At 37.7% G+C, this 65913-nt stretch overlaps 3 protein-coding genes across 7 annotated transcripts in view; 2 read left to right on the top strand and 1 right to left on the bottom strand.

Annotated features, from left to right (window-relative positions):
• The first annotated feature begins 5206 nt into the window (after nucleotides 1–5206).
• Nucleotides 5207–35820, top strand: clul1 (clusterin-like 1 (retinal)). Its single transcript, XM_039754174.1, has 9 exons — nucleotides 5207–6004; nucleotides 10815–10950; nucleotides 20302–20450; nucleotides 21995–22165; nucleotides 23430–23865; nucleotides 26080–26217; nucleotides 27068–27282; nucleotides 31636–31814; nucleotides 35558–35820. Exons 2-9 carry the CDS (start codon nucleotides 10848–10850, stop codon nucleotides 35571–35573), a joined length of 1407 nt encoding a protein of 468 aa, XP_039610108.1. The 5' UTR covers nucleotides 5207–6004; nucleotides 10815–10847; the 3' UTR covers nucleotides 35574–35820.
• Nucleotides 35821–41812: 5992 nt separating this feature from the next.
• On the top strand, nucleotides 41813–53163 carry tyms (thymidylate synthetase). Its single transcript, XM_039754862.1, has 7 exons — nucleotides 41813–42190; nucleotides 48455–48528; nucleotides 48860–49034; nucleotides 50129–50230; nucleotides 51561–51736; nucleotides 51986–52057; nucleotides 52315–53163. The coding sequence occupies exons 1-7, from the start codon at nucleotides 41962–41964 to the stop codon at nucleotides 52450–52452; spliced, it is 966 nt and encodes a 321-aa protein (XP_039610796.1). The 5' UTR covers nucleotides 41813–41961; the 3' UTR covers nucleotides 52453–53163.
• An 8581-nt stretch (nucleotides 53164–61744) lies between these two features.
• enosf1 (enolase superfamily member 1) overlaps nucleotides 61745–65913 on the bottom strand; it is a 37882-nt gene continuing 33713 nt past the window's right edge. For all 5 annotated transcript variants that reach the window (XM_039754857.1, XM_039754860.1, XM_039754858.1 and 2 more), the window contains one exon: nucleotides 61745–62048. In XM_039754857.1, the coding sequence (XP_039610791.1) occupies nucleotides 61941–62048 (108 nt within the window). In that variant the 3' untranslated portion in view covers nucleotides 61745–61940. The remainder of the gene's footprint in view (nucleotides 62049–65913) is intronic.

Raw genomic sequence — 65913 nt, 5'->3', positions numbered from 1 at the left:
TTAGGACAGCATCAGTTCCACCAAACTCTGAACCAGATTAAGTGGTTTTGATATTGGAAAAATGAAAATATATTCTTATTCATTTTTTTTAACTCTGCATTGCTGCACGTGTTTTCTTTCTGTTTATTGTCCGACTTCCTTCTTCTTGTTACTGATATTTACTTCTCAAGCATATGACCACATTAATTTTCAACTGTTAAACTGTTGAGTTTACATTGATCTTCACCTAATGTTTAAGGCAATTTGGGATGCAATAAAAAGATGTCATATTTACATAATAAAATGAAATGTGTCATCTGACACAACTAATGGGTGGCGCTAATCTCTGAGAGCATGGAAATAGAAGCATTAATAAATACTATACTGTGCCATGAGGCAAGGTGAACTGTCCAAAAACAATTCTTGGCTCATTGTAAACTGAAAGGTATTTTTTATTTTATTTTATTGACTTTATTGAAATCACACAACATTCCGTACAAATAGATCAATTTTACAAGAATAGGATTGAAACCAAATTAACCCCTACCCCTGAGAAAGAGAGCATGGGCAGCAGAATAAAACTTAAACCTAGTAAAATTAAGTATATAGATAAATTAATAAGTGAATATAGATGAATGGAGAAGAAAAAGAAAAGAAAGAATAGTGAGAGAATATGCTTCCTCAGTGCTTTAAAAGCTTATTCTAAAATATTATTGATTAGATCCTGCCAGGTTTTGAAAAATTTCTGCACAGATCCTCTAAGTGAGATTTTTTTTTCCAGGTTCAAATAATATAAAACATCAGTTACCCACTGACTTAAAAGAGGAGCGTTAGGATTCTTCCAGTTGAGCAAGGTAAGTCTACATGCCAATAGTGTAGTAAAGGCAATCACAGTTTGTTTGTCCTTCTCCACTTTAAGCCCATCTGGAAGAACACCAAACATAGCTGTTAATGGGTTAGGAGGGATTGTAACACCAAGGCTGTCTGAAAGGCACTTAAAAATTTGGTCCAGAATGATGTTAATTTGGTGCAGGCCCAAAACATGTGGCCTAGTGAGGCTGGAGCTTGATTGCTGTGTTCGCAGGTTGGATCTTGCCCTGGAAACATTTTGGACAATTTTAAGCGAGACAAATGTGCCCGATATATAATTTAGAGTTGAATAATTGTATGCTTTGCGCATATGGAGCTCGAGGGAATTCTCTGCATTGCTGCCTTCCACTCCTTTTCTGATATGTTGAGTAAGAGATCCTTTTCCCAGTGTCCTCTTGGATCTTTGAAAGGGAGGGAGTGTAGAATGGTTTTATATATTGCAGAAATACTGTCTGAGTCCTTGAAACTGATTAACATGTTTTCCAGCACAGAGGAAGGTGGGAGGTGAGGAAAATCGGGTAGATTCTATTTAATAAAGTTTCTAATTTGAAGATAGTGAAAGAAATGTGTTGCTGGAAAGTTAAATTTAGAATGTAATTGTTTATAGGATGCAAAGATGTGATTTAATCCCAAATGTTTTACAGACATTCAAAACTGCATATGTCTGTGAGGGTTAAAAAAGGTGGTTCTCGTGCAGAGGTGCCACCGATAAAAGATTCTCTATCTTAAAATGCTTCCTACATTGGTTCCATATTCTGAGTGTGTGAAGCACTATTGGGTTATTAATATATTGGCGATAATTTGCATTTATTGGGGCACAAAGCAAGGAATATAAAGAGAAACTGCAGGATTTTATTTATATTGCAGACCAAGCCTGTATGTATTCATCTATTTGTGTCAATGTCCAGGTTTTTATATGTTGTATGTTTGCTGCCCAGTAATAAAACTGAAGGTTATGAAAGGTGTTTTAACTTAGGAGTATTAGAAGGTATTTTAAAGACTCCATGTCTAAGTGGAAGAGAATTTTATAACATGATGAGAAACTGATTTTTCTTTTCTCAGCATTGTGTTTTATGAATGCAAACATAATGCTGCTCATCATCCTAACAGTACCTACTCTGCCATAAAGCATAATGGTGCCATCATGAGGCCATGGAGATGTTTCTCCGTGTCAGGGTCTGAAAACTTGATTTTAATGCACAAAGTACTGAAAAATCTGGACTAAAACCTGCTGCACTCTGCAAGATATTTTGGGTTTGGCTTAAAAGTTACTTTACAGCAGGATGTATCAATATATTTTTAGAGTCAATTTAGTGTGGGCTTGACAAAAAAGCAGTGGCCTAGTTAAGGTCCCAATTTAATAATATGTGTCAAGAGTACAAAATTGCACTACCTGTACAAAGAACACAATCAGTCGGTCATTCCCATTTGCTTATTTTTCCTGATGTCCATTAAGGTTGGAGCTTGGAATAGCATCTCGATGTAGACAAGAGACTTAAACATGGTCAGTGACAGACCTTTGTCATTTCAGTGTGAATTGCTTGAGGTACCAAAACAGGAATTTCCTTAGTGTGATCACCTAACAAGAAATACTAGATGGCTTCAGAACCAAGCAGGCAAAAACATCGTAATTTGTGCTTGTATCCTATAACTTTTGATTGTGAGGAGTGAAATTTATCAGAGAAAATTTGAACTTCAGTATTCACACTTGAAGTATCACAAGAATATTAACAATTGATCAGGACTCACTTATAAACAGATCTCAATTTCTGTTCAGTCTTGTGTGTAAGTGGTACCCTAGAAGTACATACCCTATGATATCCATGACCCACTTGAGGACTCTGCTATCATATATATGGTTATTTTAATTTTAGTGTGGCACAGTGATGCTGTTGTTAGCATTGTTGCCTCACAGATCCAACACCTTGAGTATGAATGTCTTGATGTCTTGTGGAGACTTCACACTCTCTCCATATCTCTGTGGGATTCTCATTACATCTTCAAAGATGTATAGTACTGTGCAAAAGTCTTAGGCACTATATATCAAGGGTGTCCAGCTCTGGTCCTGGTGGGCGGCAGTGGCTACAGGTTTTCATTCTAACTGTCTTCTTAATTAGTGAGCCATTTTTGCTGCTGATTAACTTATAGTGCCTTAGTTTTAATCAACTTGACTCAGGCCACTTAGTTGTTTCTTTTTCCTTAATGAGCAGCCAAAAAATAATGAGACACAAAACAAGCCGCCACTTGACCAGCTAACCTGAAAATAAAGGAGGGTGAATGTCTCAGTCATGCTGGTCTGCTCAGTTCACCAAAACATCTTGACGCTGGTCTTAGAAAAAAATCAGTAAATCAACAGTCTGCTGTGGCAGAATGAGAGCCGCAACAAGTCATTATATTCAATAACGGCTTTAATTAACAGCAAGAATTGGTTTCTCATTAAGAAACTGGTTGGAGTGAAATTGGCTGGAAGTTTGATGTTCCAGTTTAGCTGGCCATCTGTTGGCTCGTTTCACATCTCATTTCTGTTTGGCTGCAAGTGAAGAAACAAATCAATTCAGGGGACCGAATCCTTAAAAACAAGGATATTAAAATGAAGGGAAAAGGAGTTAATTAGCAGTGAGAACTGCTCATTGATTAGGAAAAGAGTTAGAATGAAAAACTGCAGCCACTGTGGCTAACCAGGACTGGAGTTGAACAGCTATGCTTTAGATAGTTCACAAAAATAATTTTCTTAGACACTTAGACAGTGTATCAATAAAAAGAGCATATGCTAGAGTTCCAAACTTTCCTTTCACAAAAAGCAAAGCAACAAAACAAGATATCTGAATATCCTTAAAGAAATACATTTAAATAATAGACCATTTTACAGTTAAAAAACACAAAACCTTTGTAGGTATGAAGCACAATGTTTGATTAAGTAAATATAACAAACAGGTGCTAATGATCAAAGACACTAGGTGGAACCAAAGTTATTAACTGAAAAAGAAAAAGCCGTGAAGACGGAATAAAACTGGACAAGAGACTGACATACTGAAAAGGTGAGGTAGATGTAGCAGTGCAGATTTTACACCACGGCAAAAGTGAACACAGCAACATGACACAAAATTCTCCCAAGCATGAATTTCATGGAAAAGAGGTGTTTTCAGATGTGCTGTCCAAGCTCTTTTGCAGAAGCAAAAACGAATGGGCAAGGCTGAGGACTGGAAACACAATGGTCAACCATGGAAACTGAGTGCAGTAAATGAGAAATAAATCAAACTTACTTCCCTTCAAAATCTGAAGATGTCCAATTGGCTCAGAACCACTGAGACCCTGGTACACCCATCTAAGTCTTATCAAACCTGGTCTTCATTGAAGAGCTGTGACCAAATGGTCATTCCTCCGCTGTGTATAATATAAATATCTCATCAACAATACACACAACAACACAAGTACTGGAGTGCAGAAAAATGACAGCAGATGTTCTGGACTGATGACTCAAAATTTGAGATTTTTGGCTTTAACAGAAAGAAGGTTATCTAACTGAAGGGGTGGAGAATGGTACATGGCAGGCAACAGTGAAGCATGGTGAAGGCTCCCTGCTAGTTTGGGGCTGCATTTTCACAAACGGAGTTAGTCATGGCTCACAACTGAGATGTACAGGCAGATTTTTATCCATTATTCAGTATCATCAGGGAGGTATCAGATCGGCCCCATATTAATTCTGCAGTATGACAACAACTCAAAAAAGCACAGCCAAAATAGTAAAATCTATTTGCTGTAGAGGATCTGATGGTATGACCCCCAAAAATCCTTGATCTCAAAATCATCGACCTATGAGGTTGCTTGCAGAGGATGAGTAGACAGACAAAATCCGCAGTGAAAGTATGGCAGGTTCTCTAAGATGTTTGGAACAGTGAGTGAAGGTGAGTACCTTCAGAAACTGCATGCAAAATGCTGGTCACCCCCACTATGTTCTTATGTTTACTGAACGTGTATTGAGTAGAGAAAACTATTTATGGCATTCTTTTTAAAAACATTCCCACTTTACAGGACCTTTTCACCAGCGCCTAAGCCTTTGCGCAGTGCTGGTCATGATAAGTGATGTGTTTCCTCTGAACTGGCCCGTGTGCCCGTGAGTGTGCCCTCTGATACAAAATAACGGTTGGAATGTTACGGCAAAGCGTGGAGTACTGAGACAGCAGTGCTTGTCTTTAGTTAAATCCACAGTTCCGGGTCTGATTATTTCGTCAGCGTAATGACATGCTGAGTTGGCTTCAGGTTCTCTGCCAAGTTCAAGTCTCCATGTGCTACAAATGATGGATAGAAAGCGATGTCTCTGGTAATTCCCGAATCTACCAGTTTCAGTGCCGCGTAGCCTACGGTGCGAACATCGGACAACTAACGGGTCGAAAATGCACCGTTGAACGCTTTGCAGAGCTCTCAATGTAAATGATAGCCTTAAAAATAAGAGCGAGTTTTTGTATAAGATTTTATTTTACATTCGCCTTGAGCGTTTGGCAAAAAAGTATATTGCTATCAACAACAAAAAAAACGGCATTATGTTTAATGAATTACACTGAATACTTTTGGTATGTAATAAAACATTAAAGTCGTACATTAATACAATCTCATCCCCACTTAATTTAATTCGTGGTCGTGGCGGAGAACGAGCCCATAAAACGGAGTGTGAAGCGGAAAAAGTCCCGCACTTCAAGCAAAACTGTGTGACATCAGGAAGAGAGCTAATAATACGTGCTGTACAAGACATACACAACCAGCAAATTTGAATGTCGCACGTGGCAAAATAATACTGCGAGAAGTTTTACACAAAATAAGATAAATATGTTTTAGCTATATTTCACAGGTTAATGCTGGTGAAATTACGTGGCCAGTGATTTCGTTTTACATAAACCAATGGCGCCCTCATTAGCCCACTCGTAGGATAAACGTTATTTGGAAGCAGATTAACTCCTGACATTGCATTTTACCTTCTCAGTAGTTGTAAACACGTTAATGAGCTTAACTTTGTAATCGTCAGTGCTATGAAAATAGAAATGCGGTTTAGAACAGCCAGTTTAACCGACCAGAGCTAAGACTACAAGAAGGGTCGCCGCCGAGCCTATCGGGTCAATCTGTAGCCGCGCAGGTCGTCGCTCTCGAGCTCAGGAATCGGGTAAGTTTGAATGATGTTTTGAATGTTATGACACTTCCCTCATATGGCTACTTATTCATTGTTAACAAATATAATGTATTTAAAAGTATTACGTAAATAACATTTACAATTCGAGAAGAAAATATTCCACATACATTAATGAGATTTCATGGCACACTTGCCACACAATTCTGTAGCACAGGATTAACATTTATGACTAACAGTAAATTTAAATAGTGTACCTGCACTGGCACAAAACAGTGTATACTTTTTAAAGCACTGAATCATTCTATTAATATAAAACGAGCAGAAGTTAGCTGATAGCGACTAAATTAGATAGATAGATAGATAGATAGATAGATAGATAGATAGATAGATAGATAGATAGATACTTTATTAATCCCATGGGTAAATTCACATAATCCAGCAGCAGTATACTGATACAAAAAACAAAAGTTAATTGCTAACTTTGACTTCATGGATCGTTTGGATCCTCCGAAGTTTCACTCCTTATCAGGAACTACACAGAACTTTGAAGGCATTGTTAAAAATGTAGCCAAAAAGTAATTTTTTATAATAAAATAACACGAGTCAGTTTCAGCTAATAATTATGTAACGCCTAAGTTAATATGACCAGAGGCTAAAGCAAAACTATGTTAGTGTCTTCTGTAACCTGACAGTATTTGAGTTGCAATGAAAACTGGTAGGATATTATCTATCTATCTATCTATCTATCTATCTAATGAAATAGTTTAATTTCCTGGAGGGCTGACTATCCTTAATTTTTGTTGTACTGTACTTTAGCGACATGGGTTGATTTATTTGTCAACATTTTACCTCCTACACTTAAGTGGAACACTATATTAATTTGCAAAATCATATATATAAACTGTTTGACCAACAAACTGTAAAATTAGCCATGGAATAATTCCAGAAGGTAAAAAATCCTGTCCGTTTTATGTTTTTCATTTTTGGAAAGCAAAGAAAATCCGAATTGGTAGCAAATGCTGAGAAAATGTAGGCATAACAAATGTATTTGTTTGAGGAGTCCAAAATTAGTGCACTAAATTAGTAAAGATATCATCAAACTCTGATAATTGAACAGTTTAGTGTAATTTTTCTCCCCAAAGACTTATCCAATCCTAGTTGCTTAAATGATCTTTGAGCAGATGAATAGCAAATCGTCATCAGTCAGTAAGAACTTGTGTAAAAAAATAATCCTATGATTAATACATAACCCTTTTACTGAACATACACACTGGTAGTTATCATAAAGGAATCAAGAATAAAATCAGTAGAAATGGTATACACATTGCCGTCTAGCTATTGCTTTTTTCCATGTATGAAATCTATGGTACTGTAGTGCAATGTATCCAAATATAAACTAGCAGAAAGGATATGATGTACTGTATGATGGATCTTAATAATGACTTCAGCATTATCTGAAATTTTCATGGCCATTATTTTTTTTTTATAGTGGATAGAGCTAAAGTAACTCATTACATTTTTTACATAGTGGTGCTGCTTATGTTGTAAACTGAAATATGTAGTTATTATATATACACTTATATGGCCAAAAGCATGGTAAGGGGACAACCCTTCAAATTATTGAATTCAAGGCTTTCAGCTGCACCGGTTGTTAATAGGTGCATAAATTCAAGTGCATACCCATACAGTCTCCATTGGCAGTACAATGGTACTGAAGAGCTCAGAGACCTCTAAACACGACACTATTATAGGATGCCCCGGTCAACTGTAAATGCTATTTTTGTGAAGTGGAAATGTCTGGGAGAAACAACTTCTCAGCTACAAAGTAGTTGATCATGCAAACAAAAAAGGACATGGAGAAACTCGAGTGGCCTGTACAGAGCACTGACCTCAATCCTAATGAGCACCTTTTTTGAAGAACTGGAACACAGATTGTGAGTCAGGTCTTCTTGTCCAACATCAGTACCTGACCTCACAAATCCTCTTTTGGTTGAATGGGTACAAATTCCCACAGGCAGACTTCAAATCTTTTGGAAAGCCTTACTAGAAGAGTGGTAGCTATCATTGCCACAGAGGAGGGACAACTCCATATTAACGGCTATAGGTTTGGAATGGGATGTCCAACAAGCTCATATAGGTGTGACAGTCAGGTATCCACAAAACCTTGGCCATATAATGCATGTTCCATGTGTTTTATTTAAAAAATGTATGTATACAGTAGGAATGTAAATAATATATCTAAACAACAGCTTTTGAGCATATTATTCTACTTTATTTACACAAGAAAACTACCAGTTCTATAAGCTGAATTTATATGTAAAAAGTAATTGCTATAATTCCAATTCAATTTCCAAAAACTTCAAGTCCAAATAAAGTTCATACAAAGCAAGAACTTTGCACAAATGTATGTAGTAGGTTTAATAAAAATGTTTCTGAAAAGTATAAAAATGGTTTATATATGTTTTGTAATTCTAAAATTTGTATAATTACATAATAGAATTCATTTTTTGATATCTAGTCTTACATATTTGCATGACATATGACACAGAGGCAGCATGGGGGTGCAGGGTTTAACACTCATTGTCTTGGGTTTGAATCTCACCCTGGTTGACGTTTGTGAGAAGTTTGCACATTCTCTTCATGTCTCTGTGTATACTGTCTAAATAGGTGTGGGCTACTCTGGTTTTACGCACATCCTTAGGTTAAATGGTGATTCCAAATTAGCTACATTTGTGAATGAAATGTATGACAGAGTGGCAAACTGTCTGGGGCTGATTCCTGCCTGGTGGCCAATGCTGCTGAGGCAGATGCTGACCTCCTGCAACCCAGAATAGGATTAAGCAGGATTATGAGTCATCTGATGTCATTTTAAACTTGAATGTAATCTTATATAGCACAACACATTTCTACACTAACTCTGAATCAGTATTCATCGTAACCATAGCAGGAATAGGAATAATATTTACTTGCAGATTGCAAATATATTTTGTATACATCACTTAAGAATATGCCCATTACTGTTGTAAGTTGTGCACATGCTATTCAGATCCCTGAAATTTCAATATCTTTTGCATGAGAATCGTTGAATGAATAAATAATAATAATAATGAATGTCCGCATAAAGAATTCTTTTTATAGAAGGATCAAATCACGTGAAAATCCAGCTCAATACTAAAAATATATTTTATCCTGTGAATTAATATATCTAATAGACACACAAGGTCCCCAGCATAGCATCAGCAACACACATTTAATGCAGTCTTCAATGAGATCTTCCAAACCTTTTGACAACAGAAGGGTCAAACTTTTAATGCAAGAAGCTTTTATAAGGGTATCAGTTTTGCTGTCATCTTTGGTTTTCACATCTATCTGAATTAGAGGAGATAGCTGTAGCTGTTTATGCAAGGTTATTTAGAGTTTTTCCTGTAGCTATTCCCATCAAGTTTAACTGTGTTTCTATTTTTATTACTTCAGTATCTCTGAAGGTGACCAGAAATGAACAATAAAATATTTATTTTTTGCACTTAGAATGGAGACATATAGATTCAAATATTTCTTTATGTGTCTTCCATAACAGTAGTGATCATTTTGATGGTTTATAGAGGCAATGAGAAGTCAAGCAAAATGACACCTTTTATTGGCTAAGTAAAAAGATTACAATATGCAAGCTTTCAAGGCAGGCTCCTTCTTCGGGCAAGATGTAATCATAACGGTTTATATATGTACCAGTAATGGCGAACTGTACGATGACGTGCAGTGAACACACTTGACTTGAGCATTCATAGTTTTCATACTCTTCCTCTGTCTCTGTTTAGCATTCGTTTGCTCAGAGGTTGATGCGCTTGCGGCATCCTGAGCAGTTCTTCTTTTCTCCACCCTAACGGCCCACTTCTGCCCTTCTTTAATCGGCATCTTTTCTCATTAAAACTGATTAATTCAGTGCTTGTGTTGCAATTACTTAGTACGTTTTCTTTAATTTTTCACTTAAGTCTTCAATCTGCCTCAAGAATGATTTAAGATATGAAGAGGTAGGGGAAGTGACAGCAAAGATGGTAGGGATGAGAGCGTCGCCCGTACGCATGTGCCACATGGCCACCCTGCTGCGCTCTGCCGAGAGTTGATTCTACAATAAAATAAAATAAAAATAAAAAGAGGAATCGTGTAATCGCGCCCATGGAGAGCGACACAGCTCACTGGATTTAAAACTGGCCCTTGTTTTTTGAAACCGCAGACCTGCTATACCACATGGATAGTGAGAGGTTCAATATCAGTGGCAAATAACTTTGATGACAAAGGGTTGCTTCAATTTTTTTCTGCATTCTACTGTATAGCAAAATATTTGCATTTCATATTTATACAAATAGATACTTTTGGTTTGGAGTATAATAGTTTAACTCATGCACACAATTTGGGTACTTTGTAAATAAATGCATTACTGATGTTTTGCCTATTTTTTCTACCTAACACTCTAGTTTGTCTTTAATGTAATCATGATTGTGTTATTTTTTTCTGTATGTGAATTGCTGGTTCATGTGGTGTACATTTTAACTACATTTAATCAGTCCTGTTTTGCTGAAAATGACTAATAAACAACCGATTCACTAGATATTATCATGACAGCAGGGAGAATGTTTGGCTGTTGGACAAAATTATCTGACCTGTCCAAGAGGATGGTAAGAAAGTTTGATATAATTGATAGGAACCTATAGGAAATGCCATTCTTATTAGATATAAATATCTCACAACTGTCACATAGTTTGGTAACTAGCAATCAGATAGAAACTAAAGAGCAAAAAGTGAAGTTAAAAGTAACAAAAAGTGCATTCTTTTTCTTTTCTCTCAGATGTTTTGAGCGGCTATTAGGAACCTGAGGAAAATGAAGTTACTCTTTACCATCATAGTTTACTTGACTTGGCTGGGTGCATCCTGGTTCATTCATGCTCAAAATGAAGACAACTTTGTTCAGGAAACTCTAAAACGTATGTATCATAAACCTTGAACTCTACACAATATAAATTCAACAGTTCCCTAAGGCACAAATAAAGCTACATACAGTACAGGCATCTATACTGTGAGCATTTCCAAATTTAAGCAAAAACTAAATAAGATACAATTTAGAGCCTCTCAATCTGCAGGAACCTTACATAATTTTAGATTTTTTTTTTAAGTTTATCTGGCTTTATGTGTACTGTGGCTGTAACTATGTAATCAGTAAATGCATTCATTTAAAATAATGTGTATTTTTCTATGTAAATACTGTACTATTAAATAATTAAAAGGCATACATATTTTCACATTTTTGTGGTAATCCAAGCTCTTGTTTTGGTATGTACAGTACCTTCTTGTGTAATTTTTTAACAAGGGCCTGCAAACTTTGTGTAGCTCAGGGTCTCATCAAGTATAAATTGAGAACTACCTGTACAATTGCTGCTGCTGTCTCCCAGCTTCCATTCTTCTTCAGGTTTATAGAAGGAAAAGGCTTAAATCCTCTCAGAATTCAGACTGCCACTTTGAATCTGATGGGGAGGGAAGCTAAGGTTCTTTTGTTAATCATTCACTTACCACAAATACTCATTTAATAAATTACTTACACAAGAATATTAACAGTGACAGTCAAGACCACTGATGTATAGCATATGTTATGTTGGTCTCATAAAGAAAAATGTGTGGATAGTGGTAAAAGGTATGTGTTGGACTATACCCAGAGTACTGGGATAAAAATCAGTACTGGTACTGGAGATTGTGGAGAGTTCAGTTCAGTTCAGTCTTATAAAATACACCTTCCACTTATAGCTCTAAATCACTTTACACAATACACCATGTCATCATATTTATAAACACAGTATAAAACTACTTGACAAAGAAATATAATATTGAACACAAAAAAATGACATACAGTATATGCCTGCATTATCAAACTTACTTAATTCAGCCAAGAATCAGAGGTTGTAGACATCCATCCATCCAGCCATCCTTTTACGCTTATCCGGGGTCGGGTTGCGGGGGTAGCAGCTTAAGCAGAGAGGCCCAGACTTCCCTCTCCCTGGCCACTTCTTCCAGTCCTTCCGGGAGAATCCCAAGGCGTTCCCAGGCCAGCCGGGAGACATAATCCCTCCAGTGTGTCCTGGGTCTTCCCCGGGGCCTCCTCCCGGTTGGACGTGCCCAGAACACCTCACCAAGGAGGCGTCCAGGAGGCATCCTGATCAGATGCCCGAGCCACCTCATCTGACTCCTCTCGATGTGGAGGAGCAGCGGCTCTACTCTGAGCCCCTCCCGGATGACTGAGCTTCTCACCCTATCTTTAAGGGAAAGCCCAGACACCCTGCGGAGGAAACTCATTTCAGCCGCTTGTATTCGCGATCTCGTTCTTTCGGTCACTACCCATAGCTCATGACCATAGGTGAGGGTAGGAACGTAGATCGACTGGTAAATTAGAGCTTTGCCTAACGGCTCAGCTCCTTTTTCACCACGACAGACCGATGCAGAGCCCACATCACTGCAGATGCCGCACCGATCCGCCTGTCAATCTCACGATCCATTCTTCTCTCACTCGTGAACAAGACCCCAAGATACTTGAACTCCTCCACTTGGGGCAGGATCTCACCCCCAACCCTGAGAGAGCACTCCACCCTTTTCCAGCTGAGGACCATGGTCTCGGATTTGGAGGTGCTGATTCTCATCCCAGCCGCTTCACACTCAGCTGCGAACTGCTCCAGAGAGAGCTGAAGATCACGGCCTGATGAAGCAAACAGGACAACATCATCTGCAAAAAGCAGTGACCCAATCCTGAGTCCACCAAACCGGACCCCTTCAACACCCTGGCTGCGCCTAGAAATTCTGTCCATAAAAGTTATGAACAGAATCGGTGACAAAGGGCAGCCCTGGCGGAGTCCAACTCTCACTGGAAACGGGCTCGACTTACTGCCGGCAATGCGGACCAAGCTCTGACACTGGTTGTACAGGGACCGAACAGCTCTTATCAGGGGGTCTGGTACCCCATACTCCCAGAGCACCCCCACAGGATTCCCCGAGGGACACGGTTGAACGCCTTTTCCAAGTCCACAAAACACATGTAGACTGGTTGGGCAAACTCCCATGCAACCTCCAGGATTCTGCTAAGGGTGTAGAGCTGGTCCACTGTTCCGCGACCAGGACGAAAACCACACTGTTCCTCCTGAATCCGAGGTTCGACTATCCGACGACCCTCCTCTCCAGAACCCCCGAATAGACTTTTCCAGGGAGGCTGAGGAGTGTGATCCCTCTGTAGTTGGAGCACACCCTCCGGTCCCCCTTTTTAAAGAGGGTGACCACCACCCTGGTCTGCTAATCCAGAGGCACTGTCCCCGATGTCCATGCGATGTTGCAGAAATGTGTCAACCAAGACAGTCCTACAACATCCAGAGCCTTAAGGAACTCCGGGCATATCTCATCCACCCCCGGGGCCCTGCCACCAAGGAGTTTTTTGATCATCTCAGTGACTTCAGTCCCAGAGATGGGAGAGCCCAGGTTCTGCTTCCTCATTGGAAGGCATGTTAGTGGGATTGAGGAGGTCTTCGAAGTACTCCCCCCACCGACCCAACGTCCCGAGTCGAGGTCAGCAGCGCACCATCCCCACCATATACGGTGTTGACACTGCACTGCTTCCCCCTCCTGAGACGCCAGACAGTGGGCAACAAAGCCCTTACTAAGCGTTTGGGTCTCCACCCAAAAACAGTGATAAACAGTGATAGACATAATCTCTAAAAGGAAAACAGCTGAACAGTACTCAACTATCTCAGAAGTGGCCAACCTACTCAAATTACTCACTGTTCAAGACTGATAGTCAGAAAGTCACTAGGCAATATGAGTTTCATGGGAGAGCAGCAAGGCAGAAATCATTGCTAACAAAAAAAAACATAAATTGTCACCTCTGAGGAAGTACTGGGATGATCCCCAAAACTTTTGGGAGGATGTTCTAAGGACAAAAGAGACCAAAGTGTAACTTTTTATATCACCTTGGTCCCATTATGTCTAGTGCAAATACAACACAGCACTCTCAAGTAGAAATATAAAAGTAACGGTCAAATATGGAGGTGTTGGTATGGTGTGAGAAATCTTTGCTACAATAGGACATGGGCAACATGGTATAACTGAATAAGCCATGAATTCAGCTCTGTATCACAATTTTTTTTAGGATAACCATCTCTGCGCTGTAAACATAGCTGGATCTTGCAGCAAGACGATGATTGAAAAACAGTAGCTGTCTACTTCAGAATGGCTTAAATGAAAAAAATTTAAGTTTTGTACTGGCCTAGTTAAGGTCCAAACCTTAAAACCCAAAACAGATTCTGTTGTACTTCATACTGAGGTACCTTTTTTTAATTTAAGCTGTTCTGCAAAAGGAGGTGAGCTAAAATTTTTCCACAATGATTAAAAAAATATGGAAACAATCAGCTATTAAGTATAAGGGTGCTAATTACTTATTCATGATGAGCTAGTTGGTGTTAGATAACTTTGTTCATTCAATAAATGAACTCAGTAAAATTGTTATTTGTTCACTCAATTGCTCTTTGTCCAATATTAGATTTTGGTTTAAAATCTGAAAACATAAAATCATCAAAGAGTTGCACTAACAGAGGAAATTATCAGATACATAGTTCACAACACAACACTGTAAGTGTATAGGTTTAAAAGATTCTGCTTTTAAGTTCCAATTGTCCTAATTTAACTGACTTTTCAGCCACACTATGATGTATGAAAATGATGAGTTGTAAATTTTCAATGCAGTCATTTTTCTTTGCTTGTTAATTAGAGTGGCATTCCTGTGCAAATTAAATTAGTTACTGACCTGTTTCTTTATTCTTCTTGGGAATCAATCTTATGTTCTTCTTTTGAAAGAATTCTTGTTGAGTGTGTCTTTCATCTGCAGACTGTAGTTCAAATAACTGCATTGTGTCTTCATGACCTGCTTTTTAAAAGCACTCCTTTGTTTAAAACATTCCTCAAAAGTTTAAGAATTCCAATGAGTAGTCATGGATGCAATTAAGGATCTGTCCAGCATAAGAACATATATTTCATCTTCGTTCACCCCTTTGGTGTCTGGCATTGCAAGCTGATTGGTTTTAAAAGGTCATATAGAAAAAAAAATGCAATACTAAGAACAAGTTGGAGAGAGAATATACACCAGTGGAATAAAATCCTTGATATACATCTTTTTATTCATTAAACAATGCTGATCCAATTTGATGCCACAAACTTAGTGATAAGTGGGAGAACAGATGATTAAATCAGACATGAGAATGAATGTCCAATTAGGAGATGGTGAACTCCGCCATGGACAAACCCAAGCACAGCTGAGAAAGGAGGAGGTTTGGGCATGGAGCTAGCTACCCCACCCTGTTAAATAAAACTTAGATACAAAAACGCCAACAAGAGTTCAACAGGACTCAGCTCTGGGAAGAGATGGGTCTTCAACAAGAAGATTTATGACACCATGTGATGAAAGCCTGATGTCTTGGGAAGTCACAAGACTGACAACCCTTCTTTTGACCAGGGCAGCCAATACTGGAACATGAGAACCATGTATTAGACAGGGAAGACTTTTCAAGTAGAGGTTGGAGATGAAAAACTACAAAGTTCACCCTGCTTGGAATCAGTGAGACCAAATGGACACAGTCTGGACAGAGTCTAACGAGACAAGATAATTTACTCCTGACATGAAATGGATAATATTCCCCACACTCAGGGAGTAGCACTGATGTCCAAAGTAGCTCAGAGAGCTCTTATAGGATGGGAAGCACATGGCAAAGGATCATCACAGCATCCATCCCAACCAAGAAGAAGAAGATCAACATGAATAATGTACAGTGCTATGTGCCTAACAACTGCAGTGAGTAGGCAGACAAAGACCTCAGACTGTAGTCCATCACTGAGAAGTACCCAGAGAAAGAGATGTTAACATCCTGTTGGAGGACATCAGTGCCAAGATCGAAAAAGACAACACTTAGTACAAAGACATCATAGGAGGCCATGGACTAAGGGACATGAACAAGAATGGTCAGAAGCTGGTAGATCCATGTGCACTGAACAACTTTGTTATTTGTGACAGCATTTTTACCCACAGGAATATCCACAAAGCCAATTGGGTATCGCCAGATCACATACGTGAGAACCAGATTGACCACATCTGCAACAGTGCAAAGTTCAGAAGATCAATGCAGGATGTGAGAGTAAAGAAAGGAACAGATGTGGCATCGGATCACCACCTCATTGTGGACAAGCTGAAGCTGAAGAAAAGCTAGATGACTGCACACACAACATGACCTAAGTATAACAGAGCTCTCTTGAGAGAGACTAGCAAGCTGGAAGAATTCAGAGCTGCACTCAGCAACAGGTTTCAAGTCCTACAACACCTGCTGGAAGAAGAAGAGGGTACCCTGGAGAATAAATGGAAAGAGATAAAGGATACAGTGTCATGTCAGGAAGTGCTTGGGCCCAAGAAATACCAGCATAAGGAGTGGATTTCAGTGGACAGCCTGTGCAAGATCCAAGAGAGGAAAGTGAAGAGGATAGTGTTCAACAATAGCCAGACAAGAGCAGAAGAAGAGAAGGCCAAGGTGCAAGCAGAGTATGCAGAAGCAATCAGGCAAGCAAAGAAAGAGGTCCATGGTGGACACCACACAAAGGCATTCGAAGTCAGGACCTACGTCAGACAAGGCTTCAGTTTAAAGCAACTGTGTTAATGTGCTGTCAAACTAATTTAAGTTAAAGTAACTAGAAACAGTTAAGTAAAGCTGAACATAATTGTTTTAAGTTAAAGTTAACTTTAGAACATTAGAACATTAGAACACTCTAGACGAGAACAGGCCATTCAGCCCAACAAAGCTCTCCAGTCCTATCCACTTATTTCTTCCAAGAAAAGTCGAGTTTTGAAAGTCCCTGACGTCTTACTGTCTACCACACTACTTGGTAGCTTATTCCAAGTGTCTATTGTTCTTTGTGTAAAGAAAAACTTCCTAATGTTTGTGCGAAATTTACTCTTAATAAGTTTCCAACTGTGTCCCTGTGTTCTTGATGAACTCATTTTAAAATAACAGTCTCGATCCACTGTACTAATTCCCTTCATAATTTTAAACACTTCAATCATGTCACCTCTCAATCTTCTTTTGCTTAAACTGTATAGGCTCAGCTCTTTTAATCTTTCCTCATAATTCAACCCCTGTAGCCCTGGAATCAGCCTAGTTGCTCTTCTCTGGATCTTTTCTAGTGCTGCTATGTCCTTTTTGTAGCCTGGAGACCAAAGCTGCACACAGTACTCAAGATGAGGCCTCACCAGTGCATTATAAAGGTTGAGCATAACCTCCTTGGACTTGTACTCCACACATCATGCTATATATCCTAACATTCTGTTAGCCTTCTTAATGGCTTCTGAACACTGTCGGGAAGTCGAGAGTTTAGAGTCCACTATGACTCCTAAATCCTTCTCATAAGCTGTCTACTCTCACCATTTCTCTTTCTACTGGTGATTGACTTGATCATGAAGACCACCACACTACAGAGAAGATGGGATACAGTGGACACATAGGACACAATTGGACAATTTGGATTTTGCTGATGACTTAGTACTATTTTCACACAACCAACAGCAGATGTAGGAGAAGACTAACAACATAACAACCACTCCTGTGCAAGTGGGACTTAGTATACACAAAGGCAAGAGCAAGTTCTCAAAATAAACTCAGTCAGCACCAACCCAGTCATAATGGATGGTGAAGCATTAGAGGAGGTGGATTCCTTTACTTACTTGGGCAGTGTCACTGACAAGCAGGGTGGTGCAGACACTGAAGTCAGCTCTCAAATCAGGCAAGCACAAGCAGCATTTGTGCAACTATAGAACATCTGGAGTTCCAAGGAACTTCCAGACAACACCAAAGTCAGGCTGTTCAACACCAACATTAAGACAGTCCTTTTACATGGAGCAGAGACATGGAGAACTACAGACGCCACCACCAAGAAAGTACAGGTTTTCATTAATAGCTGCCTGTTAAAGATTTTCTGCATTCACTGACACAGTCAGCAACAGTAACCTCTGGCAGAGGACAAACCAGATACCCATTGAAGAAGAAATCAAGAAATGGTGTTGAGGCTGGATAGGATACACCCTGTGAAATCCTGCAAGTAATATCACCAGACAAGACCTAACATGGAAAACTCAGGGAAAGCAGAAAAGAGGCCAACCAAAGAACAGCTGGTGCAAAGATTTGGAGGCAGATATCAAGACCATGAGGATCACCTGGAACCAGCTGGACAGAAAAGCCCAGGGCAGAGATGCTTGATGATCCCTTGTCAGTGGCCTATGCCCCAGGGGGGGTAGTAGGTGAAAGTAAGTAAATAAATAAGGAGACGATGAAGAACTGTAGCCAATGCAGCTCTCCATGACCACGCTTAATTCTCCCTATTCCAAAGAGTGTTTGCTCATGCTTATCAAACACAACAAAACTATTTTCTAATTTTATTCTGATTTTTGTTCTATATGTATTCTAATTTTATTCTAGTTTTAATTTTTTTACAATTTTATTATTGTATGGGTTGCACAGTTTCTTGTGATAGGATGTAAGTGACAAAATGAAAAGTGACAAAATTACTCAGTTACATGGCACATGCAATGATGCACCTTAATAGAAGGATGTCTGTGTGTTTGTATGGTTGCTATATTTATGTCATTCCAAAACATGGCACATCAAAAACATTTTTATAAAATGCATTGCATTTGTTAGTCAGTCAGTCAGTCATCACAGACATTATCACATTATCATTCTTTCACTATTTTAGTAGCAAAAGAAGAGTCAAGGAGGAGGTGAGGTGTATCAGGAATAGTAAAGGGGAATTAAAAATACAGACAGTGAAATAGCAGATGCTCTGTACTTGTATTTTTCTGAGGTCTTCACATGTGAAAAAGTGGATAACCTCCCAGCAGTAAAAGGGACTACAAAAGAGGTACTGAGTAATTTGAAAATTGTAGAAGGAGAAGTTACTGCTCAGATTGAATAGGCCAAAATCAAACAAATCACCAAGACTAGATAATGTATATCCTCAAGTTCTCAAGGAGGCTAGCAAGTACCTATATAAACCCTTGACACATATTTTTAGGAAGTCATTATGCACTGAAATTCCAAAGGACTGGAAAATGGTAAAAAGTACCTTTTTTATATAAAAAAGGTGATTGGGTAGATCCAACAAACTATAGGCCAGTAAGCTTAACATGCATTAGGTTCAGAAGAGGGAGGTTGTGTTTAGTAACATGCTGCAATTCTGTGAAGGACCACCAAAACATTTGATCAAAGCGGAATATATGGTATTATTTACTGTATCTTGACTTTCATAAAGCATTTGATTAGGTACCACATGAGAGTTTGGGCAACGAACTAAAAGAAGTGGGAGTTCAGGGTGTAGTGCGTAGATGGGTGCAAAATTGGCTCAGACACAGGAATCAAAGGGTTATAGTGCAAGGAACCCTATCATATTTGGCAGATGTTAAGGGTGGTGTTCCATCCAGGTCTGTGCTAGGGTAGCTGTTATTTTAAATATATATAAATGATTTGGATAGGATTATAAATAACAAGCTGGTTAAGTTTGCAGATGATTCCAAGCTAGGTTAATTGGCAGATAATCTAGAATCCACTGAATCATTACAAAGGGACTTGGACAGCATACAGGCTTGGACATATTTGTGGCAGATGAAATCTAATATAAGTTAATGTAAAATATTACACATAGAAAGTAAAAAATGTTAGATTTGAATACACAATGGGAGGTCTGAAAATTGAAAGTACATCTTATGAGAAGGATTTAGGAGTCATAGTGGCCTGTTCTTCTGTAGATTCTTCTAATATTCTGATAACAAAGAATTTACATGAAGAAATGTCTGTTGCTTGCCTGTGGTCTGACATATCATTGACTTTGGCCCATGGTGGTTTGAGAACCACAGTAACTTGTTCCTGCAGTACCAATTCTAATGTATTTTGGATTTTAATGATTTTCTGCATGCATCCTGTAATTTTTTTTCTTTCTCAGAGTGCCAATTTGCCTAGATATTTCATTCTAATTCACTCATTTAATTGCAGTGTAGAGCATTTAGACATACACTAGTCATAGGGCTACATGTGGATCTTGGACTTATCTTTAATTTAAAAATATGTTTTCCAAGCATCCATGATTAAAAGACAAAAACACATGCACACTGAAACAGATGAATGGACTGAAGAATACAATTATTTCCTGAGAGTGTGGGCCACATAAAGGTAAAAACAAAGAAAACAGATACATTGTTTTTTTTTTATTTTCTTCCTTAGAATTGTCCACTAGTGGAGAGAAATATGTAAACGAGGAACTGCAGCGAGCTTTATCTGGTGTAAAGCATATGAAGAAAGTTATAGATCAAAATGCAGAAAAGCATGAACATCTCATCATGTCATTGAAGCACAGCAGTGAAAAGAAGCAGGTAAAGCCATGGAGCATATGTATGTGTATTTATGTATGCACAATGTATAATGTTAAAAATGCAATAATACAGTACACGTTTTGTGACAGTTCCTGTTAGTTTGATATGACTCGCTTAATCTTATTCAAATAATTAAATAAATATCTACCCTTTTCAAAACATTTGGGCTCATCAGGTTAAGTCATAACAAACTTCCCTCTTACAAGTTTTCTACTCCTTTCATGATAATTGCCTTGAATTTCTCTCATCTTCTTTAATTACATTAAACAAGCTATTGCCAATAATTTCAAACTATTCCTCATCTGATAGCATTACACCAAGTACAATTTCATAATCAGAACCTGGGGACTCCACAATTAACCTTGTATTTCACCTTTAGCTGTTTTGTGAGAGACGAGACGAGACGAGACGAGATTAGATAGATAGATAGATAGATAGATAGATAGATAGATAGATACTAATACTTAATATGTTCCTAAGGGGAAATAAAAACCTTACTGAAGCTCAAGAAAATTAACAATATTAAAATAAATAACAGCCTCCCAAACACACATAAGATAGTAAGAGAGCTGCTAATGTTCTGACTTGGACAGGGCAAGGATGGTTGGAATATAAACTAGAATATACACTAGAGAAAATGGGAGCACCAGGGTTAGGCAAGAATGTAGGATGCTAATCAAGAGCAAATGGTTAAATGGACCAAATGAAAAGGCAATGGAGCAGTCTGAACAACGAAGTAAGGAGGTTAAAGAACAGAGAAACAAACAAACCAAGAGATGCCAGAAACAAAGCCATAGTATGAAGTATATAATGCACAAATATTGTACAATTATATTTCTAAATAGAAGGCAAAAATAAATATCTGTGCAGGGCTTAAACATAGCCAACATTACAGTATAGGAGAGTTCACCTATTTATATACAGTTAGTAAACAGCTTAACTGTGCTGTTCATTGTAGTTTTCCAACCACAATATCCTTTCTTGAGTGTTACCATGTCTCCTAAGCGTTAAGACTCACTGTAATGTCAATTTGTGGATGCATGCATATCACATACAGTATTTTGGATGTCATTTACAAATGGCCTCTTCTTTTGTTGGGTGGGAAACAAGATATGAGGATCCGTCAGTAGTGTTTTACTTTGGTCCTTTGTCATATTTTGTTATTGTGGCTGAAAACTGAGGTTCTTATTCCCATAAATTCAGAATAAATCTTCGTATTAGCATTTAATCAAAGGACATTTTTTAAGATTTGATATTCTATTGAGACAATGGAATGAAAGTCCATCCATCCATTATCCAACCCGCAATCTCCTAACTACAGGGTCACGAGGGTCTGATGGAATGAAAGTAATTTACAAATTTAAAAACTCTTACATATATCCTTTATAAATTTTGGAATGCACAACTCCCATTCCATTGTTTTATTTGTAGATGTATTATGCAAAATGTAGAGTGATTTATCATCACAGTCTCCTGCAATGAAGGATAGAAAAAGTCAAAATAACACATTGTCTTTCCCTAAGGCTTCTTTTTACTTATATTAGAGAGCACTTCAGCTTGCTAATGATGTTCAACAAAAGTTGCAAGAAGCAGAGGACCAGTGCAAGGAAGCCTTACAAAATTCTTGGGATGACTGCAAGCCTTGTCTTAAAGATACCTGCCAAACATTCTATACATCAAATTGTCGTAGAGGCTTTTTTTCATTTTCTGCCAAGGTAAGTGAGTTTAGGGTGGAGAAAATGACATTTTAAAGAATTGTAACTCTTTGCATCTCTAATGATATAAAATAAATATAAGTAACATGTCCAAATGCTTGTGTTAGATTTTTAACAGCTTATTTATGAGTAGGTCACAGAAAAGAGGGGTTTAGTTTTCATTGATTCAAGATGTACTTAGGGAACTGGTATAGGACAGCAAAATACATACAGTACATTTATGAAGGTCCCGCAACAAGAGTCCATACAGTATGTACCCACCATAGGTTAATATCCTGCTGGACTCAAATCTACAACCTTGCACTTATCAGTCGAGCAACCTGGCATGAAAACAAATGGCTTAGCTTCCTAGGCTAAAAAAGGTAAAACACAAAATCCTAGTTTGTGAAACTACAGCCACTCTTCTTTTGAGTGACACCCAATATCACAGACTTACTATATTTTTGCAGCCACAAAATTAAATAACATTATGAAAAAGTGCTTGCTAGTCTTAAATTTTTTCTATAGTAGTTCAAAGTTGGCAAGCACTTTATTAATGGTCGTCACAAGGACATCTCACGTGTCAGGATTTGCATTTTTTTGTCATTTCTTGTTTGAAAAAATGTTCTCATGTTTAGATTCATCATACCTTTTATGTTTAATGTTATATTTGTCTTCTGTCAGAATTTTGAATTACATTAAAGAAAAGTCCTGTCTTAGTTAAGAAATAAATAGTTGTTTCAAAGAATTTAAGGTTTATGACTTTGCTCCCTTACATCTATAAATTTAAATGTTCACTTTACCAGGCTGCAAAACAACACAGCATCTCTAGAGGCAACTCACAATTGTCAAATCTCTTGTATTCTTATAATTATAAGAAAATCCCCACACGTTATAACATAGCCTTCTGAAACCTGCATTATCTAGCTCAAGGTCATATGGGGCTGGTATCTATGCTTGTAGCATTGGGTGCAATTCTTTGTTAACATCTAGCTGTCTGTGCACATTTCTTAATAATTCTTCTTGGGACATTCCTTTTGTATAATTGTCAGCACAGAAAACTACGCAAATAGTTCAGTTAGTATTGATGTTTTATAATGCACAGAGTGTAGTATTTTTCAAACCCTGTTTTATTTTAAAAGCCTGTTTTTTTTCTTCATTTATTTATTAATATGAGAATTGTAGATTAGATGAAGTCTGTATTAATTATGCAGTATTTTAAGAAGAATAATCCTAGAACTGGCCCCTGTTTTCTTGAGTTCACTGACTCTAAATCCATTCACAGGTGGAGAATTTTTTTCAAGAGTTTTCACCGTTCCTTAGCACCTTTGACAACCAAGACATTTTAGTGAATCAGAATGAAGAAAGAGGCAATAACGAGCTGGCACATATGGAAGATTCTTTTAAAGAAATGGTTTCTGAAGTGAGCACATTGTTTGATAGAAGCGTGTCTCTCTTTTATAAGCTGCATGAAGAATTTGATCAGTCTTTTCAAGCTGCCTTTATTTCAGGCCTAAATGTGGAGGGTGCACAGAAGAAACAGATACCTCTTAATGATGTTGATTCTGCCCAGGGATTCCTTGAAGGTTTGACACTGAATAATGTGATGGAGTCTTTCTTTGATTTTGGAAAAGCAATTTTTGAAGAGTTTAGCTCTGTGGTTACAGAAGTGCTTGATGAATTTCATGATACTGTGACTGAAGAAGAAGAACACGAAGGAGGCAAGTTACTAGTGGGTTATGTTAAAATTATTTAGGAATCATATTTTGCCTAATGGAGAAGGCAAGTGAATTGTTATGAAGGGGTTAAAAAAAGAAACAAAGTCATTACGTTCAGCTAATGTCAAAAAACAAAATCAGTCCTATCTTTCAACAATATCCAAACAATAAACAAAAATCGTGGTCAAAAAAATGAAACTTAGAAGTCTATTATTCAAGGTCAAAAAATTCACAAAACACACACCAAGAGTTAGTTTTATCCATGCTTTGCATACCCAGGAAGTGAGTATTGCTGATCCTTATACTTTTGACACAATTATGTTCCAGGCTGCTACCTCAAAGATTTTTAATCTTTTTAACATGGGTTCATAACTAAAAATAAATGTTAGAAGTCAATTTGACAACCCAAAAAAGCCACACCGCTATATATATTTTCCCAAAAAGAGGCTGGAAAAATGATAAAACAAAAGCATTTCTTAAAAAAAAAAGCTTTATCTTGTAAGATGGATTTGTTAGTAGTTCATCTGTATAAATACTGTATTTCCAATTTAATATCAAATCTATATGGATGTGTGCTTTATCCATAATTTTCACCCAAACAGCACTGTACCTGATCCTCACTTTTCGCCTGGCAGGTGGTAAGTTCATACGGTGGCTGCACTTGGCTTCTTTGATTGAACATGTGAGATCCTTAACTTAGTGCCTTCCAATGCCATAAAACTCATACCTCATATCTTATAGAACAGTAGAATACCAGAACCATTTCGCTATCTCAAGCACCCAACAGAATTTTTTGGTATAACACCACTGCTATCAGCCACAGTTAAAATTAACTTCTCGATTAGAGATCTACAGCATTAGGTCACAGCTCCACAAGGGCCACACAGTGACAGGTTAGCAAGCTTTGCTGTCTTCAGCCTCTTCAGTTTTGACTTCAGATCTTGTCCAGACTACTGTCTGTATGGAGTTATGTATACTCTTTCTGTTCCCTCATATTTATTCTTGAAGTATTCCTAGACATGTTCAAGTTAGGTTTAATGGCACCATGTATGATTGAGGATGTGTGACTAAATGATTATGCTTGGCAATGGACTAGCAATCCTTCCATGGTTGATTCCAGCCTTGAGACCGTGAAATGAGCAGGTTTAGACGGAATGAATGAAATAAATGTATATTTGAGAAAATAGTATGAAAACATGCCCTTCTCTTTCATAAAAAAAAAATACATGACTAGCTGTATTTTAGCCAGTGCCTCTATAATTGATTAATTACAAATTGAATAATATTCACACTTACTTATTTAATACCAAAAAACACCCACGGTCATGGAATATTTTCAAACTTTATAATATTAAATGCTGCCTCCTCTTCAAATATAAAACCAAGTGTGTAATGTTTGTTGATTTTTTAACATAAAGTTTGTGCTAAACCCTTTGGAAAACTTAATTAAAGATAATGTCTCTGACATTATTATGCATTTGACTGATGGTTTAATATAACTATGGTATTTATAACGGCAGCTTCTGTAAATGTATTGTCTGAGCAGTAAGCATTAACTTGCCATGGCCGCCAGTATCCACCGCAGTACATAAAATCACTTGTAAAAGCCTACTAGTTATGTGCTTTGGTTCTGTAAAAAACACTGTGTGTACAATTAACTGCATGTGTCTTTATGTTCATATCATGCCTCCATAAGAGACCTACAGAGCTGAACAGCACTCAAGCATTCAATGGACATTTTAAGTGTGACACATGGCACAGATTTTCAAACAGGCATAGAAATTGACAAGCATGGTGCTATAGTTTTTATAATCATAATCCCTATTAAACTGAATTTAAGTCTCCTTCAGTGTATTTAATATGTGTATTCAAAATGTCAAATCATCTTTCAGTTCTCTTCAAATGCAAAATTAGAAGCTAATCTGAATATCTTTTTTTTTTTTTAATTTTAGTATAACTTCTGTTCTGAAGCTTGGATGATAGAAAAACTAAAGCTAACAATCAGATCCTAGCTACTTCAACCAAGAAAGTGTATTAAATAAATTAACTGTTCACAGCCTAAGTACTATACTGTATATCCAGATTTGTAATCTCTTACTTTATGGCAACATTTTGTTTGGATTAAATTTGTTTCACTAAATTTTGTTTAAACATAATCAGAATTTGGCAACCTTTATTACACAACATATTATTATTATTATTATTTGCTTATTACAGATCCAGAAAGGGCAAATCTTTCTTCTAGGATAATGATCAGACCAAACAAGAACCTGTGCAGAGCCCTCCGAAGAAATATCTCAGAGTGCTGGCACTTGCAAAGCAAATGTTATTTATGTCAGGAGCCTTTGTCACAAGGTAAGTAGAATCTGGTTGGCTATAATGTTTTTATTGATTTAAGGAAAATTAGATAAAGCTTCAGTTCCTCCCTAAAAAAATAAAAAGAAGCACAACTTTGCAGTGGTATAAGTTTCATCATGTGATCAAAGCTCATGGCTCATGCCACTTGACTCTGCTGTATATAAGCCATTTTTCCTTTTAATGAGGGAATATCGTTTCTTGGCTATGCCTCCTGAGAGACTTAGAAAAATAAATTCCACATATCTACTGTCTAGATTGCACAGCATTTAATTCTTTTCCTCTTGCTCAATAGCATTCAACCCTATCACCTGGCCACCTCTATTCCTGCAAGCTATGCAACCTTATCTCAGATTAACCAATTAAAAGCTTACTGAGCAAGGTATCCTGTCCCACTATGTATTAATACTCCCCAAACACTCTTATTCAATATGCTTTGTTTCTATCTGAAAACAAATATAGTAGTGTCACCCTAGAATAAGCAAGAATCCTCTTTATTCCCTTTTTGTTTTTAATTAATTTGAGTTTAAGGTTTCACTACAATAAATATATCACAGATCAGTAAGATATATAGTACCACATCTCATTTAAGTTCAATGCCCATCTAGAGGTAAGAGTAAGAAAATCATTTAAAAAAATAAAATATGGAATAGGCTAGGAATAATTAATCATGTTTAATTAATTGTGGACAACTTTAAAAAATGCCTGCCAATCTCAAAAACATTTGGAATTGATCTATGCAAAGTTAATTTATTTTACTCTAATGTCAGGTAAGGGGATTGATTGCTGTTCTGGCTAACAAGTTAACATTTGTATTTACTAATGTGAAGAATTTTTTTTCTCCATGAAGAATGCTCCAGTGTTCCTGAGTTGCGTTCCAAGCTCAGTGAAATCTCACAGCTTATGAACATCTCTATTCAGCAATACGAGGAAGTACTTCAGATAGTCCAACATCATGCTGAGAACACGGGTAGCTGGTTCAAGCACATGGCAGACAGTTTTGGCTGGGTGGCTGAACTTGTTAATGCTTCAGTGGATTCTGACAACATGTTCAGCATCACAACTGTAGGTTCTGATTATTAACTCTAACTAGGCAGCGTTCTCTTGTATTATTTGTTTATTTACATTGCTATTAATGATATTTAAACAAATGCATTGTGCATAATAATAAATATAATTTTTGTCTATTTAGGTGAAAATAGTCGTTAAAAACATCTTTGTAAAAAAAATGGTAAAGATATACATTTGTTTCACAGGTCTGATTCGCTTGATTGTATTATCATCTGAACTGTATAATCATACATTTTAGGTATAAAAAAGAGATCAATACTCTTAAATTAATTATGTTTTCTGATGATAAGTCAAAAATCTTTTAAAGATTATTTTTAATGTGTGTCACTCCTCACTCCTTTAGATCTTTTTATTTTTTTACATAGGATATATTTTTAATAAAAAATCATTTATCACTTAACTTCTAAAGTCACCTTTTGAATATCACACTTCACCCCACTTTGAGTCAGAAATCAGTCTTCACCATTGACTGAGTGAAATGTCATGTCAGAAATCAAGTATCACACTTCAATTAGCTGTACTTTTATAGCATGGGACATCAACCTTCATTGAGTCCCAAGACAGGCTTTGGAGCTGTGTTAGTCTTGACAACTGTAAGTAAGTAACTACATAAGTAAGTAAGTAAGTAGGTAGGTAGGTAACTAGGTGCTGTCAGAGACGGCTGGGGAGGCGACCCGGCCGGGATGCCTAGGAGGACTGGAGGAGGGCTTGTGCCTTCCCCAGACCATGTGGGGGAAACCACCCTGGTTGCTTTGGGGGCCATGGGTAGGGAGCTTGGAAGCTCAACCCTGTTGGGGCCCATGGTCACCACCAGGGGGCGCCCCGCTGCCTTCGGAGTCCTGGACCTCAGCACTTCCGCCACACCCAGAAGTGCTGGGGGGAAGAGGAACAGGGACACTCGGAGTGCTTCTGGGTACACAGCCGGTGCTTCTGCCACACAAGGGCATGTCGGCGGAAGGTCACTAGAAGACACCTGGAGCACATCCAGGTGGACATAAAAGGGGCCGGAGTCGGGTGGAAGAGGGACGAAGTCTTGGAGGAGAGGAGTGGAGGCGGCCAGAAGAGAAAGGCAGTGTGTGAAAGGCCTGGAGCTGAGCTGGGTGGAAGGGTGGCAACGCATCTGGGAGTGGTGGAGTGTATTATTGTAGTTATTGATTATAGTTTATGAGTACTGTGGAGAGGAGGGTGCTTTGTGCACTGTTGTGTGTTAATAAAGTCAACATTTGGACTTTTACCTGGTGTCTGGAGTCAAGTCTGAGGGTTCAAGAGGATGAGAGCACCCTCTGTCTTTCACAGTGCATACTGTAGTTAGATATTGTAAGTAAGTAAGACAGTCTACACCATACTGTATTCTCTGTTTTGATGATAGGTAAAATGTTATCCCTTCTCCTGCTATCTAGCCCACAGTCCTTTGTGTAGCTTTGGTTCTGCATAGTGCTGCAAATGTTACACAGTTTTTATTTATAATGCCTGTTAGTTATAGTACCATGTTTTTAAATGTCTGTGTTGTAAGTTCATGTTTTAACACTAGCTTAGCATGCGGAAAAAAGGCTTAAGTTCTTTAAAGCAATGAATTGTTTTCATATTTACTTTTTATAAAATTTGATTGAATATGTATCCAAAATACCTGGTAATAAGTTTCTTATAATAACTTATAATAATAACTGCTGGTTTACTAATACAGTATATAAAAGATATTATCTTCATGTTTTCCTTCTTACCAGCCCATTTACTATAAGTCAGTGCTCAAGGGTAAAAACTGCATATTACTAAGAAACCCTGAACCATAGTTAGAAGAAATATATTAGGTGTAATTATGCCACAAATGCTAAACAGATGACTTTAAAGTGGAAAGAGAAGAAACAGACAGAAGTGACAAAAAAAAAACATTACGAATTGAGTTAGAATTATGCTGTAAATACAACATTGCTAAAGCCAAGAAAATGGATGCCATAAAGGTACTTACACAAAATCAGAAAGAAAATTTAAAAATAAAAAATTTTTGAAAAGGATGCAGCCAAAAACTTCATCAAGTCAATCATATTGATTTAACAAAGCTAGTGGGAGGATTGTGTAGACGAGAGAACACTGATTTTGCCTTCAACAAATCAAATACTGTATATTGATTCATTACTTAAGGGGATATAAAAAAGACATGCTGCTTTAATAATAAATTAAAAAAGAAAGGCCTCTTGAACCTATTGATCACAAATGTATTTCTTCATCACATCATAGAAATTGACAAAGCGTACAGCATCAATGGCTGGGGAATGTGGGCTTAGAACATAGGCACTTGTCGGGAGACACACAAGAAATAAATCTGCTTTGTGACAAGGAAGAAGGTGTGGGTTTGCAAGCTGCTTAAAATAAGCTATCACTCCAGAAGTCACAAGATGACATTTCAACCTATTACTAAAACAAAAGGCAACCTCCTTAAGAGACAAAATGGTAGACAAATAAGATGTTAAAAATATTACAAATGTGCCAAAACAAAACATAATGTGTCAAAATTATTCAAACCCAGAATTATAACACCTACATATTAAAGACAAACTAGATAGTTGAAGTATTTCTGCTTACTGTGTGTTTTAAACTGGAATAAAGGATGTTTACCCCTCTGTCCATACTTTTCCCTCACTTTATAGTGTATGAATGAGGTACAATTTAAAGCCATTGTCACTTGTGAATTCATGTACCAATAAATATTTTGTAATGTCTAGGGAAGGGGTGGTCAACCCCGATCATGGAGAGGCGTAGTGCCAGCAGATTTTTGTTCCAACCCAGTTGCTTAACTAGAAGCCAATCTGCACCAATAAAAGGTCTTATTTAATTTCATAGCTTGTCAATGTTTTATATATACTATGTCAGTTCACTTTTAAATCATAGATTTTTTTCCTTGCTAATGAAAAAAGTATCATCCAAGTGATTTGTAGCCTAAAATGGATGAGTAATTTTCAGTTTTTCACTGTCTTTTCAGACTGCTTACTGTATTTAAACCAAATAGTGAATAATGAATACACAAAGGTGGAAATGAAGACAAACTACACATATAACTGCTGGTTCCATTGTCATTTGCATCTTATTGCTAAATAACGAATACTTAAAACATTGTATACAGCTGTTTAAAAATTGCTAAAATAAGCAATTAAGGGTTCAAAATCTTAACAAGCGAGACAACTAAAATGAAGCAGAAAATTTTCAGTTGAGCAATAAGTGCTTCCTCAGCAACCTGAAGCTACCACAGCCCTCCAGGACTGATGTTGCTCAGCCCTGATTTAAAGGGTCAGTGTCTTAAATAGCAAGCAAATTAAATGTCACTAATTAGGAAAATGTTTCGAATGAAAACCTGAGCCACTGTGACTCTCCAGGAACAGAGTTGGCCACCCCTGGTCTAGGGCATCTCGATAAATAAAGCAATATGTGTGATACTTCATTCTTTCTTGATAATGTTATAAACGCAAAAAAATATCCTTTGATGCACTCAGGGACAATAAAGCAGCTGCACTTTATTTTCGTAAATGGTCAGAGACCTGCTTAAGTTGTGTGCTCAGCAGCTTTATATAAGGCAGACTTGGAGTCTGGATGACAGTGTTTTGGAACTTATAATCAACCAAAGGTTATAATCTTCTTGTACATGGCACACAGAATCTTTTTTAATTAACTTATTACGGACACAGTAATTTACTTGCTTGGCAGCTTTTAGACCAAGTGAAACTTGAAATGCAAGATTATATTGTGAAAAGATACGCATTTCTGACCTGCATATGTGTATTTTTAGTTATTAGCATTACTTCAGTTTTCATCTCACAAAAATAAAAAGTGATTTTGGTCAGTTATATGTTGCTAATAACAAAATATCATTTAAAACAGTTTTTTTTCATAGGTGTATAAAATGTTTACCTGATTGTTATATGAATTTAATGACAGGCACAGATTGGTATTCATTTTATCTGTAAGCATCATTTTTTATTGTCATTTTGAACTTTGTCTGGGATCTTTTTGTAATTTGAGCTTCTTAAATTGTGATGTGTTATAATCCCTTGCTTTGTGTTTTTTATATATTATATAAAATGCTACCATATTTTATAGTGAAAGAGCAATATTATAGTAATATTATGTAATTATTAAACCTGTAACTGAAAAAGTAATTCTAATATGCTTGTTACAAAAGGAAAAAAAACATTGAACTTTAATATAATGTGTATAAAAAATACACAGGTTTTTACTTGTTTAGAACACAGTAAATTGACATAAATATTATTTTAGCTACATTAAGTGATTTCAGGCATTTGTTGTCTCATACCATGTACAGTATGTGAAAAATATAACAGAAATATTGTCCTGTAGGTTTTGCCTCGAGGAGATGAGACAGATCCAATGAGCACCTCAGATACCACAGTAAAAGTGAACCTGTTGAGCTCCCCCACTTTCACTTTTACTGTGCCAGATGGATTAAAAGTACAAGACCCTGCTTTTGTCAAATATGTGGCTGGAGAAGCTTTGGAACGTTACAAAATGCTATTTAAGTAAGTTTTCCGAAATATTTTTCATATTGTATATAAAGTGTATAACAGCAACGCACAAGGCCTTAAATTACTGCAATTTAACAGTCTTATACACTGTCTTAAATTAATTAAATCAAACATCAAAACTATACAGACATGTCACCCTCTCTGCTGCCAAGACTGGCTGTCCATTTAGCACATCCTTGCAGTGACTCCTAAGCTCCCTTGCACCATCATGCTCCTCTCCCTTCCTGGATATTCTTCCTTCCATGAATTGACCTGTTATCATGTTCCTCTTAACTTTGGTGGCTATTAGTATATTACCTACGGATTTACTTCTAAAACTGGTCAAGTGTGGTCCATCAAATTCTTCACTCCCACAGACCACACTGCTCTCTAGCAGCTCTTGCAGACTATTCTGTCTCTGCTTCTTAAAGTATAGAAACTTCTGTGAATAAACACAGCTCCAGGTACTCAATATTATCTCAATATCTTCAATATCATGTATGTGTACAGTGCCTTCAGAAGGTATTTAGACTCCATCACTTTTTTACACATTTTGTTATGTTGCAGCCTTGTGCTAAAAGCGTTTACATGCACTTTTCCATCATCAAGCAGCTCTCAATACCCTAGAAAGAAAAAGCAATTTGTTGATTTTAAATTAGCTGAATTTTTGAAAATGTATTAAACATTGAAAAAAAAACCCTGAAATTTCCCAATGACACAAGTATTCAGACCCTTTTCTCAGCATTTTGTGGATGCACCTTTAGCAGCAATTACAGCTTTCAAATCTCCTTGTATATGATGCAAAAAGTGTTGCTTTGCAGATCCTGTTAAGCTCTGTCACATTGGATGGCGAGTGTTGGTATTTTCTGGTCTCCCCAGAGATGTTCGATTGGGTTCAAGTTTGGGCTCTTTGCTGGGTCACTCAAGAACATTCACAGAATAGGCCCTTAATGGCATCTGTGTTGTCTTTCCTTTGTGCTTAAGGTCAACCTTCAGCCCAGTCTGAGGTCCAGAACTCCACCAGGTCAGGTTTTTATCATGGATATCTCTGTACTTTTCTCCATTCAGCTTTCCCTCAACACTGACTAATCTCCCAGACCCCGCACTATTGATGTATTGCAATAGTGGTTGTCCTTCTAGAAGGTTTTCCCATTTCCACACAGGCTCTCTGAAGCTCAGCCAGTGTAGCCATCAAGTTCTTGGTCTCCCTTCTTACATTGTCCTTCTCCTCTGACTGCTCAGTTTGGACAGGCAGCCAGCTCTAAAAAAAGGCTTGGCTGTTATAAACTTATTCCATTCAAAAATTATTGGGGCCATTATGATCTTGTGAAGTTTCATTGCAGCTAAAATTTTTCCGTAGCCTTCCCTAAATCTGTGCCTCAAGGCAATCCTGTCTCTAAGCTTTGTAGACATTTCTTTAGACTTCATGGCTTGGTTTTTGATCTGATACATATTGACAACAGTGGGACGTTATATAGACAGGTGTGTGCCTTTCCTAATCATGTGTAATCAATTAAATCTACCACAGGTGGACTTCAAATAAGGTGTAGAAACATTTTAACAATGAACAGTACAATGGGAAGTACCTGAGCCAGATGTCAAGTGTCATAGCAAGCATCTGAATACTTGTGTCAATGTATTATTTCAGTTTATTTTTAATAGATTTGCAAACATTTCTAAAATCCTGTTTTCATTTAGTCTTTCTAGGGTACTGAGTGCTGTTTGATGAGGAAAAATAAATAAAAACAATTTTACCATAAAGCTACATCATAGGAAAATTAATAAAAAGTGAAGGGGTCTGAATACTTTCTGAAGGCACTGTATACATAATCCTATTGTTTGATACCTCAGTATTAACAGCTTGAAGATGCTGACTGTACCCAATTAAACCATTGCTCCTAGCAGCAACGCAAAAAGATCAGATTCTATCAATACCTTTCTTTACCTGGTGTTTGATAGTTCTTGGGGGTTTTGTGTTCTCATTTTTATCCAGCATTTTGGCATTCCTTCCCAAATCCACTATTTATGTCTTAATGCTTATTGTTGGTCATGCCTGTTGGGGATTATGTCCCATATATACCATATTTATAACCATCTATTTTCAAACCCATTTAATCCACTTTGAGACCATGATCATATCCACATGTTATATATATATATATATATATATATATATATATATATATATATATATATATATATATATATATACAGTCCATTTACTGTTCATACATAAACACTTTACATAATACCTACTTTAGCTATATTAAATGAAAAGCTCTTTCAGTTCCGGAGAACTAAGTTTGAATCCTGCACCAGTCACAGTTTTTGTAGTAACTGCTGTATGTGTTCTACCCATGTTCACATATATTTTCTTCAGGTACTATGTCTACCTCTCGCACTCTAAAATACATACCTTCAGATTCTACAGACTTGATTAGTATAAGTGAGTGAGTGAGTGAGTGAGTGAGTGAGTGAGTGAGTGAGTGAGTGAGTAAAAGAGTGTGTGTGTGTGTGTGTGAACATGTGATGAACTGGCTCCCTAATTGGTTTGCTTTTGCTTCGTGGCCAGTGCTAATGAGATAGGCTTCCACATTCTTCAAATATAAATTGGAACAAGCAAGTTAAAAAATGGATGAACAAAAAAATTGATGGATGGGTTAGGAAAATGATAGGCATAGATACTGTATGTTATTGCTGAGTATATAAGGTAAAATCTTTGACTAAAAATTTTAAACAAAACATAGTTTATTATTATTTGTTATGAAAAGATGCATAACATAATTTATTAGAAGATGTGATCACTAGCTAGACCCAAAAACATTAATATGTTTCTGTAATCTGTAATAAACTTTAAATAGACTTTAATTTGTTGTGAAAGTGTATGTTTCGTGAAATCCCTTTTATAGTGTCTGTCACAAGACAAAAAGTAAGAGATGAAACAAGTTCATAGGCAGTTTCATTAAGTTCCCACAGCACATACTAAGAGTAAATCATTTTGTACCTTTCCTAGGGTGATTCCACAAAGAACTGCAAGAAAGCCAGTACTCTTGTGCCCTTCTGATATTAGCAGCATAAATTTGATTTTTTTTTAGGGGAAAGGGCATGAAGGACAATTGAGAATTGTATCTCTTTAAGGTCAACTGAACAATCAGGGATGCAGAGACACAAGGCACCAGTAGAAGGAGTTCTATCCTACCATCCCTAGAGCCAAAGAACGGCCATGCTTGACAGTAGTGGTTAATGGGTCTTTGGCTCGAAGTGACTCTGGAGGGGGACTTAACGCTACCTCACAGAAAAGGGAATTGTTAATCTAGATTTGACAGTTACACTGCAGTAAGGGATCACCAACAGGAGTAAGAGGGGCCAGGACTGACAGATAACGAGGGTGAGGTGGGGATAGGGAAGTAAGAAAACAAAGTGGTTTAAGGTAAATGAGTGAAATATATTATCTGGTACTTGAAAATGGAAACTCAAAAAAGAAGGCATAGTGAAGCTACAGGCTTGATGTTATTATGCTAGCTATTTTTCTCTCTCATGTTTATTTTGTTAATAAGCACAATTTTGGATATTTAGAAGTTCTTAGTGTCATTTTAGATACAAGGGAATGCTACATGAGCACTCACTTATTTTATATTAGGTTTACGAAAAAACATTTAAATCTCAGGGAGAACTTTATACTAAAGTATTTTAGAGTACTAAATGCAAATGTAAAGCTGGGCAACAGTTCACTTCTTAAACATATTTTTGTGTTGCAGGCATGATGTTCCTTGAAGAAGCAATGATTGGAAGTGTATCTTTTTTATTGCTAAGAAAAAAATATTTTCGATGTATTGCATAAAACATAAGTTTAAGGTAATAAGTACTATATTCAATAATTTGTTGCAAATGTATAATGTAGCTTACAAAAACTTACATTAATGCAGTTAATATTTTAAAGTATTAGGACAAGTTATGCTGCCCAGCTGGTCTGTCGATAGGCATAATCATCATTAAACTAATAAAAGTGCTTTGCGAAAAACTTATGTTTTAATTAATTGATTTACAGTATTTTCATAAACTGCTTTACCATATTAGCTGTCCTTAAACACACAAAAATACAATTCATTGCTGAATAAATAATTAGAGAATTGTGTTTTTGTATGCAATCAAATGCAGGTACTAAAAATCAACCCAACAGTTTTACAGAGACGCTAAAATAATTAACATCAAGGTAACCAGATGTGATGCCACCTCACAGCACTTGGAGCCTGATTTTATCCCCTGTTAAGGCGGCTACTGCATGGAACTTGAAAATTCTTTTCTCTTCACTCTGTTCACCTCAGACTATAAATATAACACCAGGTCAGGCCACTTGCAAAAATTCTCAGATCACTCTGCAATTATGGGGTGTACTGAAAAGGGGGATGAGACAGTGTATAGAAGTCAGGTGGAGAACTTTGTTTCCTGGTGCAGAAAGAATTGTCTGTAACTTAACAACAGAAAAACCAAGGAACTGGTTGTTGACTTTCACCACACCAAAGTGAGTCTATGTCCAGTCACTTTTCAGGGAATGAATGTAGAGTCGCTCTACTCCTACAAGTACTCAGGAGTCCACATCAATGACAGGTTCGACTGGTCTCTGAACACAGAGGAACTATATAAGAAAGGGTAAAGCAGGCTCTTTTTTCTTAAGAAACTACATTCCATGAATTTAAGTAGTGACATCCTTTCCATCTTCCACAACTTTGTGATGACCAGTGTGATTTTGTATGCCGTGATGTGCAGGGCTGGCAACATCACTTCCAAAGAGGCCCACCAAATCAACAAACTAACTAAAAGGGCAGGCTCAGTGGTGGGGTGCACTCTGGACCCTCAAGAGGTAGTAGCGAAGGATGGAATTAAAATAAAACTGAGTTTTATTATGAACAGTGCTACACATTCTCTCCGACAGGCTAACACTGAGAACTTTCAGCCAATGAATTATTCAACAGAGGTGTGACAGATTTAAAGAGATTCTCTAAAAAGACAAGCCTATAAACAAATAAAGTTCTATCTGATCTCTCAATGTATTCCGTCTATTGTGTGCCAGGAATATATTGCCAGGAGATATTTCTGCCTCCTATTACAGTTCAAAGACAAAATGGTTAGGCTGACTGGCAAGTGCATCCCCATCCAGTGTTGGCTTCCTGGCTTGAGACTAGTTAAAGAGTAACAGGCTCTCGTGGTCAGATTGGCTATACTTTACAAAACAAATTTAGAAAAAAAGACAGTTATTTAATAGGACTTCAGATATCAATTTTTGGTGACACCTCCTGGTTAATAAATGTAACAACAAGTAATGGTTACTGCCTAAAGCATGGATTCAAAAAATTTTACAATTTGACTGATTGAAATACTGTACCTTTTACTACCTTTTTAGTCTTTTATTCAGTGAAATAAAAGTTGAAGAGGCTCTAAAAATATTATAAAATGCTTAAAGCAAACTGCCATACTCCTTGATTCTTTGGGGAAAATAATTTCAAATGTGCTGGGAAGTATGAAATATTTTAGGATTTTGGAGTCTGCTGATGTTATCTTAACACACAATGAATCAGTACCCAGTGTTTATTAGAATGACCAACAATAAGGTGAAATATGGAGCAAGGCAAAGCCAAGCTCTGTAGACAAAGCATTTTCATAATAGCCAATTCACTATTTAACTAATGAACAATATTCATATATTGGTCTCATGATTGAATGATGCACTCTAATGGACCATTTCCTCCCTTACACACAGTGCTGTTGGAATAGGTTCCAGTCTCCACAACCCTAGGCTGGACTGAGTGGGTTTGGAAATGTTAGGTTATTCACAAACATATACCACAGGATGGCAAATGAAAAAATGTATAAAAGGCTAAGAAGAAGGTTGTGATGAGTTTGTGCTTCACCTACCCCTCCTCAAAAGATTGAACTCATAACCTGAATACTGTCAGACCAGCAAAACACAGGAAGAACAAGCAGTAGTTTGGCTGACCTGAAGAAAAGTTGTATAAACTTGAGAAATGTGGTGGGAACATATTACAAGCCTTTTGTAACAAGTTTTGACTTTAAGAATGAATCCCTGCTAACAGCTACATAATAGCTACATATTTATATAAAGCACAATTTACATGTTTATAAGCTTTTGGGACACAGAATCCTCTTGAGTCAGTCTTGCATTTATCCTTCTATTGTCTAATCTGCTTTTCTTGACCACATAAATCGACCCACATTCCAGTAAAACCTTACACTGAAAAATCTGGAGCACTGTCAAAGTGCAGGATTGAACATAACATTAGTAAGTGTAATCCTGTTGGGTATGTTGATAAAATGGACTGCTGCCAATTTTCACAAAGACACTCAATTGTGAAAGTTTTGTTTTATATATACACTGACCTAAAGGATTATTAGGAACACCATATTAATACGGTGTTTGACCCCCTTTCACTTCAGAACTGCCTTAATTCTACGTGGCATTGATTCAACAAGGTGCTGAAAGCATTCTTTAGAAATGTTGGCCCATATTGATAGGATAGCATCTTGCAGTTGATGGAGATTTGTGGGATGCACATCCAGGGCACGAAGCTCCCGTTCCACCACATCCCAAAGATGCTCTATTGGGTTGAGATCTGGTGACTGTGGGGGCCATTTTAGTACAGTGAACTCATTGTCATGTTCAAGAAACCAATTTGAAATGATTCGAGCTTTGTGACATGGTGCATTATCCTGCTGGAAGTAGCCATCAGAGGATGGGTACATGGTGGTCATGAAGGGATGGACATGGTCAGAAACAATGCTCAGGTAGCCCGTGGCATTTAAACAATGCCCAATTGGCACTAAAGCTGCTTTTCCACTGCATAGTACGGCACGACACGGTTCAGTACAGCTCACTTTTGCGGGGCTTTCCACTGGGAACAGTACCTGGTCCTTTTTTTAGTACCACCTCAGCCGAGGTTCCAAGCGTGCCGAACCGTTACCAAAATGTGACGTGTAAACTCTGCTGGTCACTGATTGGCCGGAGAAAATCGTCATTACTGCGTCACTGGCTATTCTTTTCTTTAAAGGTACAGACACGCGGAAGTTTCGAAAGTTCTCCAGCCACTGAGTGTTTGTAAAACCGGGAACAATCACATCCCACCACTCTGAAGCACGGTTAAATGTCCAAACAGATGGTCTGTTGCGGCGACTTTTTTGCAAAATGCTTTGCAACAGTGATAAAAGTTAGCTAGTGATGTGCTTTTTTTAGATGCTTAACCTTGCGCGTCATCGAGCTAAAGTGTTGTCGTTGTCTGCGTGTTGTTGTAAAAGTTCCACGGTGTCACTGCAGTAGAGGCGGCGCAACTATAACGACACGTGAATAATCCCACCCACTCTAAAGCGGTACTAAACTGCAGTCGAAACGCAAACCGAGCTGAACTGAGCCGAACCAAGGTGAGCTGTACTGAACCGTGTCGTGCCGTACTATGCAGTGGAAAAGCGGCTTTAGGGGTCTACAGTGTGCCAAGAAAACATTCCCCACACCATTACACCACCACCACCAGCCTGCACAGTGGTAACAAGGCATGATGGATCCATGTTCTCATTCTGTTTACGCCAAATTCTGACTCTACCCTTTGAATGTCTCAACTGAAATCGAGACTCATCAGACCAGGCAACATTTTTCCAGTCGTTAACTGTCTAATTTTGGTGAGCTTGTGCAAATTGTAGCCTCTTTTTCCTATTTGTAGTGGAGATGAGTGGTACCAGGTGGGGTCTTCTGCTGTTGTAGCCCATCCGCCTCAAGGTTGTGCGTGTTGTGGCTTCACAAATGCTTTGCTGCGTACCTCGGTTGTAACGAGTGGTTATTTCAGTCAAAGTTGCTCTTCTATCAGCTTGAATCAGTCGGCCCATTCTCCTCTGACCTCTAGCATCAACAAGGCATTTTCGCCCACAGGACTGCCGCATACTGGATGTTTTTCCCTTTTCACACCATTCTTTGTAAACCCTAGAAATGGTTGTGCGTGAAAATCCCAGTAACTGAGCAGATTGTGAAATACTCAGACCGGCCCGTCTGGCACCAACAACCATGCCACGCTCAAAATTGCTTAAATCACCTTTCTTTCCCATTCTGACATTCAGTTTGGAGTTCAGGAGATTGTCTTGACCAGGACCACACCCCTAAATGCATTGAAGCAACTGCCATGTGATTGGTTGATTAGATAATTGCATTAATGAGAAATTGAACAGGTGTTCCTAATAATCCTTTAGGTGAGTGTGTATATATATATATATATATATATATATATATATATATATATATATATATATATATAAGTATAATAAAATGTCAAACCTGCTTATTGAAGTTCAGAATGGTGTATTTTGGCCGTAATGGGCAAAAGGTGGGAAACAAAGATCCCACTCATGCATGATTCAAAATCGGACTAATTAGGACTCTGCAATTAAAGGAATACACAATAACTGAACGCAGGATCTGACCCAATGGGAAATGTGTACTAACTAACCATGCTTTCACTGATGGTAGATATGGGATAAAAAAAATCAAAATGACATTTTACTTAAAAAAATGTTGTTTTAGTTTACATGATTATCATACTGGTATGAGTGGGATAGCAGTGTGGGAGATCTAAATTCAAGACCAGACTGATACCATAGCTCAGTGCTTACCAACGGAAGTGAGAGCATCATCCTTTTTCTTTTATCTCCAACTCCAGTCTGTTATCAGGTCTTGTGGTATTTCTCTGTCTTCTACATTCCCTTCTCATCCTCCTTTAACTTTTTTGTCATTCTCTGTCCACTCAGACAAAATTGGTCACTATTACTTATGCCTTTTTACATAAGGCTGCCTTCATGTCCTTGCCCATTTAGTCAGTCTGGGAAAGGCGTCTATTACTGTCTGCTCCTCTTAAATCAGGTTCGGATTTTTAAGAACATTGGTTTTGCCTCTTGAAATCCCAATCACCACTATACACAACTTAAAGTTGTGCATTACCTGTATATATCCTCCATGAATGGTGTACTATGGGCACTTCTAATGACCCTGTTGTTCTTTTTGCTCTTCTACACAGCAAGTACCCTTTACCAGGTACCTGTTGTTTTCATAATAACTAAAACAACACTTAAATTTGACTTCACAGTATTAATTTATAACAAATTGAACAATTCTCCTTTCTTGGTCATCTTATGATGATCTGTCCTTATCCGAAATGCATATTCATCCTGTACCACACAGACGTGAAATTGGCTGTATGAATGTGGGTGTATATACGTCATGGTCTTGGTAAGGTTGATCTCTCAGGTCATTCTTAGAAAAAACAGAAAAATCAATAGTTTTGGAAATGTCTGCATTGGCAGAATGAGAGCAGCAACAAGTCATGAAATTAGATAACGGGTTTAATTAACATCAAAAATCAGCTTCTAATTAAGCGTTGGAGTTTGAAATCCCAGTTCATCTCATTTCTGTTTCATTTAATGATGAAAGGAATAAATTAAGAGGACTGAATCTTTAAAAACAAGGCCGTTAAAATGAAGGGAACATAAGTCAATTAGCAGTGAAAACTGATTACTGATTAGGGAAAGGGTTTGAATGAAAACCTGCAGCCACTGCGACCTCCAGGCCCGGAGTTCGACAACTCTGTTATACGCTCTACCTTCTCGAAAACCTGACTTTTAGTGCGGCTTGCGTTTCATGCAGAATTAGTTTCATTCTTGCCCTCTAGAGCAGCGGCACTGGCTTCGGTATTTGCCTTCGCGTCTTGGTATAAACAGGTTCAAACAATCGATTGATGCAAATACACGAAATGCTGCTTTATTGACGTATAATGGAAACACGTGGTAATAAAAACAAAATCTGCCGTCACTTTGTTTTTCGGCGGAACTGACGACGACAACAGCGTAAGCAGTCGACCTATACAGTATTAATAAAAAAGGCACGTGATCTTCTTGGGCGTCTCTTTCTCCTTTCTCACCACTAATTGGTGGATATTACTGAAAGGCCCCGCCTACTCAGAACTTGCACTTCCCGCTCTTCTGACTCGCTTGAATATTTTGGGCGCCGTTTTTGTTTGTCCCGCCAGTGCACACAGCTGCCTCTGACAAGTGCGGAGGTTCACGCTGGAAAGGCATCTTTGGCTAATGTAACGTGCGTCAGTTCGTCTTTTTTATGTACACTACCATGCCTGCAACTTCAGAGCTTAGTGCGTGTGAGGCACCCTTGCAACCTAAAGCCGCTCAGCAGCCACAACCCAGGGAAAGCTTTGGCATGTTCTGTGACGAGCCTGGTTATCTCGGTCAGGTGGAATACATTGTAAAACACGGAGCCAAAAAGGGCGATCGCACTGGCACTGGAGTGCTGTCGGTATTTGGCATGCAGGCGCGATACAGTCTGAGAGGTGAGTGCAGCAGAGTGACGGGTGCTAGTTGTGTTTGACTGTTGGGGTGGCGGGAGTGCTTAGGAGAGACAGAGAATGACGGGTTTTTTTTTTTATCCGTAAGGAGACATTCTAAATATAGTGAAACGTTTGTCGTTCAAATACCGTATACATGTGTTTTTTTTTTTGGGAAAAAAATGCAGTAGATTGTACATCAGTTTAATGTTAATATAGCGTTATTCCATGTTAGTCGTGAATGTTATTACGATTATCGTCCAATTAGTATTACATTGAGATAGATTTTTGTGGGATAATAAGATGCCGCAGCTGCTAGTGCTACTGCCTCGATGAGCCGAGTACGTTCGGGTAGCTCTTCGAGTACTCTGGTATCACAATCCAAAAGCAGTGTTTCTCCCTAGCGTCTTTTAGCGCGCCCGGATAATTTGAGCGCCCGGTTGACATTGCGAGATGACAGCCACAGACCTACAGGCACACAGAGGTGGCAAGGAACGAGCGGGTTGGCAAATATTTTAGACGCAGGATCACATGTTGCGAGGGGAGAGCCGCGGACAGGCGAGAGTAGGACTGATAAAATAAAGTCTAGTGGAACCAGCCTGTCAAATATCAGAAAAAGGGCGTCAGGAAGTGACGTATCTGTTCTCAGTGGCAGTGCAGTCTGTGTAGCGTACAGCTGCTCTCTTCTTATTAAGTACATAGCAATATATATATATATATATATATATACACAGTTGTTTAAACATTAGCTGTCTTCTGTGTGCAAAATTCCTTGTAGCACTCACTGTGGCTCCTGTTAAAGTGGCTCCCTCTGCCGTTTTTATATTTGCTCATATTTTGTCACTGAATTGCTGAGGGTTTTGTTAAAGTGACCCATCTGCCATTCCTTTTTTTGTTAATATCTTGCCCTGCCGTAGTGCACGTGTGCATTGAATATCCAACAGGCTTCCACTTTCCCACTCAAAAGTCTTATTCATAGGTACTTTTAATATTTTTTTTCCAAACGTTTTACCAACATGAGTAAAAAAGTGTTCAGAAAACAACGCTGCTCAGTTTTTTCAGAAAAGAGACGGCACAAACTAATGAAGGTGCAGCGTCAACTCCTGATGTGGCAATTTCAGACAAAGACATTGCAGAGGCTGGTCCATCAGGGGAAATCTCTTCCGCACACACTTTGACAACTGATAAATCTAAGCACTGTTTATCCGGCTTAAACAAACAATGGTTTAAATATTTTAATTGGCTAATGGTCAAAGAAAATGGTATGTGGTGCTCATTGTGCAGGAAATATTCAAACAAAAGCCCCCCAAGGATGGAGTTACCTTGGGGTAAACGTGCCATGCACAAGAATTCGAAAAGAAAGCTTGCTGGACCATGAAAAAGTGCCCCGAGTACATATATAAATCCATAAAAAACCCAATAAAAAGTGGAAATAAAAATCAATAAATACAGTGGGATGCAAAAGTTTGGGCAACCTTGTTAATAGTCATTATTTTCCTGTGTAAATCGTTGCTTGTTACGATAAAAAATGTCAGTTAAATATATCATATAGGAGACACACACAGTGATATTTGAGAAGTGAAATGAAGTTTATTGGATTTACAGAAAGTGTGCAATAATTGTTCAAACAAAATCGGGCAGGTGCATAAATTTGGGAACCACAAAAAAGAAATGAAATCAATATTTAGTAGATCCGCCTTTTGCAGAAATTACAGCCTCTAAACGCTTCCTGTAGGTTCCAATGACAGTCTGGATTGTGGTTGAAAGTATTTTGGACCATTCCTCTTTACAAAACATCTCTAGTTCATTCAGGTTTGATGACGGCTCTCTTTAACTCACACCACAGATTTTCAATTATATTCAGGTCTGGGGACTGAGATGGCCATTCCAGAACGTTGTACTTGTTCCTCTGCATGAATGCCTTAGTGGATTTTGAGCAGTGTTTCGGGTCGTTGTCTTGTTGAAAGATCCAGTCCCGGCGCAGCTTCAGCTTTGTCACTGATTCCTGGACATTGGTCTCCAGAATCTGCTGATACTGAGTGGAATCCATGCATCCCTCAACTTTGACAGGATTCCCAGTCCCTGCACTGGCCACACAGCATGATGGAACCACCACCATATTTTACTGTAGGTAGAAGGTTTTTTTCTTAGAATGCTGTGTTCTTTTTCCTCCATACATAACACCCCTTGTTATGCCCAAATAACTCAATTTTAGTTTCATCAGTCCACAGCACCTTATTCCAAAATGAAGCTGGCTTGTCCAAATGTGCTTGAGCATACCTCAAGCGGCTCTGTTTGTGCTGTGGGTGGAGAAAAGGCTTCTTCTGCATCACTCTCGCATACAGCTTCTCCTTGTGTAAAGTGCGCAGAATGGTTGAACAATGCACAGTGACTCCGTCTGCTGCAAGATGATGTTGTAGGTCTTTGGTGCTGGTCTGTGGGTTGACTCTGACTGTTCTCACCATTCGTCGCTTTTGTCTATCCGAAATCTTTCTTGGTCTGCCACTTCGAGCCTTAACTTGAACTGAGCCTGTGGTCTTCCATTTCCTCAATATGTTCCTAACTGTGGAAACAGACAGCTTAAATCTCTGGGACAGCTTTCTGTATCCTTCCCCTAAAGCATGATGGTGAACAATCTTTGTCTTCAGGTCATTTGAGAGTTGTTTTGTGACCCCCATGTTGCTACTCTTCAGAGAAAATTAAAGGAGGAGGGAAACTTACAATTGACCCCCCTTAACTCAGGTGCCGGTCATAAAATTAGAATATCATGACAAAGTTGATTTATTTAAGTAATTCCATTCAAAAAGTGAAACTTGTATATTAGATTCATTCATTACACACAGACTGATGTATTTCAAATGTTTATTTCTTTAATTTTGATGATTATAACTGACAACTATTGAAAGTCCCAAATTCAGTATCTCGGAAAATTAGAATATTGTAAAAAGGTTCAATATTGAAGACACCTGGTGCCACACTCTAATCAGCTAATTAACTCAAAACACCTGCAAAAGCCTTTGAATGGTCTCTGTCTAGTTCTGAAGGCTAAACAATCATGGGGAAGACTGCTGACTTGACAGTTGTCCAAAAGATGACCAAAAAAGGTCATTGCTAAAGAGGCTGGCTGTTCACAGAGCTCTGTGTCCAAGCACATTAATAGAGAGGCGAAGGGAAGGACAAGATGTGGTAGAAAAAAGTGTACAAGCAATAGGGATAACCTCACCCTGGAGAGGATTGTGAAACAAAACCCATTAAAAACTGTGGGGGAGATTCACAGAGTGGACTGCAGCTGGAGTCTGTGCTTCAAGAACCACCATGCACAGACGTACTGTATGCAATACACGGGTTTCAGCTGTCTCATTCCTTGTGTCAAGCCACTCTTGAACAAGAGACAGCGTCAGAAGCATCTCACCTGGGCTAAAGACAAAAAGGACTGGACTGCTGCTGAGTGGTCCAAAGTGATGTTCTCTGATGAAAGTAAATTTTGCATTTCCTTTGGAAATCAAGGTCCCAGAGTCTGGAGGAAGAGAGGAGAGGCACAGAATCCACGTTGCTTGAGGTCTAGTGTAAAGTTTCCAGTGTCAGTGATGGTTTGGGGTGCCATGTCATCTGCTGGTGTTGGTCCATTGTGTTTTCTGAGGTCCAAGGTCAACGCAGCCATCTACCAGGAAGTTTTAGAGTACCTCATGCTTCCTGCTGCTGACGAACTTTATGGGGATGCAGATTTCATTTTCCAACAGGACCTGGTTGGTTTAAGGAACATGGTATCCCTGTTCTTGATTGGCCAGCAAACTCGCCTGACCTTAACCCCATAGAAAATCTACTGGTATTGTGAAGAAAAAGATGCAATACGCCAGACCCAACAATTCAGAAGAGCTGAAGGCCACTATTAGAGCAACATGGGCTCTCATAACACCTGAGCAGTGCCACAGACTGATCGACTCCATGCCACGCCGCATTGCTGCAGTAATCCAGGCCAAAGGAGACCCAACTAAATATTGAGTGCTGTGCATGCTCATACTTTTCATGTTCATACCTTTCAGTTGGCCAACATTTCTACAAATCCTTTTTTTTGCATTGGTCTTAATTGATATTCTAATTTTCCGAGATACTGAATTTGGGACTTTCATTAGTTGTCATTTATAATGATCAAAATTAAAAGAAATAAACATTTGAAATACATCAGTCTGTGTGTAATGAATGAATCTAATATACAAGTTTCACTTTTTGAATGGAATTACTGAAATAAATCAACTTTGTCATGATATTCTAATTTTATGACCAGCACCTGTACTCTTTCTCATTATAGGATTCACCTGTGTATGTAGGTCAGGGGTCACTGAGCTTACCAAGCCAATTTGAGTTCCAATAATTAGTTCTAAAAGTTTTGGAATCAATAAAATGACAACAGTGCCCAAATTTATGCACCTGCCTGATTTTGTTTGAACAATTATTGCACACTTTCTGTAAATCCAATAAACTTCATTTCACTTCTCAAATATCACTGTGTGTGTCTCCTATATGATATTTAACTGACATTTTTTATCGTAACAACCAACAATTTATACAGGAAAATAATGACTATTAACAAGGTTGCCCAAACTTTTGCATCCCACTGTAAATCCATTAAAAAATCCGTGGTTAAAATGCAGTCTAACTCCTCCTGATCTCAGTCCACCTCCTTCTTTTTCTCCCCGTCGCACCCATTGCTCGTGTACCCGGCGGAGACTCGGCAGCCACAAGCTCCCTTCTTCCTTCGCACTCATATGGTCGCCCCTCAGAAGCCTAGGGAGGGCACCTGCCTTGCTCGCCACACTCCACCTGGAAGTTCAGTGGGGCGAACTAGCCCCTAGAGTGCCACAGCTCACGCTTCTTCACGGGGCCCCAGCTCGTGTGGTCTCCTCCTTTCAGGTGGACAGATTGCAGGAAGCCAATGAAGCAATTGAGATTGATCGAACACACACGTGCAGGTACGACTCTCCCCAACTACCTCATTGAAACTGGACTCTTTTTTTGAAGCTGCGGACCCGCTATACTGCATTCTTTTCGATCATTACTCCAAGAATGGTGGCCTTTCGATTTTATAATATGAAAGTAACAGGCAAGAATGGACAGTTGCATTAAAAATGATCAGAAGTCAATCATACAAAGACTTCAGTCCAAAACAGATTTTACTAAAAATGGCAAAGACATCAGAGCTCTAAGAGTCGTTTCCAAATTTAGCCAGACTACCTCATATTGAGCTAGTGATCCCAGTGAGCACAGCTCAATGTGAAAGGGGGTTTTCTGCCCGTAAAAGGATCAAGACATGTTTGAGAAATCACATGAATCAAAGCACGTTAAATAATCTCATGCTGATAATAATAATTCTTTGCATGTATATAGCTCTTTTCTCACTACTCTGAGAGCTCAGCAATTGCAGATTAAGGGCCTTGCTCTCAAGGGCCTAACAGAGCAGAGTCCCTTTTGGCATTTACGGGATTCAAACCGGCAACCTTCCGATTGCCAGTGCAGATCCCTAGCCTCGGAGCCACCACTCCTTGGAGGGCCCAGATCCTGGGGACTTTGATTATGGAAAAGCTGCAGACAACTGGGCCTCTAGGAAGAAAAGAAGAATAAATATTTACCTGAAGACACCTTCTGCATATGCAAGTTGGCTTTGAAGAATATTTTTTAATTTTTGTTCATTAGGTTTTTCCATACTTCCAGACAGCGACAATACTTGTGCCTCTTGGTTTATGTCATAAAAATTGTTATTTAAAATTTTTGTTAGGGTTGTAGGATCCTGAATTGGATACTTTTTAAATTAAAAAAAATTCTGGCACAAGTGTCAAACCTTAAAAAAGGAAGTCATATTGAGCATTGGAGAATTAATAATTAACTAATAAAAATAGTGCATATTTAATTTTCCCCACCATCAAATTTCCCCGTCCCACCCCACCTGGCTACTTTTTCATGCCACCCGGCTGGAAAAAAATTCTTGGGAGAACACTGCAAAAGATAAGCGTTTGAAGCTAACAGGCGGCTGAAGTCTGGGCCAGTATTCGTGAGTGTGCGAGGCATACACTGGGCCGAGTCACCAAACTCCATTTTCGTTCCTACTTTTCCTCGAGTGATGCTGAAACATGCTTTTAACTGCGGCCATGGAAATGAATTATTAATCTCGGGTTACTTAATGTGAATGAGCATTTTTTTAGACAGTTGTAGGCAAGTGCATGCTTTTGGTAACTATAGTAAAGTCTATAACTTTACCGTCATTTCTCTATACAGATCAGTTCCCTCTGTTGACAACCAAGAGGGTGTTCTGGAAGGGCATACTCGAAGAACTGCTGTGGTTCATCAAGGTAATGATTATTAAATTTAAAGTGAATTTAGTATGAAGTGTTAGTATTCAGCCTCCTAAACTCTACACAAACTGAAGGCTTTAAAACATTGAGCCATGTGCTTCATATTATTATTATTATTATTATTGTAAGGGTATTAAACATAATAACCCTAATAAAAATCAAAATAGACACATTAAAATTTCTTATACATTAAGGTGGTTGGTATTTGATGCCAGTGTATAGAATATGACAAAAAATGCTTAAAAAAATTAACCTAGACTACTTTGATTACATATATATAGCTTTTGCTAGTGATTTCACATTACCATTTTCCTTCTAAACTTTTCAGGGTTCAACAAATTCCAAAGAATTGTCAGAGAAGGGTGTGAAAATATGGGATGCAAATGGCTCCAGGGAGTTTTTAGATAAAAGTGGTTTCACAACCAGGGACGAAGGGGACCTCGGACCCGTCTATGGCTTTCAGTGGCGACATTTTGGCGCAGAGTACAAAGACATGCATGCAGGTATGCCAAATACAACTTCACTTCTTAAATGATTATTGAATCTCTTAAAACCACATTTATTCCACTGTAGCCTGGTGAGAAACTCATTCGCCATTTTCTTTTTAGAGTATTTCACTCTGATATAAATCCTACAGGGGAATTACAAGATGGGTGTTGCTGAACCCAAGAGGAAAGTTGTGTTTCATGTAACAACACAAGAGAAGCCTTAAGACCTGTAAGGAACAGAAATTCAGTGGTGTGCTCTTAATGTGCAATGCTTATGTGGTTGAGTGATGGCGCATTAGGGTTTTAAATCAGACTAAATGTAGACAGTTGCTTATATCTCAGATTTGTTTTTTGACAGATGTTCTCCACTTGTTCATAACACATTAGGGAGCAGTAGATGTGCATATTGAATAAGATGTCCATCAGTGACAATCGTACACGTGCGAATTAATCTGTAGTCTACCATTTTTAGTTATTACTGTGGAGGGAGCTGAAGTTGAATTTGTATTAGACATTTGTAGCCACTGCAATAAAAACTCTTATTCGTGTTTGTTCTAACAATAACACATACAGGAAGCTGTAACCGTAAAATGCACCAAATGACTTTGAAAAAACATTTTTTTCCTATTCAAAAAGCAAGATGTTGGTTTCTAATGCTTGTCATTAAAATCCATCTTATTTATTTATTTTTTTTGGTAAAAACGTTTTTCTATGAGATTTTTAATGCAGTGCACAATAACCGTCCCAAAAACTCAAACTTTAATGGTTGTTGTAGAATAACACTAAAGCTCCACTGTTGTTAATTCAGTGTCATTTTTCCTTTAATCTTTGTTAATCCTTCTTTTCTGCCTGTCTCTTGCTACCAGTGGAGATACCTGGGTAACAAAAACATATATGTGCAAGTTCTAATTGTATGGAAGCTATTTGACACCTTTCAACTCCTAAAGATGGAAAATTTGCTGCACAGTACCCTCATTCAAATACCGATTAAAATTTATTTTTCCTTTTACACATTTTCCACTATTTGCTGCATTAGATGCAACCTTGCAATATACTGAATCTACCACCAAAGTAACTTTTTTTATTTTATATTTTTATGAATTATCCAGATTATACAGGAAAAGGAATTGATCAGTTACAAAATGTCATCGACACTATTAAGAAAAATCCTGAAGACAGAAGGATCATTATGTGTGCCTGGAATCCAAAAGGTATGTGCTTTAACACACTTGTGGAAAATATCAGTAAATGCATACACTGGAACAGGTTGTTATTTAAATGGATGCTGCACAGAGGGTTTCTAGAGACCATTAAGAATAGCATGCAAAGATAGTGATTCATTGGGACAGCCAGAACCCCTCTAACACATTTTACTTTAAAACAGATAATATTAAATATATAATATCTAATAACTTGTGGCTGCTTGGTAATGGAAAAAGTTAAATTTGTGCAACAAGACTGATATACTTTGTAAACTGGCAGCATACAGCAGCTGTTGTTCAAGGGATTGATAAAAATACATTATTAGCAATTCTGATGTTCTTCTCTCCTAAAATTAAGGTACCTAGACAGGTTGTAAGAAACGTTTCAAAACCTTCCTTTTTTCCCACAGTTCTCGGTGCAGTTCTGTACATGTATGGTTCAAGAGATCAACTGTAACCACAACTACAAAAGTTCAACTTCTGAACACCTAATGTCATGTAGAGGAAATTTACATTTTCTAAATAAATTAATCCAACTCACAAGTAACATAGTATAGAGTGGCATTAACTAATTAAAAATCAAAACCAAAGAATGCATGGACAGTTTTTATTGTAAAAATATTATGTATTTTTGCATACAAATAGAACAGGAATTTCCATCATAATATAAAATTCTACATCCTGCACTAGTGAAGTGCTGTCCCAGTACCCAAAGTTTGGATGGATCTGGAGGATCCATATAATCTTTTGCATTACACAGGCTCTGTAGAAAACTCTTGTTTCCTTCAAAATGGTTTAAAGTTTGTACTAAGATGGAATACACTGCTTCTGCTGAGTGAAAACAGGATAGTAAACAGTTTCAGTTATGGTTCGTAGAATCACAATTTGAAAACCGCAATGGGCTGTCAAGATCACCCAATGTTATTGTACAGTTGCACTGTATACAACTGGCAGAAAGACATTTTGCCTAGCTGCAAAAATAGCTAGCTTAGTTAAACTGCCCATACATATCACTGCTAAATGGCTAAACCCATTTGAAATAATTTATATGATTGGGAAGCTTACAAAATCCTGCTTCTACATTTGACACTACACTGCTTTTCTAAATTTGTAAACAAAGAGAAAGGAGTTTTATTGGAGCAAATGCATTTTAAATCTTTAAACAGGGTTACTTTACTGCATATATCTATGAAATACTGAAAATGCATTTCCTGTTAATAGATTCTGACTGAAGTAGAAGTATTTTACCTATATAAATATCCTTGCATTGTGTTGCAGAGAACTTAAATCATATTTGTTTTTTTTTATTACTTTCCCACTTTCTTATTCATTAAAAAAGATTTACCTCAGATGGCCCTTCCTCCCTGCCATGCACTTTGCCAGTTCTATGTGTGCAATGGTGAACTGTCATGTCAACTGTACCAGAGATCTGGGGATATGGGTCTTGGAGTTCCCTTCAACATTGCCAGCTATGCACTTCTGACCTATATGATTGCACACATTACAGGACTTAAGGTAATTTGAACTTTAATATGGTCAGTGAACTGTTTCAATATAAAATACAAATTCTTTAAATATTTTAACTATTTGGTTGATGGCACTCTCCAAGCCTACTTAAGAATTTACATATGACATCATAGTGGTCCATGTAGATTTATTTATTTTTAACAACTGGAAACCTGGCAGATGGAGAGACCTTGTGTAAAGTCCAAGGCCTTAGCCACTTCTTCACTTATAATGCAGACTATTCTCAATTGTTTTCAGACAGGTGACTTTGTGCACACTTTGGGAGATGCTCATATCTACATAAACCACATTGAACCTTTAAAATTACAGGTAGGTGAAGTTTGTTTGAATTATAACCATGTTTGCTGCAGCATTTCCTAATATGTATACTGAATAATTTAGTAGTAATTGATTTTGTGCACATACAGAACTTTAAAGTTACATTCATTAAGACTGGAGGTATTTTCTATATAAATTTGTTAAACAAGTCTTGTTAAAATGCAAGTGCACAGGTTTCACGTGTATATAAAAAGGATATTTCTCTAGATGTTTTCTTAATTTTTTTTTTTTTGGTTTGGTTTCTACAGCTTCAGAGAGAACCCAGACCTTTTCCTAAGTTAAAGATTTTGCGACAAGTGGACAAAATTGATGAATTCCGGGCAGAAGACTTTGAAATTTATGACTATAATCCTCACCCTGCTATTAAAATGCAGATGGCAGTGTAATATATTTTAAGCACTTGTATTGACAGTAATGCATTTTTTTTTTATATATCCAGATTTTGTATAAATAAAGACTGCACCTTTTTTCTAGTAATTTTGAAGTAGCACTTTTATATATTAAAAAAAAAAAAAAAAAAGCAGCTAAATTTTTTTTCTTCTAAATTGTTTCTGGAAAAATGTTTGCTACCTTGCATCTACATCTGATTTGAACAACGGGTTTAATGTGACTGAGAAAATGTTTTAAAAATAATTTCTCAAAGTTTTTGCTGTTTTTAAAATATTTTTCAAATGTGGTAGTCTGTTGCTATGGATAGCAGCCTCACAGTCTTGTTACCTTAGATTGTATTGTCTAGTTATTTGTTTGAGTTATTTTACTCGGTCTGTTTATAGTTTTTAAGATATGCTTGTGGGAATCCAGCCTGCTATCAGACCTAAATTGTGACCAAACTTCCATTGCCTTAGTGTACCATCAAGGGTAGATGGGTCAGTGTGAATAGGAGGCAGAGGTTGAGAATAGCTTCTTTCTGAACATACAGTACTGAGACAAAACTTCAGTTTTATCTAGTGAAGGTTGACATAAGCTTCATTGTTAGGGAGTGTTTAAGTATGAGTACATTGCAGTACAATGTATGATTTTGTTTCCACCTTAAAGTTTTCTTCAAAGTTCTGTATTGGTCTGTGGATCTAGGAATAGTAAACTCTGTTTGAAAATTTTATTTTTGCATTTGTTTTCAATAGTTCTGCAATTTATGTTTGTAATAAATTTGAAAATACATTGATTTAGTTAACATACAATAGCTTGAGATGTAAATGAAGCTGTTCAATAAAACTACTAAAATTAAGGAAAATACTTGCACTGCCAGGAACACAGAATACTAGTTTAAAAATGACTGAGAACCAGGCATATCAAACTGCCCATTTATGCTCCACATACAATCATGACCACTCTCTGGTTACTGCAGTTGCCTTTGATGCAAGTAAAACACCACCACAATCTATTCTCAGGTTTAATTTTAATAAAAGGCACATCATTCTTCTCTAGAGAAATAACACTGTTCTCATGCAGGTTTAGTCTTTTTATACTCTAAGGCAGAAAGATAGGACAGAATGGTTTGGCTGCTGCTATGTGCTTCATAAAATTATATGGAAGAAACATTTACTGAACTGCTACCAACCCAAAAAAAGCAGTTCTCAATGTGTAGCACTCATATTTTAGAAGTAATGCAACCCATCATGTGCTTTTAAAAGACTGCTGGCGCTTGTAGTATTTTATTTAACAGCATAACTTTACTTAGCATGAGCAGCATGGGCTACACTTATTTTGTAATAATAACATTTTTTATATTATATATATATATATATATATATATATATATATATATATATATATATATATATATATATATATGTAGCTCAAAGTGCTTTACATGATGAAGAAAGAGAAAAAAGACAAAATAAATAATTAAAATTAGGGAACACTAATTAACAGAATAAAAGTAAGGTCTGATGGCCAGGGAGGACAGAAAAAACAAAACTCCAGATGCCTGGAGAAAAAAAGTTAAATCTGCAGGGGTTCCAGGCCACAGGACCGCCAAGCCCCCTCTAGGCATTCTACCTAAAATGATCAGACATTAACTTTTTTTTTTTTTTTACCATATTATTAACTTGATATGTTTATTTCTTTACAGCAGAGTGAGGTCTGGACCCCATCCTAACAGTATGGGTTAAGGGGAAGCAGTAACTGAACCAGGGTGCAGTCCCAGCTTGGGATATACTTTTGCACACAACAGAGCAGCTGTAGAGATAGTTAATGTAACGCAAGCATATTTGGGAGTAGGGATTCTTAAAAACCTACAAAAACCTAGCATGGGATAGTGTGTTACAATAGAAGAGACCGGAATTAAATTCATGCCCTAGGAGACCAATGGATCAACATGTTCTTCTGCTAATTTAAACAAAAAAAAAAAAAGTCTCAAAGAAACTGGCCCAAAAGTATTTGGACAAACTAACAATCATAAATATAATGATCATTTTCAATATTTTGTTGAAAATCATTTAGAGTAATGACTGCCTGAAGTCTGGAACCCAGGCCATCTCCAAGTGCTGGGTACTTCCACTCTAGCGATGCTTTTACTGCAGCTGCTTCAGTTGCTGCTTGTTTGTTAGATTTTCTACCATTCAGGGTTGTCTTCAGTAAGTGAAATGCACGGCCAATTGGGTTGAGGTCAGTTGATTGACTTGGACTTTGAAGAAAATTCAACAACTTTGCATTGAAAAGCAAACTGTTTGCTTTCACAGTCTGTTTTGGCTCATTTTTTTTGTTTGATTTGCAGCATTTTGCTGAATCTGAGCCTATAGCCCTGTACACTTCAGAATTCATCCTGTTACTTCTGCCAGCAGTCATATCATCCTTAAACACTAATGACTAACTTCCATTTGCAGCCACGCATGATCATGCCATAAAACTGCTTCTGCCATGTTTCACAGATGATGTGGTATTCATTGGATCGTGAGACATTTCTTCCATGCTGTTCTCTTTCCGACATTATGGAATACGTTGATCATAGTTTTCTTTGTCCAAACAATTGTTCCATTACTGGACAGGCTTTTAAAAAATGTTTTGTGGCAAAGTGTATTCTGTTCTTCCTATGCTTGAGGTTTATTGGTGGTTTGCATTTTGTGATAAACACTGTCTTTACTTTCATTAAGTATTCTCTCGATTGTAGACTTTGGTGAGTGTTCTTGGTTTGGCTAAAAATGTTCTGATAAGGTTCATCTTCACCAAGGACAAAATTCTGCCATCATCCAAAACCGGTGTCTTCTGTGATTTTCCAGACCCTCTGCTGTTGCGGAGCTCACCAGTGTGTACCTTCTTTTAAGAATGTACCAGATGGTTGATTTCTGGTTTGGACATGTACAGAGGAGAGATGCTGAGTATGTTGGGAGAAGGATGCTATGACTAAAGCTGCCAGGCAAAAGAAAAAGAGCAAGGCCTAAGAGAAGGTTTAAAGGATGTGGTGAGAGAGGACATGCAGGTTATGGGTGTAACAGAGCAAGATACACAGGACAGAAAGATATGGAAAAAAATTATCGGCTGTGGCAACCCCTAACTGGAACAGCCGAAAGAAGACGACCAGATGGTTGATTTGAACACTCCCTGTGTTTCTGCTATCTCGCTAAAGGGTGTTTTGTTTTCTCAGCCTAATGAACTCTTTTTACTTGCATGGGCAGCTCTTTGGACCTCACATGGAGTATTCACAGTAACCGTTTTCAAATGCAAATTGCACACTTGGAATTGATTTCAGACCTTTTACCTGATTAGTAAATAAGGAACTGCTTCAACCTGGCTAGGGAACAGCTTATCAGTCAACTGTCCAAATACGTTTGAGCCTCAGGAAAATATAAAGGGTTTGGGTCTGTGCAGAAAAAAAACTGTCATTGCTAAATGGCCCATAAAATATTTTTGGTAAACCCCTTAAAGCTGAGAAAATTATGACAATTGTGTCACTGTCCAAATACTTACAGACTTAACTGTAAGTGGCTATGCCCTGAGGTGCACTAGCATCCTGTCCTGAGTTGGTTCCTGTAATGCATCTGTATTTGCCATGATAGACTCGTACCCCTATAACCCTGAACTGGATGAGAGGAAATCATTTGGAGAGAACAGATTATGAAAATGTACGAGTATCTGAAAGTTACATACAGTAGATAATAACATGCATTTTTAAGTTATTTTTCTTGTGAAAAGTAATTTCCCAGATTATAAAATATATTCTCTTTTTAAGAACACAAGTCAAATGTCAGCAATAACCTTTACTGCCGATTAATTCTAGCAAATAGACAAATTGTCAGAGACTAAACAAGACATGGATGTTGGTAAATGTAGTGATGTAAAGCCAGCCATAAAAAATGAATTTGCTCACTGTTGCTTGTAGCCTTTTGTAAAATTATTTTTTGCATAGTGGTGGATTGTTCTAGGATGTGTAGTGCCTGGAACAATCATGACACTTTTTATCTTCCCACTTACAAGATTTGGGTTATTTAGAAATGCTACACAATACTGTATATACTGAAGTTCAGATTGAAAATCCAAGTGCACTGCTGTATCTATGAATGCAATTTAGATGGTCATTCTTACAGTTCAGCATACTATCTATCTATCTATACATACATTAAGACTGATCAAACTAAATATGATTCATCCAAGGTTTGAACAGAAAAACTATAAATTTTCTATCACCCTTAGTAACTATTTCCAAGTACTAGTGGATCTGGACAACAAATGAGAAAGAAATAATTCATTCGCCTTGGCATCAAACATGGACATGGAGCAAGATTTGGTGCTAAAATCGTACAACGAAGACTGAAGAGTGCAGAACAATAAATTGACCCAAACATACAAAAAACAAGATCCAGAAACAGTAGGTCAAAGTGGAATACAAAGGAGAAGGCATGAATATTAAGAGTAGCATGCAGGGTTAGGCAATTTATCATTCAAAGCAGAAAAAGCTACCAAAAAACAACCATATTTTAAAAAAGCTTTCAGGCAGGAAGACAACAACAGTAACTGTATGAAATGAAAATGTTCTTAACAAGTTGCTTGGACAACAGGACTGGTGGAAAGAACATTTTAGGAAATTATCCAATGGTTAACTAGTCGATAATCGCCATAACAACAAGGGAAGGGTGGACACGGAAGTCAAACTGGGTAATATCAAAAATGAAGTCATTCAGACAGTCAGGAAGATCAAAACTAGGAAAGCACCATAACCGAGTCTGCAGATACTGGAATGACAACAGGTATGAGTAAGTTAGGGTACGTGATACAAAACAAGAAACTGTAAATGACAAAGTATATTCTTCTTACATAATACGCTAACATGGCTGTCTGTTTGTCTGTCCAAGATTTTAAATCACCTGTAGCTTGCAAAGCGTTTGACCTATTGGCCTGAAATGTGTTACACAAATACTATGCAACGTCTACTATCCGCTTTCGGAGCGATGATTGACCTCCAAGGTTATTCCTCTTTTTATTTTATTGTAGAATCAACTCTAGGCAGTGGCCAGCTTAGGTAAAAAATTAAAGAAAACATACTAAGTAATTGCAACACAAACACTGACTTAATCAGTTTTAACGCAAAAAGATGCAGACGAAAGAAGAGAAGAATGCAGGCCGCTAGGGTGGAGTAAAGAAGAGCTGCTCAGGAAGCAGCAAGCACATCAACCTCTGAGCAAATGAATGCTAAACGTACAGAGAAAGAGTATGAAAACTAGGAATGCTCAAGTCATGTGCAGTGCGCCGTTACTGGTATTATGATAAAAAGTAACCATTATTGTAGAAAAGAAAATCAGACCACTTAATATACAGTACCTTACCAGCAGTGTTGTAAAACGTTCTCAGAAATTATACTTAAGTAAATGTCAAAGTACTTTGTCAAGTTTTTACTTTCACTGATGTAAGAAATATTCCCATTAAAAATACTTAAGTAAAAAAGTATCTGCTTTCAAAAGTACTCAAGTACCGACAGTAAAAGTATATTTTATAATGAAGAGAAGCTACAAGGCTTCATCTAAAGAACACATTTCTTCAATTTGTAAGCACCACTCACACAGTACTATTTGCTACAGATGTGCACTACAGAGTAATGAATCATGCAAATGTAAGCACGCTTTTGGTCAGAACAAAACTGCAGGCAGTGTCACGGTGATGACCTGAAGTGCGGTATTAGTGAGTGTGGCTATGACTTGCATTGTGCTTTCCCAGTAGAATACTTGGCAGCAGTAGATGAGGCACCCTTACCCTAAAGAGAGCAAGAATAAAAAATTCATTTGAATAGATATGCAGTATAAAACAATGAGTGAAAATCAACACTGATTGGGGTTATTATACTTCACTGAAGTAAAGAAGGATTTTGTAAGGGCAAGTATTACATTAAATAGTAATAACAACAACTTCAGAATTCTCTTAGGAAAGTTGTGATTTCCTTTGCTCAATTTGGTACCCAATTTTATCTTTACAATTACATGCTCGAGCACACATGTAAATTATTGAATTAACAAAAGGCATATTATTAACTTTCCAGCATAGCCTAACATATACCAGTTGGTTGTCTCAAAATAAACATTCATGTTTTTATGCACTCCTATAGACAATTTAAATTCTACAGAACATTTTCCCCACACATACAAGCATTAAACCAACTTGCATTAATATTCTACTACAATCATTTGGCTTCAACACAACACAATAAAATGGCAATTTCAAACCTGATAGTTAATGTTCTGCTAAAGAATGCTGTGAACATGGGTCAATTTTCTGAAATTTAAATACTTTCTCATGAATCATGTAAGGGACTAATAAAAAGGACAGCTCTGAGAAAATAAAATTCATACATTTTGCAGTTGGTCACGGTGAATACCAGCATTAAAGGGAGCTTTCAAACTGAAGGAGTCCTTTCAATCTTGGGTAGCTTCTGGAGTGTGGCAAAGGCAGTGGCAGAAGGAAAATTTCAGGTATTGAAGGAGTTCAGTGAAGCCGTAGAAAATAACTTTCCATTGGTCTCAAAGTAATTCTGGCTGTTAAGCAGCTCACGAGAAGAAAAGATACATCATCCATGTGGTTTTTAGCAGGAACGGAGTGCAAGTGAAAGCTTGGTTCACATTGCCGTTCCTGGTGTGTGTGGGGCTCTACCAGGGCTGCCTTTTGTCTCCCACTCTGTTCATAATTTTATATGGGCAGCATTTCTAGGTGAAGCTAAGGAGTGGAGGATGCCCAGTTCAGTGGCCTCAGGATCAAAACTATGCTTTCTGTAGATGATGTGATCCTGCTGGCTCCAATGGGCTGTATCCTTTGGCACGAACTGAGGTGGTTTACAGCCAAGTGTGAAGTGGCTGTGTTGCGGTTCAGCATCTCCAAGTCTGAGGTCTGGACTCTCTACTGGAAAAGGGTCGCATGTCCTCTCCAGGTTGGGGATGTAGCTGCTTTAAGTGGAGGAAGTGAAGTATCTCGGGATCTTGTTCTTGAGCGAGGAAAGAAGGGAACAGGAGATCATCAGGGGATGGGAGCAGCGTCCGCAGTAATGAGAATGTTGTACTGGTCAGTCGTGGTGAAGAGAGAGCTGAGCTGAAAGGTGAAGTTCTCGATTTACTGGTCGATCTATGTTCCCGCCCTCACCTATGGTCACAAGCTGTGGGTAGTGACTGGAAGAACTAGATCATGAATACAAGCAGCAGAAATGAGTTTCCTTTGTAGAGTGCCTGGGTTCAAACAGAGTGATAAATACACATATTTGGGAGGATCTCAAAGTACAGCCACTGCTCCTTCACATTGAAAGAAGCAAGCTGAGTTGGTTTGGGAAACTGATCAGGATGCCTCCTGGTAAGGTGTTTTCGGTCATGTCCAAACAGGAGCTGGAGATTGTAAGTGTTGGCTGGCCTGGGAAGCATCAGCATGCTCTGGGAGCATTTGGTGGAGATGGCGAGGTAAAGGGGTATTAAGACATCTTTGCTTAGACTGCTGCCAGCACAACCCAGACCCGGATAGATGGGTCATTCTGCAATTCAGTGGAAGACTTAATATAACAGATGTGGAGTAATTATCAAATATTTAACCAAAACAAAATAAATCACTAGTCAAAGTTCACCCTTGCACTCAAAACTAGAATATTCACTTAATAAGCCACCTACTTTTTCCTTTTCCTTAGTTCACAATGCACCTGATAGGTGTATTTTATATATTTATAATACTTTGGTCTCTGTAATGACTAATGAGTACTTGCTGAAAAATGTAATGAAGTAAATGGTATACTATTTGATCTAAAAATGTAGTAGGGAAAAAGTAGACCTAAATAAAATTTACTCAAGTACAAATAGCTGAAAACTCCACTTAATTAATGAAGTAGTTGTACTTTGTTATTTTACACCTCTGCTTACCAGTATTGTTAACATGTCAGGAGGTACACATGGAGACATTAACGCTGGAATCATTAAGGCCTGACATGCTTTTACCATGTAGAAACCATAATGGAGAGATGAAAACCTTAGCAAACACTCTAAAGTAAGGATCTTCAATGCCAAAGTCAAGTCTGTACTACTATTTGGAAACCTAGCATTAAACCAAGGTACCTCTCCCATGATCTGCTAATCTTCATGAACCCTTGTCTCCAACAAGTCTTGCAATTCCGATGACCTTAAAAGATTTCTTAGTTGAGATGAACATAGCATGAGCCTCTCCCAAGAATCATTAAGTCCAGAAAAAGGAATGGGCCAAACAGTACCCATGTCAAGTGTTTGACTGGAGCCCCAGGAGAAGACAAAAAGAGAAAGACGAGGTATGACAGGGTGTTGCTATACAGAGCTAAAGAATATCATCCATATGTCATGGGTAGGATTAAAAACAATGGCATAAGACAAAGACTGATGGATACTTACAGTAAATGCCATAAGGTGCAGTGGTGAGCAATAAGCAAAGTAGACTGGCAAGATGTTTAATTAAATGGTAAGCACAGCTAACAAAAATTTATTTCCAATTACGAAAACAGATGGAATGAAAAGCTGCAGTCACTAAGCCTCACTGCAATCAGGACTAGGTACACTCTTCACATAGTTTGGATGCCATTGAGCTTAAACGCCAGAAATAATTTACAGAAAGTGTTAACTAATGCACAATTTGTATACAACCCAGTGTTGGCTGTGAAACATTGTTACTGACAATGGGAAATGACGGAGTATGGCCCATGTGCTAAGATTGAAAGAATTAGTTGAATGTTTCACTATTGAAGTGACAAACACTCTCACCAAAAGTAGTAAGCATCAAAAACCGCTGTGTTTTACTGAATCTGATACTACATTGAATTATTTTATTGACTGAGTGTGGCACAGAGAGTAATACCTCTACCTCCTCAAAGCTCCCTAGTGTGTTTTTGTCTTAGCCCAATCACTGTCTGTGTGGAATTTTTTTGCAGATTTTTCACTTTTCCTTCAACATCACAAAAACTGCAGAATGCAAATTCAGCAGTAAGATGTTTTCATTGCACTGTTAACTATGTAAAATCAGAGCTATTTAGTCACACTTATGCCCATCCAGGGTTGGGTTCTGCTGTTCACGGTTCTCTATTATACTTGAGTTAAAGTATACCACCCTTTACTTTACAAAATAATAAGTTATCTGTTTCAGACAGACAGAAAAGGATGGTTTTCAAGTATTAAGATCACAGCCCAAGCCTGATGCAAATAATGTCAAAATAGTAAAACTTTAACAGGAAGTAAATAAAATGACCAATTTTTAATATTACAGAAGCCCTTTAATACATATTTCCTGAATCTTGGAATTCTGTATGCCAAGATTTCAATAAAATTATAAAATTACATTGGTTTCCACAGTAAATATTTTGACCTGCTCACTTCTTTTAAGCACATGGTGTGATTATTTGAATCTATGAGAATGTTGTGCAAGGCAACTCACTATCTCAGATGACAAGCCACCTCTATATTCAAGTCAGACATTTCATTTGAGAGGACAGTTCCTGCCAGACTTCCCCATCAGGAAATTGATATTTCTTTACTGAATCCTCCTTCATTTCCGTAGAATATCCTGCATCCTGACAAGAGATTAAAACAGTAAATATAGTGAGAAACGTCTCCAATGAATTTAATTTAGAAGTGCCTGTATTCCTTCAAACTGCATGCAACATGCTTTGGGACAAACAGCAGAACTGATGTGTTCAGTAAAGGCTACAGAGATACTATTGCTGCAGACATGCTTAAACAGTTTAGCAGCAATGTTGTTTTCAGTTCATAAATTATAAAAGACTAATTAAAAATAAATACCATGCTATGTGAATTTCCCCTAGTATTAAGATCGATAAGACAGTAATACATAAAATTAGATATAATTCACCCTGAAAAAATGCCAAGTATTCCAATTTGCAAAACAAATTTAAATTTCAACGCCAGACAGCAAGTTATACGACACCCTAGTTTTATGAAGTGTGGAGACAGGCATCTCATAACTACTGACTTGTTTTATGGGGTTGTTCTCTTAAATTCACACATTTGTCTTCGTGGTCTTTTTCTTGCTCTGACAAATGATTCTTGAAGTGCTCCAGAACTACATAGTATCAAAACTACTAGTACAGGTGGTACAGACTACTGGCAGGTGGTGACCACTGGACATTTTCATTAGACAACAATCCCACTAGTGGTAAAATGTAGCTGCGTGGAGGAGTGGCAAGGTTACATTTGCAGAGACTATTGACATGGAGAGTTCAGAAGGACCACTGACTCCAGGTGGTTACAGAACTCCTAGGAGGTAATACATGTCTCTCTCCTTTATGTGCCGAGTTACATTGAAAATAAGTATAATGGATCACCAATGGGAACAAAAGTAAACTTTCTTCATTTGTGCAAGATATATTATACAGTATATACATACACAGGTGTATATATATCTTCTTATATAATAAGCTACCATGACTGTTCGTTTGTCTGTCCAGGATTTTAAACTACCTGTAGCTCACAAACCGTTTGAACTATTGACCTGAAATTTGGTACACATATACTACGTGACGTCTACTATCCACGTTTGAGGTGATGATTAACCTCCAAGGTTATTCCTCTTTTATTTTATTGTAGAATCAACTCTCAGCAGCCTGTGTGGCGCATGCGTACGGGTGCCGTTCTAATCCTTACCACCTTCGCCGTCACTTCCCCTACCTCTTCATATCTCAAATCATTCTTAAGCTGGCACTTGAGGCAGATTGAAGACTTAAGTGAAAATTTAAGGAAAACAAGCAACACAAACACTGATTTAATCAGTTTTAATGCGAAAAAATGCCGGCGAAAGAAGAGAAGAAGCTGGCTGCTAGGGAGCAGAAAAGAAGAGCTGCTCAGGAAGCAGCAAGCGCATCAACCTCTGAGCAAACAAATGCTAAACGTACAGAGAAAGAGTACGAAAACTATGAATGCTCAAGTCAGGGAACAATGGCTGGCTTATGTGCTCACGGGATGGAATGTTGCAATGAGACTCAAGCACTTTTAATAAATACTTGAAGCTGGGGTCTTCAACCACTGCATAACTTATGAAATGAAATGCCAACTGCTTCTGTAATTTTTTTGGCTCTGTCTGCAGTTGCATCTAGAGGCTGCTTAAAAAGTGGGCATCAGTAGTTAGACTGTTTTTTTTTTTGCCTAGCTCTAGTGACTGGAACATCTGGGTGATGACGTGGAATATGCATTAGCGTGTTTGATATGATTCCACGCAAATGCCCTACAACTGCTAAACAACGCAGGCACTCAGTCCTTATCGAATCTACTGCTTGCTCTCCATTGCTATTGTAATTCACTGGGAACCCAAAATGATCCCACACAGCTAATTTAAAAGTAGCATTTACACTCACCATAGTGTAAATAATTTCGTGAGATGCCAATCAGATTGTGTCCAAACTTGATAAGGGCTTACAGTTTTAAGGTTCCATGTGGAGCTCACATTTATAAATTAGATTCAGCATTATTTTAATCAATCTTTGCACTTTCACCGCACATTCTCTGTACGACTGTATGTACTGAACTGTAGTGCCCATACAGTGATGGTTCGGTACGAATACATGTACGCTTACAGCCCTAATAATTACCAAAACATTTTCAAGCTAGCATGATGGTTGCTTTACAGCTCCAGAGTTCAGATTTTGAATCTTGGCCTGGTCACTAAATTTGAAGAGTTTGTGCTTTATCATCAAGTCTGCATGGGTTACTTTGTGTTCCTATTTTCCTCCCACATTCAAAAGACATGTATGTTAATTTAACTAGCAGTTCTAAACATAGTTGAGAGTGAATGTGCTGCATTGAAATGGCATCCAATCTAGGTTTGGTTCCAGCCTTGCATCCAGTTCTCCAGCCTCTGCAACTCCATATTTGATTAACTGGACTTGATAATGAAAGGATGTCCACATTGCTCTTACAGATAATTATCTATTATTGTCAAAGGGAACAGACTCCGACTCTCCATGCAGCTAAAACTGATCCATCCATTTGTATAATCAATTTAATCCAATGTTTTCATTTTCATTCAGATGTATGTTAAAGTCTTCTAGTTACTAGCAGCACCAAAAAGTAGCAAACAGGGATTCAGGGATGTCAGCTTAACTTAAACAACTCTTAAGCAACTGTGGTATTTTAGGAATATAAGAATAGATTGGAAATGTGGCTGTCTAATATAGAAGGTTGATATGACACATTGTGAAATTCATTCACTCAAGAGACTGCAGTTATCTTCAATTGCTTTAATAATTGTTTTGTACACATTACATTTAGTCATGTTGTTTTATGACAATATTTGGTTATTTTGTTGTCATGACAGAGTCACATTACTGTATAATATAACACTGAAACGGATACGTTTTGATTTACATATAATTTTGCAAAACTGACTCTAAAAGTAGTTTCACTGGAGATTCTGCAATTGCGAAAACCACTATAAAGAGCTTTTTAGGAGGGCTTTATTGTTTTTTTGGAGTGGAAAACAGGGAAGAGTTATCCTGAAAGCCTCATTCACATTTGTTTACCTGTGGTTTTTTTTCTGTAGCTGTGTAATGCAGGTTATCGGTAGCACACAAGTAAACTAAATTCTGTTCATAACTCATGGTAAAATTACCAAGGAGAAAAGTATTGTGTTATTTGAAAAATGTGACATGCGCTCATATTTTCCACACAGAGACAAGTCAAAACGCACCATCAAACCCATTACTGTGTCTTTTCTGCAGGAAACGTCAGTACACAAAAAACTGGCCTCTGCCCACACTCCCAGGTGTACTTAGTACTTGCCTATTTGCTATTTCTTCATTCTTACAGAGGGGGACTTATATGCCTCATGTATTGTGGATCTCCAAGTTTCTGCTTCCCCTGCAACTATAAAACTGAAAATTGGCACAATGGGTATCCTCTTCCCAGAACAAATACAACGCAAATCTGACGTCTCAGGAATTTCAGCTTTTGTAAGAGTGGCAGGAGATATCCAAATCATCTTCTATTCCTTTCCATAATCTGATTAACATAATAAGTGTAATTTGAGTTAGAAGGGACAAGCATCTATCACAGCTGCACTGGACACAAAGCGTGAACAAAGAATGGATGGGGCACTCATACACAACCCTTAGCTGGTTAAAGTGTAAAATGAACCTTAGATGTGGAAAGTATTTACAAAATTAAAGGACAACTCCCAGCAACTTGAAAAACCTGCTTTCTTTAAATACACAATGAATACACTGGGGGGATAATCCAGGGACACTAGAGTGCTAGCCCCTGGGCCACAATGTTTCCCCACATGACCATCTTCTCTCATTAACTAAAATAAATAAATAAATAAGAGTAACATCATACTAATGAGGCACAGGTTTTAGGTTAGTGTTTGATACAACGCTTTAGGTTTGTATTTGACAAACATGTAATTGCCCTAATTATTTTAAAGTT

Source organism: Polypterus senegalus, chromosome 5 (genome assembly GCF_016835505.1).
Source record: "Polypterus senegalus isolate Bchr_013 chromosome 5, ASM1683550v1, whole genome shotgun sequence".
NCBI lineage: Eukaryota > Metazoa > Chordata > Cladistia > Polypteriformes > Polypteridae > Polypterus > Polypterus senegalus.
Note: the sequence above shows the minus strand (reverse complement) of the source record. Positions and strands in the feature narration are given on the sequence as shown.

Coding starts and splice junctions, on each gene's coding strand:
- clul1 (XM_039754174.1), top strand. CDS start 10,848: ATGAAGTTACTCTTTACCATCATAGTTTACTTGACTTGGCTGGGTGCA. Junction 10,951..20,301: donor TGTTCAGGAAACTCTAAAAC/GTATGTATCATA, acceptor TTTCTTCCTTAG/AATTGTCCACTAGTGGAGAG. Junction 26,218..27,067: donor TCAGGAGCCTTTGTCACAAG/GTAAGTAGAATC, acceptor TTCTCCATGAAG/AATGCTCCAGTGTTCCTGAG.
- tyms (XM_039754862.1), top strand. CDS start 41,962: ATGTACACTACCATGCCTGCAACTTCAGAGCTTAGTGCGTGTGAGGCA. Junction 49,035..50,128: donor GTACAAAGACATGCATGCAG/GTATGCCAAATA, acceptor TGAATTATCCAG/ATTATACAGGAAAAGGAATT. Junction 50,231..51,560: donor GTGTGCCTGGAATCCAAAAG/GTATGTGCTTTA, acceptor TCATTAAAAAAG/ATTTACCTCAGATGGCCCTT.